The 72089-nt window shown below is 34.7% G+C and overlaps 5 protein-coding genes across 7 annotated transcripts; 4 read left to right on the plus strand and 1 right to left on the minus strand.

The window, feature by feature from the left end:
* Positions 1–1554: 1554 nt before the first annotated feature.
* Positions 1555–13076, plus strand: LOC134692643 (uncharacterized). Its single transcript, XM_063553102.1, has 3 exons — positions 1555–2422; positions 3900–3965; positions 12457–13076. The coding sequence occupies exons 1-3, from the start codon at positions 1555–1557 to the stop codon at positions 13074–13076; spliced, it is 1554 nt and encodes a 517-aa protein (XP_063409172.1).
* Positions 13077–16963: 3887 nt separating this feature from the next.
* Positions 16964–18716, plus strand: LOC134692644 (leucine-rich repeat transmembrane protein FLRT3-like). The gene is made up of 2 exons (XM_063553104.1): positions 16964–17831; positions 18598–18716. Exons 1-2 carry the CDS (start codon positions 16964–16966, stop codon positions 18714–18716), a joined length of 987 nt encoding a protein of 328 aa, XP_063409174.1.
* A 9979-nt stretch (positions 18717–28695) lies between these two features.
* Positions 28696–33568, plus strand: LOC134692645 (uncharacterized). Its single transcript, XM_063553105.1, has 2 exons — positions 28696–28717; positions 33093–33568. Exons 1-2 carry the CDS (start codon positions 28696–28698, stop codon positions 33566–33568), a joined length of 498 nt encoding a protein of 165 aa, XP_063409175.1.
* A 1702-nt stretch (positions 33569–35270) lies between these two features.
* Positions 35271–38342, plus strand: LOC134692646 (uncharacterized). The gene is made up of 3 exons (XM_063553106.1): positions 35271–36138; positions 36763–36846; positions 38008–38342. Exons 1-3 carry the CDS (start codon positions 35271–35273, stop codon positions 38241–38243), a joined length of 1188 nt encoding a protein of 395 aa, XP_063409176.1. The 3' UTR covers positions 38244–38342.
* A 5302-nt stretch (positions 38343–43644) lies between these two features.
* Positions 43645–63872, minus strand: LOC134692956 (caspase-3-like). 3 transcript variants are annotated; one of them, XM_063553611.1, is made up of 9 exons: positions 63855–63872; positions 62901–63050; positions 60112–60379; positions 55755–55876; positions 54964–55143; positions 53529–53742; positions 51538–51648; positions 48150–48259; positions 43646–43932 (listed from the first exon to the last, which is right to left on the minus strand). In XM_063553611.1, the coding sequence occupies exons 2-9, from the start codon at positions 63033–63035 to the stop codon at positions 43849–43851; spliced, it is 1224 nt and encodes a 407-aa protein (XP_063409681.1). In that variant the 5' UTR covers positions 63036–63050; positions 63855–63872; the 3' UTR covers positions 43646–43848. The 3 variants fall into 3 exon arrangements, with proteins under 3 accessions (XP_063409682.1, XP_063409681.1, XP_063409680.1); XM_063553612.1 differs by lacking the exon at positions 63855–63872 and having other exon boundaries at positions 43645–43932; positions 55755–55873; positions 62901–63059; XM_063553610.1 differs by lacking the exon at positions 63855–63872 and having other exon boundaries at positions 62901–63059.
* Between the last annotated feature and the right edge of the window lie 8217 nt (positions 63873–72089).

Raw genomic sequence — 72089 nt, forward strand, 5'->3', positions numbered from 1 at the left:
CCATGGCCAAACCAATGCACAGAAACCATGGCCAAACTAATACACATAAACCATTGCCAGACCAATACACATAAACCATTGCCAGACCAATACACATAAACCATGGTCAAACCAATGCACAGAAACCATGGCCAAACTAATACACAGAAACCATGGCCAAACCAATACACAGAAACCAGGGTCAAACCAATACATATAAACCATGACCAAACCAATACACAGAAACCATGGCCAAACCAATACACAGAAACCATGGCCAAACCAATACACAAAAACCATGGCCAAACCAATACACAGAAACCATGGCCAAACCAATACACAGAAAACATGGCCAGACCAATACACATAAACCATGACCAAACCAATGCACAGAAAACATGGCCAAACCAATACACATAAACAATTGCCAGACCAATACACATAAACCATGGCCAAACCAATACACAGAAACCATGGCCAAACCAATGCACAGAAACCATGGCCAAACTAATACACATAAACCATTGCCAGACCAATACACATAAACCATTGCCAGACCAATACACATAAACCATGGTCAAACCAATGCACAGAAACCATGGCCAAAGTAATACACAGAAACCATGGCCAAACCAATACACAGAAACCAGGGTCAAACCAATACATATAAACCATGGCCAAACCAATACACAGAAACCATGGCCAAACCAATACACAGAAACCATGGCCAAACCAATACAAATAAACCATGGCCAAACCAATACATATCAAACATGGCCATACCAATACACATAAAACATGGTCAAACAAGGTTTACAACGACGATGAAATTATAGGTGAAAATAAATATCAACACACAGGAACAGACATGTTAGACAATAAACAGTGATTACGCTCAAAATGCAGAAAGAATATAGCGAAAAGAATTTTACTCTGATCCTTCATTTTAGAGGGAACAAAACACACACAAATTGTTCGTATTTTACCAAAACGTAATTTATTTTGAATTTTGTATGCATAATTTGGTAATGGTATGATTACCTCTGCCTTTTAAAGTCAGGAGCCTGTTATCAAGTGGTTGTTGATTGCTGAATGCAACATTTGATTTTAGTATATACTTATAGTATTAACCATATCGCTGTCAAATAATTTGTTCACATTCCATCATGCCAGAGCCTTTGGTTTTGCTCATTGTTGAAGTTCATACGGACTTAATTGTCCCTATTGGCAGTCCAAGTTGTATCCATTGACGGCCTTTTTAGATTTGTAGGTATTTTATAGCTGATTAGTCGGTATAGTCACGGTATGGCCATCAACAACAAGCAAAGCCGTCACCACATAGTCAGCTATACAAGGTCCATATGCCAATATAAAGTTATAAATTTAAATCTTTGCCTATAAATGTGTATCTTGATAATCCGCATTAAACTAATTACTAGGACATAATTAATACTCGAGTCTTTATAGTTTCTTTGGATTAAAATTTCAAGTTTCAAAAATAGATTTATATATGACTTGAACAACAATACACAGTGACATACTACGCGTGGTTTGTGAAATACAGTTTTATATATGATGGAATTGTCATATATTGTAACACTTCTATGTCTACCATCAATATTCTCTGATCCAACAGGATGCACTTACAACGCAGACACAGTACTTTACACTTGTAATGCCAGACTTTGGGCACTTCCGTTAGTATTTTCCTCCTTCACTAATCAACCACAGAGACTGTTGCTGAAAGACGTTGATGGAGAACTTCCGGCGTCTGCTCCTAACGGTCCAACATTTACAGGATTTAGTGCAATTGACACTTCATTGTTTGACATCAGATTTCCAGCGTCATTCCACATCATGTGCTTTGCGAACACAAGTCTAATCATATTTAAGGACACATTTCAAGATTTAGGATTTATTGACGAGGTGATCATTCAAGACTGTAATATTTTATCACTTCCGGTGCAAGTATTTTCGTATTTTGGTGAGGTAAACTCGTTTATCATACAAGGAGGGTCAATAAACAATATGGTGGCAGATAGCTTTAATGGACTTGACGTAAAACCAATTCCAGCTTCACTGACCCCAAAAGGAGAATTCGTATTACAAAATACCCAGGTTATATCTCAAAGTTTAGCGTTTGGAGTTTTCTATAATATATACAATGTAACAACTATGGTACTCGACAACATCGACATAACGTCAATTACCAAAGACACGTTTTATGCTAATCCATATCTGACAAATTTAACAATCAGTAACAACAATATAGCTAGTCTCCCTAGTCTACTGTTTGGATCATCGCATTCATTGGAGTTCCTGTCCTTTTGGGGTTTGCCATGGATTTGTACTTGTAGTGATCTCTGGATTGTCCCTTACGTCATCAACAACAATATAACCCTGTACGGAGACTTGATATGCTCATCACCCGTAGCTCAATCTAGTAAGTAAAATTATTAGACAAGTATAAAAACATATACTGAAATATGATAGGTCAATAGTTAAAGTCGAGATTCGTGGCCAAAACCCACCGTAGACGATATCTGATACTATTAATTGTAAGCCCTACCGGTTAAGAACTATATGTTAACATTCAGTCTGGCAGTCCGTTTGTCGGTCTGTCATGCTTGAATTTTCTGGAGATTTGTTTCACTGATATCAATAAAACTGTACAATGAGACAAATCACGGGTTTTCTTCTGGGTGAGTGGTTTCTGTAGAAGTTTGCAATCGTTTGACGCAGGAAATTAATGTTTTGTACTTTTGTAGATAGTTGTCTCATTAGCAATCATACCATATCTCCTTATGTTAAAAAAGATATTAATAACTTGATCATATGGTAAAAATAAACAGATCGAGTCTGGCATTCGTTCAACTTGAGTTTTTACCCTAAGACATGATGGAAGATTACTTGAATATTTTTCTATAATGAATGTAAGTCCTGAAGATCAGTATGCAAAACCAAATACATTTCAAAAGAACAGTATAACTACATGTAAACTAGAATGATTGCGGACATGAAAGGCTAAAAGAGGGAAAAGAAGTGGACTAATGGTTACCTAGGTCTATTACTTAAAGGAAATAGTACTTATAAAAAATAAGTACTTACGGAATTCGAATCACTAGACGATATAAAGATCCTAATGTCTTATTCATAGTACCACTGACATGCTTATATGAATTCAAACAAATAATGTGTTCATCTTTCGAGCATTAAAGTCATAAGAAACCTCAAATTAAAAAAATAATGCATATGTTTTTTTGTCACTCAACTTATGTACATACATAAAATTCTTTAATTTGTTCATATTTAGAAGAAGTTTCCTTTATTTTAATTGCTTCCAGGAAGCAATTCCCCGACATGATTTCCTTATGCAAAGTAACCTCAGTGTGACCCATCTCGTAAAAATCTGGTGATCGCAATACGCATGGATGTCCTTAAAAAAACTATTACCTGATTGTACATGTTAAGACACGTGTTCAATATCCATACTTTTTTATTGATTGTTGACAAACAGGTGACAATCGTTAACATTTGTCTTCAAAACACGAACTTTAATTACCTGTCATATTTTTACAGCAACACTGACCGATTGAAAAAAAAATGACGATTATACGAAATTTATGCGAAAAAATGATAAAATCGTGCACAGAAGACTAAGTTTATGATATTTGTATGCATTGTATATATCTGTTTAGAGTCCAGCTGAAGGACGCCTCCGGGTGCGGAAATTTCTCGTTACATTGAAGACCTGTTGGTGACCTTCTGTTATTGTTTTTTTATGGTCGGGTTGTTGTCTCTTTGATACATTTCCCATTTCCATTCTCAATTTTATTGGTTCAAGAATTGGAATAACATTATTTTTCAACGGTCACTCGTTTCATATGACTTATGTATTCAGATTTTTTTGTATATTTTAGATACAAAAGTGACGTCATATTATGCAGCCAATTGTTTGAACTATGATGTATGTCAAGGAGAAGCAGGTTTGTTTCGTTGATCTACTATTTAAAGTACAGTTTCCAAACTATGATGTATGTCAAGGAGAAGCAGGTTTGTTTCGTTAATCTACTATTTAAAGTACCGTTTCCAAACTATGATGTATGTCTAGGAGAAGCAGGTTTGTTTCGTTGATCTACTATTTAAAGTACCGTTTCCAAACTATGATGTATGTCTAGGAGAAGCAGGTTTGTTTCGTTGATCTACTATTCAAAGTACCGTTTCCAAACTATGATGTATGTCAAGGAGAAGCAGGTTTGTTTCGTTAATCTACTATTTAAAGTACCGTTTCCAAACTATGATGTATGTCAAGGAGAAGCAGGTATGTTTCGTTGATCTACTATTTAAAGTACCGTTTCCAAACTATGATGTATGTCAAGGAGAAGCAGGTTTGTTTCGTTGATCTACTATGTTAAAGTACCGTTTCCAAACTATGATGTATGTCAAGGAGAAGCAGGTTTGTTTCGTTGATCTACTATTTAAAGCACCGTTTCCAAACTATGATGTATGTCAAGGAGAAGCAGGTTTGTTTCGTTGATCTACTATTTAAAATACCGTTTCCAAACTATGATGTATGTCAAGGAGAAGCAGGTTTGTTTCGTTGATCTACTACCGTATAGCGGGTTATTTTCGCGGGTGTAAAATTTCGCGATTTTCATTGAACAAGGTATACGAAATATTTTAGCGGTTATGATTTTGGCGGATGAAAACTTTTATTTATACCTTTGCATGTACACCTTTAATTTCGCGGAATTTATTTTGGCGATTTTCTTCTATCCCCGAAAATAAGCGAAAATTTACACCCCCGCGAAAATAACCCGCTATACGATATTTAAAGTACCGTTTCCAAACTATGATGTATGTCAAGGAGAAGCAGGTTCGTTTCGTTGATCTACTATTTAAAGTACCGTTTCCAAATTATGATGTATGTCAAGGAGAAGCAGGTTTGTTTCGTTGATCTACTATTTAAAGTACCGTTTCCAAACTATGATGTATGTCAAGGAGAAGCAGGTTTGTTTCGTTGATCTACTATTTAAAGTACCGTTTCCAAACTATGACGTATGTCAAGGAGAAGCAGGATTGTTTCGTTGATCTACTATGTTAAAGTACCGTTTCCAAACTATGATGTATGTCAAGGAGAAGCAGGTTTGTTTCGTTGATCTACTAAGTTAAAGTACCGTTTCCAAACTATGATGTATGTCAAGGAGAAGCAGGTTTGTTTCGTTGACTACTATTTAAAGTACCGTTTCCAAACTATGATGTATGTCTAGGAGAAGCAGGTTTGTTTCGTTGATCTACTATTTAAAGTACCGTTTCCAAACTATGATGTATGTCAAGGAGAAGCAGGTTTGTTTCGTTAATCTACTATTTAAAGTACCGTTTCCAAACTATGATGTATGTCAATGAGAAGCAGGTATGTTTCGTTGATCTACTATTTAAAGTACCGTTTCCAAACTATGATGTATGTCAAGGAGAAGCAGGTTTGTTTCGTTGATCTACTATGTTAAAGTACCGTTTCCAAACTATGATTTATGTCTAGGAGAAGCAGGTTTGTTTCGTTAATCTACTATTTAAAGTACCGTTTCCAAACTATGATGTATGTTAAGGAGAAGCAGGTTAGTTTCGTTGATCTACTATGTTCAAGTACCGTTTCCAAACTATGATGTATGTCAAGGAGAAGCAGGTTTGTTTCGTTAATCTACTATTTAAAGTACCGTTTCCAAACTATGATGTATGTCAATGAGAAGCAGGTATGTTTCGTTGATCTACTATTTAAAATACCGTTTCCAAACTATGATGTATGTCAAGGAGAAGCAGGTTTGTTTCGTTGATCTACTATGTTAAAGTACCGTTTCCAAACTATGATGTATGTCAAGGAGAAGCAGTTTTGTTTCGTTGATCTACTATTTAAAGCACCATTTCCAAACTATGATGTATGTCAAGGAGAAGCAGGTTTGTTTCGTTGATCTACTATTTAAAGTACTGTTTCCAAACTATGATGTATGTCAAGGAGAAGCAGGTTTGTTTCGTTGATCTACTATTTAAAAGTACCGTTTCCAAACTATGATGTATGTCAAGGAGAAGCAGGTTTGTTTCGTTGATCTACTATTTAAAGTACCGTTTCCAAACTATGATGTATGTCAAGGAGAAGCAGGTTTGTTTCGTTGATCTACTATTTAAAGTACCGTTTCCAAACTATGATGTATGTCAAGGAGAAGCAGGTTTGTTTCGTTGATCTACTATTTAAAGTACCGTTGCCAAACTATGACGTATGTCAAGGAGAAGCAGGTTTGTTTCGTTGATCTACTATGTTAAAGTACCGTTGCCAAACTATGATGTATGTCAAGGAGAAGCAGGTTAGTTTCGTTGATCTACTATGTTAAAGTACCGTTTCCAAACTATGATGTATGTCAAGGAGAAGCAGGTATGTTTCGTTGATCTACTATGTTAAAATACCGTTTCCAAACTATGATGTATGTCAAAGAGAAGCAGGTTTGTTTCGTTGATCTACTATTTAAAGTACCGTTTCCAAACTATGACGTATGTCAAGGAGAAGCAGGTTTGTTTCGTTGATCTACTATGTTAAAGTACCGTTTCCAAACTATGATGTATGTCAAGGAGAAGCAGGTTTGTTTCGTTGATCTACTATGTTAAAGTACCGTTTCCAAACTATGATGTATGTCAAGGAGAAGCAGATTAGTTTCGTTGATCTACTATGTTAAAGTACCGTTTCCAAACTATGATGTATGTCAAGGAGAAGCAGGTTAGTTTCGTTGATCTACTATGTTAAAGTACCGTTTCCAATCTATGATGTATGTCAAGGAGAAGCAGGTTAGTTTCGTTGATCTACTATGTTAAAGTACCGTTTCCAAATTATGATGTATGTCAAGGAGAAGCAGGTTTGTTTCGTTGATCTACTATTTAAAGTACCGTTTCCAAACTATGATGTATGTCAAGGAGAAGCAGGTTTGTTTCGTTGATCTACTATTTAAAGTACCGTTTCCAAACTATGATATATGTCAAGGAGAAGCAGGTATGTTTCGTTGATCTATTTTATGTTTCAGTACCGTTTCAAAGCTGTGATGCTTAGAAAAAACATATTTCAATATAAAAAAGAAGATGTGGTATGATTGCCAATGAGACAACTATCCACAAAAGACCAAAATGTCACAAACATTAACAACTATCCACAAAAGACCAAAATGTCACAAACATTAACAACTATAGGTCACCGTACAGCCTTCAAAAATTAACAAAGCCCTTACCACATAGTCAGCTATAAAAGGCCCAGATAAGACAATGTGAAACAATTCAAACGAGAAAACTAACGGCCTTATGTATCTAAACACGTTGAAAGTTGTAATCATTTGTTATGGAACAAAAATGTATGACTTTAATTGATTATCATTAAGATGCAGTTACCGTCATCAAATAAAAATCACAAATACAATGACGAGACAGCAAGAAAATAATAATGTAGAAAGATAATTGATTTGAAATTGTATGCTAAATGGTCAATGACAAATATTTCATGTAGAGTCAGGACGAGAGAACTTAGCAATGAATCCATTTTGGTGTTTTGAATAATGACTTGACCGGGATGTAAGGTTAACTAAAAGCTAAATGTACATCCTGAACAGCCATATATAAACCCCTTTTTAGTATCGGAAATGGGAGAGTAAATACTCTACAATTTGGGTAGAAAGGTTAGCATAGCATGTTATAATTATCCTCGTTGCATGTTGTACAATTTAACGAATAAACAATCACATGTTTGAAATTACAGATTGTCAGTTGACAACTCTATATCTCACCTTTATATTGATTTATTGACGTGTGTGTACGCTCCCTGATTTATTGACGTGTGTGTACGCTCCCTGATTTATTGACGTGTGTGTAAGCTCCCTGATTTATTGACGTGTGTGTACGCTCCCTGATTTATTGACATCTGTGTACGCTTCCTGATTTATTGACGTGTGTGTACGCTCCCCGATTAATTGACGTGTGTGTACGCTTCCTGATTTATTGACGTGTGTGTACGCTCCCTGATTTATTGACGTGTGTGTAAGCTACCTGATTTATTGACGTGTGTGTAAGCTACCTGATTTATTGACGTGTGTGTAAGCTCCCTGATTTATTGACGTGTGTGTAAGCTCCCCGATTAATTGACGTGTGTGTACGCTCCCTGATTTATTGACGTGTGTTTAAGCGACCTGATTTATTGACGTGTGTGTAAGCTACCTGATTTATTGACGTGTGTGTAAGCTCCCTGAATTATTGACGTGTGTGTAAGCTCCCTGATTTATTTACTAGTGTGTAAGCTCCCTGATTTATTAACGTGTATGTTACCTACTTGATTTATTGACGTATGTGTAAGTTCCCTGATTTATTGACGTGTGTGTACGCTCTCTGATTTATTGACGTGTGTGTAAGCTCCCTGATTTATTGACGTGTGTGTAAGCTCCCCGATTTATTGACGTATGTGTAAGTTCCCTGATTTATTGACGTCTGTGTACGTTCCCTGATTTATTGACGTCTGTGTATGTTCCCTGATTTATTGACATCTGTGTAAGCTCCCTGATTTACTGACGTGTGTGTAAGCTCCCTGATTTGTTGACGTGAATGTTACCTCCCTGATGTATTGACGTGTGTGTAAGTTACCTGATTTATTGACGTGTGTGTAAGCTACCTGATTTATTGACGTGTGTGTAAGCTCCCTGATTTTATTGACGTGTGTGTAAGCTCCCCGATTAATTGACGTGTGTGTACGCTCCCTGATTTATTGACGTGTGTGTAAGCTACCTGATTTATTGACGTGTGTGTAAGCTCCCTGAATTATTGACGTGTGTGTAAGCTCCCTGATTTATTTACTAGTGTGTAAGCTCCCTGATTTATTAACGTGTATGTTACCTACTTGATTTATTGACGTATGTGTAAGTTCCCTGATTTATTGACGTGTGTGTTCGCTCCCTGATTTATTGACGTGTGTGTAAGCTCCCTGATTTATTGACGTGTGTGTAAGCTCCCCGATTTATTGACGTATGTGTAAGTTCCCTGATTTATTGACGTCTGTGTACGTTCCCTGATTTATTGACGTCTGTGTATGTTCCCTGATTTATTGACATCTGTGTAAGCTCCCTGATTTACTGACGTGTGTGTAAGCTCCCTGATTTGTTGACGTGAATGTTACCTCCCTGATGTATTGACGTGTGTGTACGCTCCCTGATTTATTGACGTGTGTGTAGCTCCCCGATTTATTGACATGTGTGTACGCTTCCTGATTTATTGACATGTGTGTAAGCTTCCCGATTTATTAACGTGTATGTTACCTCCCTAATTTATTGACGTATGTTTAAGTTCCCTGATTGATTGACGTGTGTGTTACCTCTCTGATTTTTTGACGTTTGTGTAAGCTCCCTGATTAATTGACGTGTGTGTAAGCTCCCTGATTTGTTGACGTGAATGTTACCTCCCTGATGTATTGACGTGTGTGTACGCTCCCTGATTTATTGACGTGTGTGTAAGCTCCCTGAATTATTGACGTGTGTGTAAGCTCCCTGATTTATTGACGTGTGTGTAAGCTCCCTGATTTATTAACGTGTATGTTACCTACTTGATTTATTGACGTATGTGTAAGTTCCCTGATTTATTGACGTGTGTGTACGCTCCCTGATTTATTGACGTGTGTGTAAGCTCCCTGATTTATTGACGTGTGTGTAAGCTCCCCGATTTATTGACGTATGTATAAGTTCCCTGATTTATTGACGTCTGTGTACGTTCCCTGATTTATTGACGTATGTGTATGTTCCCTGATTTATTGACATCTGTGTAAGCTCCCTGATTTACTGACGTGTGTGTAAGCTCCCTGATTTGTTGACGTGAATGTTACCTCCCTGATGTATTGACGTGTGTGTAAGTTACCTGATTTATTGACGTGTGTGTAAGCTACCTGATTTATTGACGTGTGTGTAAGCTCCCTGATTTGTTGACGTGAATGTTACCTCCCTGATGTATTGACGTGTGTGTAAGTTACCTGATTTATTGACGTGTGTGTAAGCTACCTGATTTATTGACGTGTGTGTAAGCTCCCTGATTTATTGACGTGTGTGTAAGCTCCCCGATTAATTGACGTGTGTGTACGCTCCCTGATTTATTGACGTGTGTGTAAGCTACCTGATTTATTGACGTGTGTGTAAGCTCCCTGAATTATTGACGTGTGTGTAAGCTCCCTGATTTATTTACTAGTGTGTAAGCTCCCTGATTTATTAACGTGTATGTTACCTACTTGATTTATTGACGTATGTGTAAGTTCCCTGATTTATTGACGTGTGTGTACGCTCCCTGATTTATTGACGTGTGTGTAAGCTCCCTGATTTATTGACGTGTGTGTAAGCTCCCCGATTTATTGACGTATGTGTAAGTTCCCTGATTTATTGACGTCTGTGTACGTTCCCTGATTTATTGACGTCTGTGTATGTACCCTGATTTATTGACATCTGTGTAAGCTCCCTGATTTACTGACGTGTGTGTAAGCTCCCTGATTTGTTGACGTGAATGTTACCTCCCTGATGTATTGACGTGTGTGTACGCTCCCTGATTTATTGACGTGTGTGTAGCTCCCCGATTTATTGACATGTGTGTACGCTTCCTGATTTATTGACATGTGTGTAAGCTCCCCGATTAATTAACGTGTATGTTTCCTCCCTAATTCATTGACGTATGTTTAAGTTCCCTGATTGATTGACGTGTGTGTTACCTCCCTGATTTATTGACGTTTGTGTAAGCTCCCTGATTAATTGACGTGTGTGTAAGCTCCCTGATTTGTTGACGTGAATGTTACCTCCCTGATGTATTGACGTGTGTGTACGCTCCCTGATTTATTGACGTGTGTGTAAGCTCCCCGATTTATTGACATGTGTGTACGCTTCCTGATTTATTGACATGTGTGTAAGCTCCCTGATAAATTGACGTGTGTGTAAGCTCCCCGATTTATTGACGTGTGTGTAAGATCCCTGGTTTATTGACGTCTGTGTAAGCTCCATGATTTATTGACATCTGTTTAAGTTCCCTGATTTATTGACCTGTTTGTATGATCTCTGATTTATTGACGTCTGTGTAAGCTCCCCGATTTATTGACGTGTGTGTAAGCTACCTGATTTTTTGACGTGTGTGTAAGCTACCTGATTTGTTGACGTGAATGTTACCTCCCTGATGTATTGACGTGTGTGTACGCTCCCTGATTTATTGACGTGTGTGTAAGCTCCCTGATTTATTGACGTGTGTGTAAGCTCCCTGATAAATTGACGTGTGTGTAAGCTCCCCGATTTATTGACGTGTGTGTAAGCTCCCTGGTTTATTGACGTCTGTGTAAGCTCCATGATTTATTGACATCTGTTTAAGTTCCCTGATTTATTGACCTGTTTGTATGATCTCTGATTTATTGACGTCTGTGTAAGCTCCCCGATTTATTGACGTGTGTGTAAGCTACCTGATTTTTTGACGTGTGTGTAAGCTCCCTGATTTATTGACGTGTGTGTAAGCTCCCCGATTTATTGACGTGTGTGTAAGCTCCCTGGTTTATTGACGTCTGTGTAAGCTCCCTGATTTATTGACGTGTGTGTAAGCTCCCCGATTTATTGACGTGTGTGTAAGCTCCCCGATTTATTGACGTGTGTGTAAGCTTCCTGATTTATTGACGTGTGTGTAAGCTCCCCGATTTATTGACGTGTGTGTAAGCTACCTGATTTATTGACGTTTTTGTAAGCTCCCAGATTTATTGACGTCTGTGTAAGCTCCCTGATTTATTGACGTCTATGTAAGCTACCTGAATGTTACCTCCCTGATGTATTGACGATTTATTGACGTCTGTGTAAGCTCCCTGATTTATTGACGTGTGTGTAAGCTCCCTGATTTATTGACGTGTGTGTAAGCTCCCTGATTTGTTGACGTGAATGTTACCTCCCTGATTTATTGACGTCTGTGTAAGCTACCTGATTTATTGACGTGTGTGTAAGCTCCCTGATTTATTGACGTGTGTGTAAGCTTCCTGATTTAATGACGTGTGTGTAAGCTCCCTGATTTATTGACGTGTGTGTAAGCTCCCTGATTTGTTGACGTGAATGTTACCTCCCTGATGTATTGACGTGTGTATACGCTCCCTGATTTATTGACGTGTGTATACGCTCCCTGATTTATTGACGTGTGTGTAAGCTCCCTGATTTATTGACGTGTGTGTAAGCTCCCTGATTTATTGACGTCTGTGTAAGCTACCTGATTTATTGACGTGTGTGTAAGCTCCCTGATTTATTGACGTGTGTGTAAGCTCCCTGATTTATTGACGTGTGTGTAAGCTCCCTGATTTATTGACGTCTGTGTAAGCTACCTGATTTATTGACCTGTGTGTAAGCTCCCTGATGTATTGACGTTTTTACGCTCCATCGTTTTTTTGTTTTATTCCTATACATCAATTTTTTTCAGGTTTCGCCTCGTCTAACACGTGTGTAAAGGCAGTTGACATGGTAACGTACATATTGGCTGTACCTATAATAACTTTCACTGTTATAAGTTTAGTATGTATCACACAGTTGTTACTGTATGTTAAGAGAAATGAACAATTTATTCGTGAAATGATAGAAGTTCCAAACATTGATACACGAGAAGATAAGTTTGCAAAAGCATTAGCGGCAAAAATAGCAAAAAATGAAGAAACTACAGAAAACCGAAGCTTTTCGCATAATTGGTTAGGTGCCAAACGGAAGCTTATGATAGCAAGAGCCTTGTCGAAAAAGATTACTGCTAACCAATCAGATAATACTTTACCTGAGCATACAAAGCAATGGACTAACCAATCAAACAACCCGTTACATGGGGATACACAACAATGGAATGAATCATCCCAAGAGGTATATAGTGATAACGAATCAGATATAGAAGATTATGATGAGGACTATGAACTGCAGGATCTATCAACTTTACGAGGAGAAAGACTAACAAAGGCTCTGGAAGAAAAGATATTACGAGATTTAGAAAATATTCCTGTTGTTTCAGGTATTTGGGTTGCTGCCCCAAAGGGAGGTAAATCTGGACTTGAGTTTTAATATTGTACACTAAAACAAAATCAACCAACAGTATGAATGTTCCAAATCATAATAAGTGATTATCTTCTTGGATTTATTGATACTAATAAAATATATGTAAATCTTCATTGTATACTAATAAAAAAATTATAAATAAACTACTTCAGAAAATAAATTATTATTGTTCACCTTTGGAAATCACCAAAAAGGTAAAGTTGTTTTTTCAACTTTGCATTTAGTTGGCTTTTTAACTTTTTTGATCTGAGCGTCACTGATGTGAGTCTTATGTAGACGAAACGCGCGTCTGGCGTATAAAATTATTATCCTGGTACTTTAATTTTGATAACTATTTATAACTTTTGTTTATTTATGATACCAAAACATACCAAAGGCATATTTAAACTCATCTGAGAGGGTAAAAAACAAACTGATAACGATCGATACATTGAGAAAAAACAAAAATAACGGTACAAACAACCGTCACTGTACACAAACCACAACATAAAAAACTATAAAATAAGCACAAATTCAACCGGATTGGGTCATCACAGATACCCCGGAAGGGTAAGCAAATCTTATTCATTTTAAGGAATGACAGTTATGTTTTTTTCTATCAATGAAGAAATCACATTAAAAATGTGTTGAACACTGAATAACGCGCGAAGCTGGTTGTTTTACAGTGTTCACCACATTTTTTTAAATGTTATTTCGAATAAACAGAAGAGAACATAAGTCATTCCTTATAATTTAATTAAAAATTCCATTTTAAACCGTAGAAAATCATGAAGAAACGTTGATGACGTCACGGTCACATGCCTAAATTATGTTTATGGGCTGATAACCAAATAACGTCAGCCAATCAGAAGACGCATTACATCCAAAATTAAATTATTATGAATTAAATTTACTCTAAAATATATAAAAACTGTGGTTGTTTGCGCTAGATTTAATTGTATATACATGTAAAGCCAGTAGGGTAGTAGGATTGCCAATGAGACAGGCATATACCGACCAAACTTCAAATGAAGTGGATGTAAGCCATTGTAGGCAAGCGTACCGTATTTAAACAATAAGTAAACCCACACCGTATTGTAGGCCCCAACATAAAGAATGTGAAAATATTTAATCGAGAAAAGTTAAACTAACGGATATTTTATTACAAAAAAAAAGAAGAAAAAAACAATTTACGAAAAACAAATACTACAGACATGAACCAACGACCAACCGCTGAACTACAGGTGCGGTTAAGGTGCAGGAAATGCTTACCCTTCCGGAGCACATGATTTCAATCCCGATTTTATTGGAGTTCGTGTTGTTTCTTTATTATTGATAACTTTTGATTTAAACGTTCTTTGGTTTTGTGATTTTTTTTTTACTCCTTGGTTTTGATTGTTATTGTCTATAGTCACATAAAAATGAATGTGAGACCAACCCTCCTCTTAACATGGAAAGTAAGAACATACTAAAAAAACGAGTTGGATAAAATTACAAAGAAATCTCAAAAAAAGAAGAGTGGACGTGGACGGGTACTTATACATCCCTCAAGACAAACAGACACTTAACACAGATCTGATAAACTTAGTACCCGCTTTTTTTTACAACTATCAAAACCATCTTAGACCTAAATATTAATCACTACACATCCAACATCCAATGGATATAACATAATATAACTAGAGGCACTCAAGAGTCTGTGTCGCTCACCTGTTACTGTATTTACTGATGCCAATCATCTTGGTTGGTAGGTGGGGTCCTTAGACACTTTTTTAAATAGATACCCTAGTAATAATTGTGGCCAAGTTAGGTTGGATTTGGCCCATAGTTTTAGAAAAGAAGATTTTTTGTACAAGTTACAAAAATGACGAAAAGTTGTTCAATATTGACTATAAAGGGCAATAACTCCTTAAGGGGTCCTCTTACAATTTTGATCATGTTGACTTATTTGTAAATCTTACTTTGCTGAACATTATTGCAGTTTACAGTTTATCTCTATCTATAATAGTATACATGAAAATAACCAAAAACTGCAAAATTTCCTTAAAATTATCAATTTAAGGGCAGCAACCCAACAACGAGTTGTCCGATTTATCTGAAAATTTATTCTGATGGATATTTAAATCTTGAGAGATTTGCCCAAATGTCTTAGTTTCAAAGATATAAATCAAAAACTGCATTTTACCACTGTGTTCTAATTTTAGCCATGTCGGCCATTTTGTTTGGTAGGCGATGTCATCGAACACATTTTTTAAACAATATACCACAATGATAATTGTGGCCAAGTTTGGTTAAATTTGGCCATGTAGTTTAAGATAAGAAGATTTTTTTACAAGTTACAAAAAATGACGAAAAGTTGATAAAAATTGAGGGCAATAACTCCTTAAGGGAATGACTGACAATTTTAGTCTTGCTGAATTATTTGTAGGTCTTACTTTGCTGAACATTATTGCTGTTTACAGTTTATCTCTATCTATTATAGTATTCAAGATAATAACCAAAAACTGCAAAATTTCCTTAAAATAACCAATTCAGGGGCAGCAATCCAACAACAGGTTGTCCGATTCGTCTGAAAATTTCAGGGCAGATAGATTGACCAGATTAACAAATTTATCTCATGTCAGATTTGCTCTAAATGCTTTGGTTTTTGAGTTATAAGCCAAAAACTGCATTTTACCCCTATGTTCTATGTTTAGCCATGGCGGCCATCTTGGTTATTTGGCCGGGTCACCGGACACATTTTTTAAACTAGATACCCCAATGATGATTGTGACCAAGTTTGGTTAAATTTGGCCCAGTAGTTTCAGGGTAGAAGATTTTTGTAAAAGTTTACGGACGACGGACGCAAAGTGATGAGAAAAGCTCACTTGACCTTTCAGGTCAAGTGAGCTAAAAAAAAAGGAGATGTGGTATGATTAACAATGAGACTTCATTCCACAAGAGACCAAATGACACAGAAATTAACAATATAGATCACCGTACGACCGTCTACAATGAGCAAAGCCGATACCGCATAGATGGCATTAACAGTCAGAGAAACACATTAAGATGATAACACAATATTGACTGCTGTACCCCTTTTTTTGACATTTTTACTCTTTGAGCATGTTTGTTTTGTTCATGCATCGTTGACAATGTAATGGAATTTGATGCAACTGGCATACAAGTGAGGGGTTTAGCTAGCTATAAAACCAGGTTCAATCCACCATTTTCTACATTAGAAAACGCCTGTACCAAGTCAGGAATATGACAGTTGTTATCCATTCGTTTGATGTGTTTGGACTTTTGATTTTGCCTTTTGATTTTTGATTTTCCTTTTTTAATTTTTCTCGGAGTTCAGTATTTTTGAGTTTTTACTTTTTACATTACCATATGCAAATTATGGCGCGCAACTTGTATACTTTTTGATTGTTGATCAAACTGGATTTGTTTATGTATGTCATGAATAGTCACAATATAAGAGGATTTTCTGACGTCCAGTGGCAAACATTCCATTTATATGCCCTAATTTAAATTATTTCGACCTGCATACTTTAAGATGGTTTTATTTGCTTATTTTTTAAATTATTAAATCGGTAATAACGATAATCCAAAACCATTATATGCTGGATTATAATTTGGCCGATTTAATCAGATAAATGCAATTATAGGATTATGGTGCTACCCTGAATTCAACTTATAATAGGTCAGAAACAGTTAAAACCCATATAATTCTGAAGAGAAACCTTAAAGTACATCACACATCTTACTGTTTATACACGACTACTAGAATCTTGTACAGGATTATGTACCTTAAACTTGACTTAGATAGATCTGAAACAAGTTAACCAAAATTATAAAGAAATACTAAAAGTACATCCCACATCTGATTGTGTAATACTGGAATTATTCTATTTTATGGTAAAAGAAATGAAATGAGTTTTGGATGCATTTTGATACTTTTATATCTGCCTGGTGTTTTACTAAATCCCGTCGGCTGTTCCTATGATGCTACTAATGTACTTTACACGTGTAATGCACGATACTGGTCTCTGCCTCTGCTGTTTAGTGACTTCACAACACAACCGCAACGTATTGTATTGGTAGATGTCGCAGGGGAACTACCGGCTACTGTACCAAATGGACCAACTTTTAGTGGGTTCAGTTCAACAAATGCTGCGCTCTTTGACGGAAGATTTTCTCCGTCTTTGCAGATAATGTGTTTTGAAGATAGCGATTTGATCATGTTCATGGACACGTTTGTCGATTTTGATTGGCTAGACGATGTGATTATTACTGACTGTAACATACTGTCTCTACCTGTTCAAGTGTTCTCTCATATTGGTGATGTTAACTCGTTTACAATTGAAGGAGGCTCTGTAAATAACATGGTGGCAAACAGCTTTCAAGGATTAAATGTTAAGAAAATCACAACTGCGCCGACGCCAAAGGGATCATTTACAATACGTAACAGCCAAATTACTTCTGGGCAGCTAGCACCTGGCGCTCTTTTTAACATTAACAATGCCACAACCATAATCCTCGAAAATAACCACATTACAACAATAGGAAGTGATACATTTCAGGGCGTGCCACAATTATATAACCTTACGCTTAGTTATAACGACATTACAAGTATTCCTGAATCTATATTCACAAACCTGCATGCTTTGGAACACGTGACCATTTGGGGAGTTCACTGGGATTGCACGTGTGATAAACTCTGGTTTATACCTTACGCCTCTGACAACAATATAACTGTAAACGGCGATATCGTGTGTTCTACACCAGCAGGATATAACAGTAAGTTCGTAGTTCACAAGCAACATAACCGATCTGCATAATATAACATATAAAAAAGAAGATGTGGTGTGGTTGCCAATGAGACAACTATCCACAAAAGACCAAAGTGACACAGACATTAACAAATATAGGTCACCGTACGGCCTTCAACAAAGAGCAAAGCCTATACCGCATAGTCAGCTATAAAAGGCCCCGATAAGACAATGTAAAACAATTCAAACGAGAAAACTAACGGCCTTATATATGTAAAAAATATGAACTAAAAACAAAAATTTAACACATAAACAAACGACAACCACTGAATTTACAGGCTCCTAACTTGGGACAGGCACATATATAAATAATGTGGCGGGGTTAAACATGCTAGCGGGATCCCAACCCTCTCCCTAACTGGACAAAAATACAAGTGGACGTGGCCGGGTAACATACATTCGGTTGCTTCAAACCTACTATCTGTGTAATCTATACAATCAGAGTTTTCCACGTTGGTTACATGTGTACACACGTCAATTACACAACAACCCGACAACGGTTCCGAGAAGCGTTCCACTTACATTGTATATCTTCTATGATCACAACAAATTAAGAGGAGGAAACCATCAGCCTGGTCCACGGGAAAATCAATATGGCAAAAATCAACCACCGACTTCAATCAAATCACAGGCTCCTGACTTGTGACAGGCACATTCGTCATTTGACTGTCTCATAAATAGGTATAATTTGTAATCAAATTTGAATTTAATTTTATGTTGTTAAATATTTCCAGATACAAGGGCCTCGTCCTTTTATCAGAATAACTGTGTATTGCCATGCGATGGAAAAATTGGTAAGAACATTAACTGTAAAGAATTGATAGGGTTCTATAATAAAGTGAACTTTATGTAATATGAAAATAAACAACTTTATTGCAAAAAAAAAAACGAAACCCTGACGGGTTAAAATGCAAACATACATGACATAGTACATTGTATACACAGTGACAAGAAACATAATACATGATTAAATTGAGAATGAAAATTGGGAATGTGTCAAAGAGACAACAACCCGACCAAATAAAAAAACAACAGCAGAAGGTCACCAACAGGTCTTCAATGTAGCGAGAAATTCTCGCACCCGGAGGCGTCCTTCAGCTGGCCCCTAAACAAATATATACTAGTTCAGTGATAATGAACGCCGTACTAATTTCCAAATTGTACACAAGAAACTAAAGTTAAAATAATACAAGACTAACAAAGGCCAGAGGCTCCTGACTTGGGACAGTCGCAAAAATGCGGCGGGGTTAAACATGATTGTGGGATCTCAACCCTCCCCCTATACCTCTAACCAATGTAGAAAAGTAAACGCATAACAATATGCACATTAAAATTCAGTCCAAGAGAAGTCCGAGTCTGATGTCAGAAGATGTAACCAAAGAAAATAAACAAAATGACAACAATACATATTATTAAATAACAACAGACTACTAGCAGTTAAGTGACAGCTCCAGACTTCAATTAAACTGACTGAAAGATTATGATTTCATCATATGAACATCAGGCACAATCCCTCCCGTTAGGGGTTTAGAATCATACCATCATAACATATATGAGAAGAACATTACCCGTGTCATGCCAACAACTGTTTTAATGTTTTAAAAAAGTGAAGTTGATATTAATAACATATATCTTTATGTATATATATATAATAATTGACCAATGTGGACCTTACTTTAACCTATAATGGTTTAATTTTTAAATTGTTATTTGGATGGAGAGTTGTCTCATTGGCACTCACACCACATCTTCCTATATCTACTTATTTTCGCAATTCCATAGATTGCGTAATATAGTCTACAACACTAGACAAAATATCTTTATTTGGGATCTAGAATAGTTATAAGTTTAGAGTTTGAGTCAAGCTGGTTAAAATTAGGATAATTGGTTTTAATTGCATTTCTAAGGCAATGAAGGAAAAAGTGTTCCTCATCATCTAAAATTTTACAAACTATGCACAGTCTGTGTTCTCTTTGAATTTTTTTATAACGTCCTAAATCAATTTCCAAATTATGATCACTTATAAGTAATTTTGTTAAAAGCTAAAGATTATTTAAATTGTTTAGATTGTGCAAGTAGTCCTCGAATTTAATTTCATTTTAAAGTTTACTATAAAGATAAAGTTTTGAACTGTTATCAATATTTGAAAGTTTTTCAAGAGTGATGTTATTATACTTTTCCTTCACGTCAATATGTTTTAAAAAAAATTTGAGTGAATTTTTTATAAGTTTAAAAGGTTTATCAAAATCAACATATTTTTCTTCATCAATATTAAATTCTTTGAAAATATGCTTGACAAAAGTGTACCAAGTATATATTCCATCTTCAGATATAGACTTATTTACTGCAAAAAAGGGTTATGGCAGTTTATTCTACAAAAATATAATAAAACTTGAGTTTTAATAAAGGAGTCAAGTGGAAATCGTCCTAACTCAGACTTTGCAGCTGTGTTAAATTGTTGATTTCTTAAAACATATTGAACGTCAAGTAAAATCACATCAGCTGTCGATCTTTAAGATGGCATTAACTATTCAGAATTGAAATTGATAACGTTTTAGAACGGTCGAGAACTCTAGATTTTCTGACGTCAGAATATATTTGCATAGTAATTTCCAAAACACAAGGCTAATACGGCCTTGAAAAACTGACCAATCGACTCAATGAACTACAATGCATTGTGGGCTACCACGAGTAAACTACTACTTAAAACACGTGGTGTTAGTGGGAAAACAGTCAATTAATATATTGTCTGGGACTCTCATTACCAAAGTTTTTATTCTGCAAATATATTTAATGTAAAATATATAACATAATCTTCAATTTGCATGCTCAGATTAAAAAATATTGTTTATTGGCTTCACGATTCGACTTTCTTTTTCGCCTTGCAAAAGTAGTTGAACCAGTGTTGTGCATTGTTATGAATATTGAACCAGCATTAGTTTCACGACATGACACAGTGAAATAGCCAATGAAGTGACCACTGTCCAGTAAGAAAATCATTTGAGCTCTTTTAAACCTGTTTATCATATATTTAGTACAAAATACAGCTATTTTGTATATCTAATAAAGGTTCTTTTTTCCAGTCTGTATCACCTACCCCGTATCGCATGGCTAAACCCGTATCGCATGGCTAAACCCGTATCGCATATACCCCGTATCGCATACCTTTTTTTTTTTTTTTTTATTTAACTAAAGTCAGTTTTTTTGGGTTTTTTTTGCTTAAGAATTTTTTTTCTAAAAATAGGTAATTTTTTGGAATGACGTCATTGTTTGGTATATAACGTCTTACTTTACACCAGTAAGTTTGTCTCATGGGTAATTGTGTTTTATCGCTGTTGTTTTGTTGCTTCTGGTGGACAAAGGCGGCCGTACATTGACCTATGTTTTACTTTTTTCAAATTGTTATTTGGATGGAGAGTTGTCTCATTGGCACTCACACCACATCTTCCTATATCTACTTATTTTCGCAATTCCATAGATTGCGTAATATAGTCTACAACACTAGACAAAATATCTAAATACATGAAATCTCTGTGCCATCATCAAACATGTTAATGGCTATATATCGGGTAATTCAAACCCTTTTTTTCTTCGCATAGAAACAACTCTTCGTTAATCTGAGCATGGAAGTAATACTTTATATCACGAACTATAAATGAAGATACACAAAATGAAAAACTAAGCGAAATTGTGAATCCCGCATCGCACGAAAAAATGTGTTGTATTTCAGTAAATAACACGTGTTCGTGGTTGATTGTAAACACGTAGTAGTCCATCATGCATTGTGACTCATTTACTGGATTGGTCAAAAACCGAGGTAAAATAAATTGCGTCACATGTAAATAAACAATTACATGTGCGAGAACATAAGTATGCTAATTTATGCATTTCCATATAAGGTAGTGGTCCTGACCTGTTAAAGAATAGAAAAGTCTTCATCACAGGTGACTATCTTTTAGCGGGGTAATTTTGTGTGCATTAAATTTGCGCGCATTTTGAGTTTATTTTCTTTACGTTTGCGCGCATAAATGAATTGGTAATGCGAGCGAATGTAACGTACATGTGTACATGTATGTAATCCATATTGCTGGTATACAATATATCTTGGTCAAACAATAAATGGTATATAGTTTGATAATTACAAATTAGGGAATTATGTTATCTTTAATATGTCCTACTTTCCAGTCCGATTTGATGCGGTTACATCTGGCTATTGGTACTTTACGGAACGGAACGGAACGGAACAGAATTTCATTTAAGGTATCCAAAGGGGGCATTTATCAAAATTTCGAAAAATCTTTAAAACAAAACAAACTTTAAAATTTTACGGTTTTCCATATACAAATAACACAAATGTATACTTAATCTCATCTTCACAGGTGAAATGTGCAATAATGTATAACATCGGGAACTATTCTGTAAATGAATATGTCGGATTGTCCTGATAAATTATCATGAAATTAACGCATTTGCAAGTCATGCATTATGATATCTAGACTGACCTCACGTCGTCCTTTCCGACGATGATTAGAAACATTGGTTCTGATTTTAACTTTTTAAATTTATTATTCCGTTCCGTTCCGTTCCGCAAAGTACCAATTGCTCTGAGGAATTGGTATTTAACGGAATCGAACGGAAACAGACATCTTTAATGTAATTAAAGCAGTATGATAAAAAAAAATTGTCTGACACCTCTTTTTGCATAAGTGGTATGTGTTTTAGATAGCATTTTCGACTTGATCAATAATAAAAAATTTAACATAAAGGCAGGTTACACAAAAAGTCTTTCTCCTTCCATCGGTAATTATATTTTAAAAAAGAGGCCTACAACAGCCCGTTCCGACGATGATTAGAGACAGTGATCAAGTTGAATCTGATTTAAACTTTTTAATTTATTATTCCGTTCCGTTCCGTTCCGCAAAGTACCAATTGCTCTGAGGAATTGGTATTTAACGGAATCGAACGGAACCAGACATTTATAATGTAATAAAAGCAGTATGATAAAAAAAAATGTGTCTGACACCCCTTTTTGCAGAAGAAATAAGTGTTTTAGATAGCATTCCCGACCAGATAAATAATTAAGAATTTAAAACAAAGGCAGCTTAGACAAAAAGTCTTATTCCTTCCATTGGTAATTATATTTTTTAAAAGAGGCCTTCCACCTCTCGTGCCGACGAGGATTAGAAACAGTAATCAAGTTGAATCTGATTTAAACTTTTTAAATTATTATTCCGTTCCGTTCCGTTCCGCAAAGTACCAATTGCTCTGAGGAATTGGTATTTAACGTAATCGAACGGAACCAGACATTTATAATGTAATAAAAGCAGTATGATAAAAAAAAAATGTGTCTGACACCCCTTTTTGCAGAAGAAATAAGTGTTTTAGATAGCATTCCCGACCAGATAAATAATTAAGAATTTAAAACAAAGGCAGCTTAGACAAAAAGTCTTACTCCTTCCATTGGTAATTATATTTTTTAAAAGAGGCCTTCCACCTCTCGTGCCGACGAGGATTAGAAACAGTAATCAAGTTGAATCTGATTTAAACTTTTTAATTTATTATTCCGTTCCGTTCCGTTCTGCAAAGTACCAATTGCTCTGAGGAATTGGTATTTAACGGAATCGAACGGAACCAGACATTTATAATGTAATAAAAGCAGTATGATAAAAAAAATGTGTCTGACACCCCTTTTTGCAGAAGAAATAAGTGTTTTAGATAGCATTCCCGACCAGATAAATAATTAAGAATTTAAAACAAAGGCAGCTTAGACAAAAAGTCTTACTCCTTCCATTGGTAATTATATTTTTTAAAAGAGGCCTTCCACCTCTCGTGCCGACGAGGATTAGAAACAGTAATCAAGTTGAATCTGATTGAAACTTTTTAATTTATTATTCCGTTCCGTTCCGTTCCGCAAAGTACCAATTGCTCTGAGGAATTGGTATTTAACGGAATCGAACGGAAACAGACATCTATAATGTAAATAAAGCAGTATGATAAAAATTTGTCTGACACCTCTTTTTGCATGAGTGGTATGTGTTTTAGATAGCATTTTCGACTTGATCAATAATAAAAAATTTAACACAAAGGCAGGTTACACAAAAAGTCTTTTTCCTTCCATCGGTAATTATATTTTAAAAAAGAGACCTTCAACAGCCCGTTCCGACGATGATTAGAGACAGTGATCAAGTTGAATCTGATTTAAACTTTTTAATTTATTATTCCGTTCCGTTCCGTTCCGCAAAGTACCAATTGCTCTGAGGAATTGGTATTTAACGGAATCGAACGGAAACACGACATCTATAATGTAATAAAAACCTGTTCTTTATATTCCTTATAAATTTTCTATTTGTAGACTGCCTACGGATTTATATTGCTCTTATGGGACCCGAGATTAAGGGGGCCAATGGGGGGGGGGGGCCTGAAAAAATATATTTGTTTTTTATTTCAAGTCCGATATTGATGAGTTTTTTTACATTAAATTCCTGATAAAAAGCCATGCCTGACGAGCATTTTTCACATTGCACGTTCCGCAAAGTACCAATTGGTCTGATGAATTGGTATTTAACGGAATCGAACAGAAACAGACATCTACAAATGTAATAAAATCAGTATGACAAAAAAAGGCTGACACTTCTTTTTTTGAATGAGTGGTAATTGTTTTAGACAGCATTCTCGACCTGATCATTAATAAATAATTTAACACAAATGCAGGTTACCCAAAATCCATCCATTCCTTATTATATTTTAAAATTTTCGGGAAAAAAAATGATGAAATGGGCAAAAAAGAGTTGTCGTTAATTATTAAAGTTCGGAATGAGTTGCTACATTTGTATGTCTAAAGTAATGTTGATCCTCTTGGAATTCATTTGAAGGTAAGTTTTAAATTGTGCTAATGAATATCATGCATGTGTATTTAAGTTAAAAAAAAATGAAAAAAATGTCTTGAATAAAAACAAAGCTCTCGTCAATTATACCCGGCGTCATTACAGTGGTTACAAATGAAAATATCAAAATCAATTTTTATTAGATTAGAAGTCCGCAACTTTGACAATATACAGTGCGAATGACATAAGCTTTAAATGTAGAAATACAAGCGTACTTAAACTATGACAGTGTCAATTTTTTAATTACTGTAACGGTTATTGGGTTCGGGATTGTGTACTTGTTTTTATGTTGTTCGTTCTATAAATAAAGTTTGAGTACCGCAGACGTCTTTTTGTCACAGCCAAGCTTTTTGTAGATCTCTGCTATTTGTGGTGCCAAATAGGACCACGTTGCTTGAGAAATGTTTCAGGCATCACACTGGTGTCAGAAGTGTCGACTATTGTGAATTTATTCGACTGAGAAGTTTGGAAATTCATCGGAAAGTTGCCAGTTTGGAAAACCACGTGAGTCGACGATTGGGCGATCCAGAAGCGGATCCCCGTCAATCACAACCCAAACATAATTATTCCGGTGAGATCGTATGATTTTTATACTTTAAATACTGAAAATTGTTTTAATTTTACAAAAAATTTAGCTGACGAAAATTTGCATTTGAAAAAAAATAATTCCGGTGGCTCCGACCTCGTCACCAAATTACCGGACATACAAAAACATTTTTATTTTTTATTTTATTTTAGTTAAGATTTGCATTTTGTATCATAATAATTTGCATATTTTTAGACTGTTTCATGTAATACGTGTTTTTTAAGTATTACAGATCGAATTTAGAAAATAAAGGACTTATGAGTGAAACTGTTCTACACAACTATCTCAGGTCTATTCCACTCGTCATCACACAAAAGACAAAATATTAATTTTCACCTGCTAAGAGACGGGCTTCATCCTAAAAGAATATGGGCACAAAAGTGGTTTAGAAGATTACCACTTGACATATGCCAAGAGTATTGGTTAGATAGGGAATCATTTTCAGTTCACGTCGATCCACAGGATTGAAAATTACAATCTTTTATAAATTGCAATTTAATAATAAACATGAATGACGATACAGTAGTAGAGACGGAATCTGATCGAAAAGTCAGCGAAGATTCCCCGCCAAATGGTGATCAGTTGGGCATAAAAATGCTTAACGTGTTAGAAAGAATGGGGAACGACATGGGAACCTTGGCTGACACCATGACATATGTTTAGAAAACAGGATGAGGTTTCTGCCAATACAATGCAGCTACTCTACCAACAAAGTAGAAGTATAGAAGAATTGAACAATACGTTTTTGCAGAACCGGGAGACATCGAAATCCGACATTAAGAGCACAGGAACTAATACTTCCGGTTACACAGTTGACGATTTTTCTGGGTCTTCTATTTGTCCAAAGTATGGATTATATGATGGAAATAATGAACACCTAGACCCTAAGTTAGGCGAAACCAAACCAGTTGACAGTTTTCAGGTTGGCCAAGAGAACAGTCACAGACAATCTCTGTTCGGTCAAGATAGCAAGCCGAAATCGGATTTACAGTTCGGTCGTGGGAACAGTCCCAGACCACCTTCATTTAGTTTAGATAATCAACCAATATGATATTTGCAGTTCGGTCGAGGGAACAGTCCCAGGCCATCGTCCCAGAATACAGATGATGACATACAGACCGGAAGTTTGCAGTTTGGTCGCGGGAACAGTCCCAGACCAAATGCAAATTCACACACACCATTGTCATCAACACAAAGGGATACAACAACACAGAATTTAGATGATGACAGACAGAACGGGAGTTTGCAGTTTGGTCGCGGGAACAGTCCCAGACCAAATGCTAATTCACACACACCATTGTCATCAACACCAAGGGATACCACAACACTCTCCCCTTTTAAACCGTTGTTAAGCACTATAGAAAGATGGGAGTCTAGGTCGAGTTCTATGGACACAAATAATAGACAAGATTTGATAAGAAACATACAACCTTCGTTTTCTAGTGATATTGAAGCTATGCACAGTAGTAACAATACACAGCAGACAAGACAAAAAGTACCAAAGAGTGACGTTCCCCACCAAAAACTTCCAACATTCGAAGGGAAGGATGATTATGAGGGGTTTATTATCCCATTCAACAGGGCAGTTAGGAGAAACGAATGGACAGAGGAGGAAAAGTTAGATCGGTACATTGAATGCCTGCGAGGACAGGCGAGTAAATTTATGACCGCAATTCCTCGACAGGAAAGAGATAGTTTTGAATCCATTTCGCGTCACATGGAAAACAGGTTCAACCGAAAAGAGCCCCCATCCACTGCACGAAAAAAACTATCTGATTTAAGACAACACAATGAAAAGAATGAAGAGTTTGCTGAAGAAGTAAGACGATTAGTCTCAAGAGCATACCCAACAAGTAGCATCGAGTTACAAGAGGAACTTGCAGCGGAACACTTTTTGAAGGGACACAAGAACGCCAAAATAGCATATGAAGCTTTAAACCACCAACCTAAGACTGTATCTTCAGCACTAGATATTGTTGAACAACTACAATACAATTATCATGCTACGTTGGACAGGGATGTTGATTATAATACAAAACAAAGGACCAGACGCGTTACGTGGAAAGATGAAGAGGAAAACAGTACTGACCAATATGAAGGGATGGACAGCGTTAGGCAGTTGGTAAATTCATTTCGGAAACCAGATAATCAAACATTACAGAATGAAATCAAAGCACTAAGAGATCTTTTAGAAAGGGCCATACTGCATGATTCAAAACCAGCTACCTTGACAGCACAGTCAACGGGATGTTATTTTTGTGGCGATAAAAGCCATTTCAAACGTGATTGTCCAAAAAGATTACGATCCCCCAGCCCTATGAGAAGACAAGATACTGGTGCTGATTGTGAAAGGAGATATATTATCAAATTTGCAGAGGACAAGATTTACTCATTCCAATTCAAGTCAATGGCAATAAGGTCGATGCTATTGTTGATACAGGAGCAGATGTAACGGTACTTTCAAGATCCTTTGCAAATTGTATTGGTTTGAGCGGTACTACCGGTTTAAAAGCTTGCTTATTGAATGCAGAAAATGGGAAAGAAATGGAGGCTGACATGAATATTGTTGCAAAGCTTGAACTGGGTAAAAAGGAGATAATTTGGAAAGTATGTATTGCCCCCATAAGAGATGATATTTTGATTGGAATAGACTTATTGAAGGAGGAGATGGTATCATAATGGCCAAACAAGGTGATCTGCTGATAAATAATGAGCTGATACCAGGACGGTATCGAAAAGAAAATGATTGCCAAATATCAAGAGTGACGGCTGAAATGGAACCCACTTTAGATACTTTAAAGCCCATGGACGAGACAGATGTATATGGAGGAGTTGAAAGTCTAAAAGAAAGTATTGTTGATGTTTTAGACCCAGCTTCCTTACAAGACAATAACAACACTGGGTCGGTTTTAGTGGAAACTCGCCTACAGGATAATCTTGAAAAAGATAATGTTTCAGACATGGACGAGGTAAGTGCGATTGGTTCAAATGTGCCACATGAGCCGAGGACACAGGCTCCAGACTCAGGTGGGTTTGAGAACAAGAATATTAAGCTATCGCAAGAATTTGTTGTCGAAATTTCAGATGCTTATGATGCGGCTAATGACGATAAATCTGATAGTTCAAAGAAAGAGAATTCACTATTTGAAGACTATATCATATGTTCATTAGAACAGACGATACAAAGTTTAGATTCGGGCAAGAATTCAACCAAACAAGATGATGAATCAGAACAGAAGGAGATTATATCACGTGATTCGGGGTCACTGAGTCCAGTCTCAAGTGGTAGTAAGACCCATGCAAACGTAACCAAGAAGATAGGGTCTCTCAATGATGCCTTAAATCCAAAGATTTAACCCAAGATGGATGACAGTTCAGATTCCAGTGAGTCGAGGACACAGGCTCCAGACTTACCTGGGAATCATCAGATGACAAAAGAAAAGCACCCACCTAAAATCAGTCGATATGGACGCAAAATAAACCAACCCTTACGTTTCAAAGATTGACAAAAACATTTGTGCAAAAAATAAGAGATATTCTTATTGAGAACTGTCTGTTTATAAAGAAAAGGGGGGATAGTGTAACGGTTATTAGGTTCGGGATTGTGTACTTGTTTTTATGTTGTTCGTTCTATAAATAAAGTTTGAGTACTGCAGACGTCTCTTTGTCACAGCCAAGCTTTTTGTAGATCTCTGCTATTTGTGGTGCCAAATAGGACCCACGTTGCTTGAGAAGTGTTTCAGGCATCACATTACATTGTGTTAAACTCGCACGTCAATCTTTTGTCTGTCAAGTTTTGATCACTGTTTCTAATCATCTTCGGAAGGCCCCTTTTTTAATTTATAATTACCAATGGAAGTAGAAAGACCTTTTGTCTAACCTGTCTTTGTGTTATTTTTTATACGTCCGTCAATTTTGACGGGACGTATTATGGTAAACAAATGTCCAGTGTCCGTCCGTCCGTCCGCCCGTCTGTCCGTCTGTCCGGTGTAAACATGTCGCACCGTAACTTGAGAACGACTTATCCAAATTTCATAAAACTTAATATAGTTGTTTCTTATGATGGTCAAATGATCTGTATACTTTTTTGTGAAAATAAGATGACAACTTTTTGAGTTACGGCACTTTGTAACTAAAACAGGGGTGAGTTTTTTTCACATGTCGCACCGTATCTCAAAAACGATTCTTGATTATGGCTTAAAACTTCAAATACTTCTTAGTTATATTAATCTTAATATCTGTATACTTTTTGGTGATGATTCAAAATTTAATTTTTGAGTTATTGAGTATTTTGTAAAAAAGGGGGAGGGTTTTTTTACATGTCGCACCATATCTCAAACACGATTTATGATTATTACTTAAAACTTTACACATGTCTTTGTTATATTAATCTTAAGATCTGTAAACGTTTTGGTAATGATTCAAAATTTCATTTTTGAGTTATTGAGTATTTTGTAAAAAAATAAAAGGGGGTTTACATGTCGCACCATATCTCAAAAACGATTTATGATTATTGCTTAAAACTTTACACACTTCTTTGTTATATTAATCTAAAGATCTGTATACTTTTTGGTGATGATTCATTTTTATATTTTCGAGTTATTGAGTTTTTTGTAAAAAAAGAGGGTTTTTTCACATGTTGCGCTGTATCTCTATTGCTTAAAACTTAACAGGCTAATAATGCGTCGGGTTTCCAAATACATCTTGTACAATCTTCCTATTGAGCGGGAATAAGGAAGGAGTCAGGATAAACTAAGCATGACATCCTGTACAACCCTGTGTTATTCAAAAAAGATTTATGTTTTTTCACAAGACGACGGGCGTATCATGCGCTCATGGCGCAGCTGTTTATTTAAATATTGATCAAGTCGAAATGCTATCTAAAACACTTACCACTCATTCAAAAAAGAATGGTCTGACTTGTTTTTATCATACTGCTTTTATTACATTATAGATGTCGGTTTCCGTTCGATTCCGTTAAATACCAATTCCTCAGAGCAATTGGTACTTTGCGGAACGGAACGGAACGGAATAATAAATTAAAAAGTTTAAATCAGATTCAACTTGATTACTGTTTCTAATCCTCGTCGGCACGAGAGATGGAAGGCCTCTTTTAAAAAATATAATTACCAATGGAAGGAGTAGGACTTTTTGTCTAAGCTGCCTTTGTTTTAAATTCTTAATTATTTATCTGGTCGGGAATGCTATATAAAACACTTATTTCTTCTGCAAAAAGGGGTGTCAGACACATTTTTTTTATCATACTGCTTTTATTACATTATAAATGTCTGGTTCCGTTCGATTCCGTTAAATACCAATTCCTCAGAGCAATTGGTACTTTGCGGAACGGAACGGAACGGAATAATAAATTAAAAAGTTTAAATCAGATTCAACTTGATTACTGTTTCTAATCCTCGTCGGCACGAGAGGTGGAAGGCCCCTTTAAAAAAATATAATTATCAATGGAAGGAGTAAGATTTGTTGTCTAAGCTGCCTTTGTTTTAAATTCTTAATTATTTATCTGGTCGGGAATGCTATCTAAAACACTTATTTCTTCTGCAAAAAGGGGTGTCAGACACATTTTTTTTTTATCATACTGCTTTTATTACATTATAAATGTCTGGTTCCGTTCGATTCCGTTAAATACCAATTCCTCAGAGCAATTGGTACTTTGCGGAACGGAACGGAACGGAATAATAAATTAAAAAGTTTCAATCAGATTCAACTTGATTACTGTTTCTAATCCTCGTCGGCACGAGAGGTGGAAGGCCTCTTTTAAAAAATATAATTACCAATGGAAGGAGTAGGACTTTTTGTCTAAGCTGCCTTTGTTTTAAATTCTTAATTATTTATCTGGTCGGGAATGCTATCTAAAACACTTATTTCTTCTGCAAAAAGGGGTGTCAGACACATTTTTTTTTTATCATACTGCTTTTATTACATTATAAATGTCTGGTTCCGTTCGATTCCGTTAAATACCAATTCCTCAGAGCAATTGGTACTTTGCGGAACGGAACGTAACGGAATAATAAATTAAAAAGTTTCAATCAGATTCAACTTGATTACTGTTTCTAATCCTCGTCGGCACGAGAGGTGGAAGGCCTCTTTTAAAAAATATAATTACCAATGGAAGGAGTAAGATTTTTTGTCTAAGCTGCCTTTGTTTTAAATTCTTAATTATTTATCTGGTCGGGAATGCTATCTAATTTACACTTATTTCTTCTGCAAAAAGGGGTGTCAGACACATTTTTTTATCATACTGCTTTTATTACATTATAAATGTCTGGTTCCGTTCGATTCCGTTAAATACCAATTCCTCAGAGCAATTGGTACTTTGCGGAACGGAACGGAACGGAATAATAAATTAAAAAGTTTAAATCAGATTCAACTTGATTACTGTTTCTTATCCTCGTCGGCACGAAAGGTGGAAGGCCTCTTTTAAAAAATATAATTACCAATGGAAGGAGTAAGACTTTTTGTCTAAGCTGCATTTGTCTAAATTCTTAATTATTTATCTGGTCGGGAATGCTATCTAAAACACTTATTTCTTCTACAAAAAGGGGTGTCAGACACATTTTTTTTATCATACTGCTTTTATTACATTATAAATGTCTGGTTCCGTTCGATTCCGTTAAATACCAATTCCTCAGAGCAATTGGTACTTTGCGGAACGGAACGGAACGGAATAATAAATTAAAAAGTTTAAATCAGATTCAACTTGATCACTGTCTCTAATCATCGTCGGAACGGGCTGTTGTAGGCCTCTTTTTTAAAATATAATTACCGATGGAAGGAGAAAGACTTTTTGTGTAACCTGCCTTTATGTTAATTTTTTTATTATTGATCAAGTCGAAAATGCTATCTAAAACACATACCACTTATGCAAAAAGAGGTGTCAGACAATTTTTGTTTATCATACTGCTTTAATTACATTAAAGATGTCTGTTTCCGTTCGATTCCGTTAAATACCAATTCCTCAGAGCAATTGGTACTTTGCGGAACGGAACGGAAAGGAATAATAAATTTAAAAAGTTAAAATCAGAACCAATGTTTCTAATCATCGTCGGAAAGGACGACGTGAGGTCAGTCTAGATATCATAATGCATGACTTGCAAATGCGTTAATTTCATGATAATTTATCAGGACAATCCGACATATTCATTTACAGAATAGTTCCCGATGTTATACATTATTGCACATTTCACCTGTGAAGATGAGATTAAGTATACATTTGTGTTATTTGTATATGGAAAACCGTAAAACACAGAAATTTTAAAGTTTGTTTTGTTTTAAAGATTTTTCGAAATTTTGATAAATGCCCCCTTTGGATACCTTAAATGAAATTCTGTTCCGTTCCGTTCCGTTCCGTTCCGTAAAGTACCAATAGCCGTTACATCTTACATAGCGTACTTTAATTATTTTGCAAAGAATTTTGCACAATCTAGTCTAAACGTAATGAACAGTCGAGTTTTTACTCCATGTTAAATGATTCACTGTGACTTTTAGTTAACATATAGCAAGACAATTGATGTTCTTTTGCTTTTTTTTAACTTTTTTTGATGAGCATTTACTGGTTTTGGTCATGGATAAGTACCCAAAATCTATTCCCCCTTGTTATATGTATATTATAGTGGAACATAATTATACTTAAATATCCCAGCCACTACCTGGCACACAATCACTGAAAAAAACCTTATTAAATGTGTATGCTCAAATTTGTTGATCTATATGCATGTCTTATTTGTAAATCTAATTTCAGGTTTCCATATTGGAGACGTCTGCATAACAGCCTTAGATGTAGTTAACTTCGCTACTGTATTCTTAATTTTAATACTGACAATATCTGGTTTTGGAATTATTGTGCATCTTCACTGTAAAGAGAAAAATGAAGAGGAAAGAATAGAAAAAGTCAGAGGCATTCGAAATGTAATGGCTGACAAAATTGCAGGTATCCTTCGAAATAAGATAAATAAAATTGAAGAGTTTGTTCAGGATAATATAGATGTTTATCACGAAAAAAATAAAAAAAGGGAGGAAACTAAAGAAAATCAACTCAAAACGGAAACTCCAACATCGCCAAGAAATTTAAATGAAATAGACGAAAATGAATACTCGAGTGACGACGAAAATCCATGCGAAAGTGATAACTCCAGAGACAACGATGATCTAGACGAAACTGAATACCAAAGCAGCGAAACATATTTAGATATCAGTCATGAAGAGATTTGTCGCTGAACAAAAGTTTACCAGTCTCACTTACACATGTTACACATACTGTGCAAATAATAAAATATATCTATGAAGAACATAAAACTTCAGAGGTTGTTAAAAAAAATAAAATCATGACTGTTTCAACTCTCTTTCATCTTGCCAATCACACACTCAAAAATTTGTTTTATTTTTTCGATCATCTATGTTCCGTTAATTTATGAATGAAAATAGACCGAGTTTTTTGTTAACAGCATAAGAATTCAATGACACAAAAACCATAACATTTCTAGAGACTATTCTAGAAATATTAGGCACACACAGTACACTATGTAAATATGTTGTTACAATTATATCAATCACCGTCAGTTTATTTAAAATGTAATGATCTGGTGATCCAAAGTTCAATTTCCAGTGAAGGATAATTATTGAGCTCATAAACTAACTTTATAAAGGTTTAAACTCCTTTAAATGGTAAAACTAGGTTTAAGCTTCTAATGGTAAAACTGACCACTATTTTTGTCGATGCTGTTCTGATTATTTTTATACCACAGTTATGAGCATTATATTTTCAGGTCTGTCCGTCTGTTCTTTCATTTGTTCGTTCGTCCGTCCGTCTGTCCTTCTTCGGGTTAGAGTTTTTGTCAAGGTAGTTTTTTTTTATGAAGTCCAATCAAATTGAAACTTAGTACATGTGTTCCCTCTGATATGATCTTTGATTTTTGACCCCAATTTCACGGTCCGTTGAACATAGAAAATTGATAGTGCGAGTTGGGCATCCATGTACTATGGACACATTCTTGTTGTTTCTGTTTTATGTATATATGTATTTAGTAGGCCTAACTGAGTATTATCCTTAGTTACTTAGCAGTTGTTATGGACAAAGATAATATTATGAATAAAAGGAGACAGCAACCACAAACAACAAAACAAAAGATATGCACATCCCAACATACGGTTTGCAAAAAAACATACGTCTATTCACCATGGCGAACTCTAAATTATCAAAAGTTAAAAAAAGAGAAGTCTTAATACATGTATAACAGCCCGTAAAGATCTGGTTACAGCAAAGTACACGTCCAAATGAGAGAGAGAAAAAAACACGAATAATAGCTAACAAAAGGTATTAAGCCGTTTTCAGACGATGTTTGCAGCGGTATGTTGATGTTGTTCCTAAAAACTAAAAGTATTACAAAGAATCTATGCATTCTGCTTTGAGACCAGAGTTTTCTGTTTGCATGCTATTGTATTTCTAATTGCATAAAGAAAGCTCAGTAATCACATGACCAGAGTTATTTAGATGAGTAAAGTCACATAGTACAATAAAACAGGTTTAATACACATGTCTAATGTTCTTGTTTTGAATGGAAGGCTGTTACACTATTCATACTTACTCCATTGAGTATTTTATATTAAAAAAATAAAAATAACATAGAGAGCCAATGAGTAACTCTGGCCTATGTTAGTTTTGTATCATTTTTAATTTTAGATTCTTGTGTATAATTCGAAGTTTAGTATGACGTCCATCATCACTGAAGTTGTATACATATATGAAATATCTTAATCTCTTTTTATTACAAAATGATTTAGTTGGATTACAAGATTAAATATTAATCGATTATATTTTGGTTACATTACATTAAGAACAAGTTAAAATGGCGTCATCATAATAATGTTATGAGGACATTTCTAGCTTTTTGTTGATATTTTTGGGGATGATTTAAGAGATATGGTTCTCCGATGCATTTTGATACTGATATTTGTACCTTTTATACTGTCTAATCCGACCGGATGTACGTACAGTACAGACATTCTGTTATATTCCTGCGACAGCCGATTATGGGTGTTACCTCTAGATTATTCCCAGTTTACGGTGCAGCCACAGAGACTTCTGATCAAAGACATGTCCGGAGAGCTTGCAGCATCTGCTCCTAATGGACCCGTGTTTAGTGGCTTCAGTGCGATCAATACGGCATTATTTGATGTAAGATTCCCGCCATCTTTACACATAATGTGTGTCGCTAATGGCTTTCTCATGATGGTTAAAGATGCATTTCAAGATTTTGGATGGGTTGAGGAACTGATTATACAGGATTGTGACATTCTTTCGCTCCCCGCGCAAGTATTCGCACATTTTGGTGATCTGAATTCTTTAATCATAGAAGGTGGTTCAATGGATGCTATGGTCGCAGACACTTTCTATGGATTAAATGTCAACAAAATGTCGTCTGCTGTCACACCCAAAGGGGAACTTATACTTCGGAACACTGAAATTATTGGCGGTTCTTTGCCATACGGCGGTCTCTTCACTCAAAGCAATGTATCAACTATAGTACTAGACAACATACACCTGAGCTCTCTTCGTACAGATACATTCTATAATAACCTTAAACTTACCAATTTATCTATAAGTTACAACGCATTAACTAGTATCCCAGACAATCTGTTTATCCAGTCACAATCTTTACAATACGTTCGGATATACGGCATACCTTGGGCGTGTGCATGCAGCTCTCTCGGGTTTATACCTTATGTCATCAACAATAACATCACTTTAGAAGGAGATATAATTTGTACATCGCCTGCGAATTATGCAAGTAAGTTAAATTTAACGCTTATTTATTTTCACTGCTTTATCAACATGGCTTTGAAGTTGTATTCCAAAACGCCTATGTACAGTAACTATTATGTCTTATGCTGTTTTATTGTAGTTTTAAGGCCTATACAAATCCTTGGCCTGTATAATAGAATCAAATTACGATATAAGTACATCATGTATATCATGATTATTACGGTATCTCTCTAAAACTAAGGCATATGGATAAAACACAGACTTTAGGTAGGATTTCAAGACAAAACGTACAGACATTTTAGAAGTAAATAATGATAATGGAATTTCATATGTCCTCTGCTTTATTAAAATAGTCAATCGTGTCACTATAAATTATTACATGACCTGTTTGTATACCTTTATCTCTTGATGATATACAAATGTAAACATATAAGATGTGGCATGATTTCCAATCAGACAACTTTCACTAGAAACAACATGACACAGACATTAACAACTATAATTAGCCGCATGGCCTCCGCCAATAAGCAAAGCCTAGGTATAACGGTCCAAACGAGAAACATATCAGCCAGATTAATGTACAAAATGAAGAAAAAAAACTTTTTAGAATATGTAACACAGCAACAAATAATTTAAAGATTAACGCCAGTTTGTTTTTGTTTTACAGATCAGAGAGCAGCAGTTTATTATGTCACTAACTGTATAAGTTATGATGTTTGTGCTGGGCAAACAGGTCAGTATTACATATTTATTTCTAAATAAACCAGCCTTTAACACTTTATAATTACATTAGATGTAAGTTTCATTATAATACGTTATTCTGATTGGCTAACTGCACATCACATGTTATTCCGTAAACAATTGCATCAGCCAATAACATTTATCATGCATGATGACACGAGGCCCCACTATAAAGTGCACAGGTGAATTAAATAAAACTGGATAAAATTCGCGTTTTCATGATCCTAGCTAAAAAATGAAATTATAAGTATTGAATGCTTTTTTTTTGAAACTTTATAGGGTTGTAAAAGCGCTGACCGTACGTACATTTTTAGAATGAAGCGCTTCCGCGCTTCATACAAAATGTACTTCGGTCAACGCTTTTACCACCCAATAAAATGACAAAAAGAAGCATTCAATTCTTAAATGATAGTTTTGGGGTTTAAACTCAGCAAAGTGGCATTGTTTCATTTATTCCTTCTATTATTGTTAATATTTCAAACATAATGATATTTCTGTCCTTTTAATAATATATCTTTCTGTCCTTTATTACGAGAGTCCATCTTTCGGTTGTTTTAACCGTTTCAGATGTCATTAAATATGATGTTTGACGTATACTAGGCATTGATGTAAGGCTTGGACTGCCTTTTGAAAGGATGGTACATTAATTGTTCAATACAAATTTGCCATTTTCCGCTATAACTTAAACATTCACCAATCAATATCAATCAAACAATTATAAATCACTTGATCTTTGTATCATTATTCTTGCATAACCCAAGCATGCAGAAAAAAAAATTAACATTACATTGCGTTTTACGTACATTTGTTGAAAAAGCATTACAAATGAGTCACATTATAACGTCACCAGGAGCAGCACACATGAAAGCTTAACATCAGATATAATCCAGTTTGGCATTTATAATTCTAATAAATTTGCACTATTTTCGAAATTAAGATTGCTGTTTTTTGCTAATGATATATAGCTTTAAATTTTAAAATGTTACAGTTCGATAGATAATGGTATGAACTTGGACGCTCAAAGTTTAAACACATTCTAATCTGAAGTGACATTTTAACAAACCAATATTAGTAGACTTTTATGTATGTTTTATGATCATATATACTTTCTAATATATTAACATGTATTAAGCATGTGTTTTCTGTTTTCCAGGTTTTGTAAGTGGTGGAAAATGTATAACTGTGTTAGATATCATAAGTTATGTATTATTCGTTCTCAATACTATCATAGCTTGTATAGCATTTGGTCTCGTGTTGCATCTTTTCCTCCGACTTAAAGAAATTAAGGACAAAAGAAGAGGTTTTATGCTACGGAGAATGTTTGGTGTTGAGCAGGCCAAGACTAAAACTTTCAATGTTGTCAAGCCACGGGACCCTTCATTTGACTAATGCCAGCAGGCCAAGATCTGACCATTTGAAAGAGTTAAAACAAAGCACCTGTCTTTTGACATTAATTATTAACAAGAATATCTGCATCAAATACTTTGGTCTGTACAGAAAAGCGATAATAGAAGCTCCGCAAATCTAATGGAGTTCAATGTTCATTTGTATTCTGTTTTAACTAACTTACCTAATGATGATAAAAATTAATTATCTGACTTAAGCTAAGTTATCTTTGACCTTTACAGACTTCAGGTCGTCATTATGTAAAAGGGGGACGAAATATACAAGAGGAGCAGTCAAACTCACAAATCGAAAATAAACTGACAACGCCATGGCTAAAAATAAAAAAAAGACAAACAACCAAATAATAGTACACAAGAAACAACATGTAAAACTAAAGACTGAGCAACACGAACCCCACCAAAAACTGGGGGTGATCTCAGATGCTCAGGATGGGTAAGCAGATTCTGCTCCACAGGTGTCACCCGTCGTGTTGCTTATGAGATATTAAATCCGGTGAATAGTCTAATTCGGAAGGTCACATTTATGAAAGGGAAGGGGATTGTAGTTACGACATAAGAAACATATCAGATATCCTTTGTGAAACGGTTATTCCATAAACGTTCTCCCAACTCCTGATGGCGTCTGTAAACATTACAAAGGGATGAATTCAACTTCACCATTCGGATTTTTTTGTTTAAAAGCTTTCTTGTGAGTTGCAACCCTCTTTTAAAGAAAGCGCGGGGATATCGTATCAATTGGGAGATATTGCTAGGTGCAGGCACTGCTTGAATGTTGCTGCATAGAAATGGAAAGTTCACAATTGGGACGCTGAAATTATATTGTTGGTGGTAAAATGTTATTTCAACCGACCCTTATTGTCAATTTCTAGATGTAAGTCAAGATATGAGGCAGACTTAACTGTACCTGTTGTGTCCAGCCCGATGGGATCGTTGCGTTTAACATAGTCACCAAATTTTGAATTATTTAGTGACAGAACATAATCTATATAACGGAAAGTAAAGTCAAAGGAATTTTGCTAACTTCTTATTTTTCATCCTAAGAAGTTCCTGTATGAAGTCACCCTCATAATATTAAAAAAACAAGTCGACAAAAAGAGGGACTTAATTGGTTCCCATTGGAATGCCGACGTCTTTCAACGTAACAAATATGTTGTCAATCAAGAGATCAAGCATCTTGATAATGTCAGTTTCAGAGAATGTTTTGTTTTAATCAGTGTGATCCTTTACAAAGTAGGATTTACCCCTACCTAAGACAAGATACTTGTATCTTTGTTGGCCTCTTTTTTTTATGAAACAAAGCAATACCAACTCTTTCAATTTGTCTTTTAGTTTGGAATGGGGAATAAAGGCAACAGTAGTATATAGCTGTTTGAAATGCATAAATCGATTGAAAAAAACAAAATCCTGGTTACAAACTAAAACTTAGAGAAACGCATCAAATAAAAGAGAACTACGACACAACATAAACACATTACTAAAATGTAACTCACACAAAAACGAACTATGCTATAACAATGGCCATTTCCCAGACTTGGTACAGGACTTGTGTAAAGTGTAGAAAAGTCATTTGTTTAATGTTATTGCAAGATCCAAGAATCTTAGATTGTATGTACTCTAAAAGATCTTTGGATTTTTTTAGTATCCACATCTGCTTCACGCCACCTCTAGAATAGCCAGATTCACAATAACTTGAAGCCCAGCTTTGATCGCTGATGAAATAGATGTTAATAATTTAGAAAGAGGTTTCGTGGAGCACTTAGAAGACAGGACACATATGTAGTTTAGGTATCAAATACAGTGACGGAAGGCCCGGTTCTTTTTGGGTTAAAATTTCAAAGAAACATAGAACGTACCTATGATTTTCCGGAATTTCCTTTTCGGTAAGTATCGTCAGCGTATAGGTTGAGTTTCCAAGTGAATTGTCAAAACATAATTCATTGATCAAGTAGATCATGTAATGAGTTTTACACACAGACACGATGTCGTTTGGGGCATTATCTGCGGGGACAACAACCTTTTTGTCATGGACGTAGGACAATGTATGATAGGTATTGCTAAACCCATTCATTTTCTTAATTCTGATTTGAATCAACAACCTCACAACCTTAATTCATTCTGAAAGAGTTTCTACGTCTTATCGCTCTTATCCCATTGCCTGTCACCCTAGTGAATCCATCCGTATTTTGAAGTTGTATTTTGAAATGATGGATTTAGGCTAACGATATTTCGAACCTTTTGATAACAGATTTTAGGAATTTTGGATCCTCAATGCTCTTCAACTTTGTATTTGTTTGGCTTTATAAATATTTTGCTTGTTGTATCATTGTCGTTAATGGTTACCTTATAAAATCTGATTTATAGAACATTACTGCTTCAATTTTAATTTTTTGAAAATAATGTATACTATCCATGGATTATTTATCCTCAATAGAATGTTTATTGTATTTAACCGCCATCAGGGATTTTAAAGAGAAATAAATAGACATGCTGCTGAAATCGAAAATAAATAAATTTAAATTTCTTTGATCATTTTATTTTAGACATAATTTGGTAAACTAAAACCTAACCAGTATTACATTTCAGTAATGACATGAATGAAGAATACAGAGAAATTGTTTAAATCGTGCAATATAAAATATATCTGCATGATCGTATCCACCGGGTTTCAACAAAATAATAAGTGTGTAGGCTATTTATCTTTAAGGTTCATCATAACAAATAGACACATATGGCCGTATTTTCACCCCAAAACTACTCTGTGTACAGACTCACCTGTGCTGTTTGGAAAGTTTTAAGGCCAATCATCCACTAGATATATAAAAGTTAAATGCATTTTGTGTAAAAGAAAGATAAAATAGGTCTTGGTTTTTGATTTACCATTGACATATATAGTGGATGCCTGGCATTAATAGTTATCAAAGGTACCAGGATTATAATTTAATACGCCAGACGCGCGTTTCGTCTATATAAGACTCATCAGTGACGCTCATATCAAAATATTTATAAAGCCAAACAAGTACAAAGTTGAAGAGCATTGCGTATCCAAAATTCCAAAAAGTTGTGCCAAATACGGCTAAGGTAATCTATGCCTGGGATAAGAAAATCCTTAGTTTTTCGAAAAATTCAAAATTTTGTGACAGGAAATTTATAAAAATGACCACATTATTGATATTCATGTCAACACCGAAGTGTTGACTACTGGGCTGGTGATACCCTCGGGGACGAAACGTCCACCAGCAGTGGCATCGACCCAGTGGTGTAAATAGTTATCAAAGGTACCAGGATTATAATTTAATACGCCAGACGCGCGTTTCGTCTATATAAGACTCATCAGTGACGCTCATATCAAAATATTTATAAAGCCAAACAAGTACAAAGTTGAAGAGCATTGAGTATCCAAAAATCCAAAACGTTGTGCCAAATACGGCTAAGGTAATCTATGCCTGGGATAAGAAAATCCTTAGTTTTTCGAAAAATTCAAAATTTTGTGACAGGAAATTTATAAAAATGACCACATTATTAAAACTTTTCAACTTCACAGGTAAGTCTGTACTCGTGTAAATACAGCCATATGTGTCCGTTTGTTATGATGAACATAAAGTAAACTATTTATAGAGACTATTGTTAGTGTATAATACGCTTTTACTTCAGAGCTCTCATTATCTGGCTCGACTACGAATTTGGGTCCTTTTTGTTTCTATCCAATTTCCAATATATCTCGCCTCGATTTCCTTGATAGAGTGTTGCTGGTCACAAAAGGTATTAAACCAAGACTTGTAAAAGAGGGAAAGTCAAACTCATATATCGAAAATAACATAACAACGCCATGGCTAAAAATGAAAAGGACAAACAGACAAACAGTAGTACACACGACACAACATAGAAAACTAAAGGATAAACAACACGAACCCCACCAAAACCTAGGGGTGATCTCATGTGCTCCGGAAGGATAAGCAGATCCTGCACCACGTGTGGCATCTGTCGTGTTGCTTATGAGATATTAAATCCGGTAAATAGTTTAATTCGGAAGGCCACATTTATAAAAGGGGAGGGGATTGTAGTTACGACGTAAGGAACATATCAGATATCATTTGTGAAACGGTTATTCTATAAAGGTCAACCAACTCGTGATGGCGTCCGTAAAATTGACATGGAGATGATTTAACTTTACCATTTGGAACTCTTTATTAAATGGCTTCCTTGTGAACAAAAACCCTCTATCAAAAAAATCATGATACGAAATGCAAACACGGGAATATCGTATCAATTGAAAAATATATACACCGTATGCAGGTGCTGCTGGAATGTTGCTACTTAAAAATTGAAAGTTCACAATTGGAAAGCTGTAATCATGTAGTGAAAGAACATCATCTATTTAGTGGAAAGTAGAGTTAAAGGATATTGCTAACTTCTAAGAAGCTTCTGTATGAAGTCAGCCGCATTATAATAACGAAATATGTCGGCAAGAAGAGGGGCACAATTCGTTCCCATTGGAATGCCAATAGTCTTTTGAAAAACACGTCCTCCAAACGCAACAAATATGTTGTCAATCAAGAAATCAAGTATCTTGACAATGTCAGTTTCAGATAACTTTTTGTTTGAATCAGAGTGATCCATTACAAAGTAAGATTTATCCCTTCCTAAGACAAGATACTTGTATCTTCGTTAGTCATGCTTGTTTATAAAGAATTATGAAGTTGAAATTATCCCTTCGTAAATTTTACGGACGCCATCACGAGATTGATCAACGGTTGACTGTTAAACTATATCCGTTTTAAAGAATACAGGAAATATGTAACAAATGTCGCTTCTACAATCCCGTCTCAATTTAAAGAATTATACCTACAAACATAAGCAATACGAGAAATGCCCGATGAGGATCAAAAACTGCCTACCCTTCCGGACACCTGAGATCACCCTCAGTATTTGATGGGGTTTTTGTTGTCAATATACCTTTGGTATCATTCGACCCTCTTTTACAATGCTTCAAAAACTGCATAAGCACGAGAAATTACCATTGACTAATGGACTATAGCGAACGATGTGACGTATCAACACAGCAAGATGGTGCAAGTGAAACATGACCATCCAAAAAGGAGAATTACAATAATGGAACTAAAAATCGTCTCTTTTATCTTATATTTCAGTGCTTAACTGAAATATTTCATTGTAGTAAATAAACTCATCATAGATACCAGGACTAAATTAAGAGTTATTACAGTAAATATTTGATTTGCTTTAAATCAGTTCCTTTCAATTTGGGTAATATCCTTCTGTGTTAAACACAAAATAACTAAAATTTCTTTGATTCAGACATGGAATGATCAATAACACAAAACAGCAACAAAAAATCTAATTTATGTGAATATATTCTACATTCTACAAGTCTAAACAATGATAAAAAAAATATACATTTCACAATTGTCCAGCTTATCTACTAAAATATACATTTCACAATTGTCCAGCTTATCTACTAAAATATACATAGAAAATGACAACATATATTCAATTTGACATTTTCCTCGATAGTCATTATACATTAGTTTGGGAAAAGAAGAAGGAGCTAGTCAGGGAAGAAGTATAAGGATCTAGTCAGGGAAGAAGTATAAGGATCTAGTCAATGTATTCATACTGTCAACAAGTTGGTCATCTTCTCGTGCTAATCCATTAACCTAATACAAAGAAATAATGTAAAAGAAAACAATTGTGAACATGGCTAAATCGTGAGCCATTGTAGTACAATAAGTTATTTTGAGACATGCACACTAAAGTTTGTTTGTTTAGGTGTATGACCAAATACATGTAGTTCTTTTTTTAAATTACATAACGAATGGGGATTAAAACGTTGGCGCCGCAGTTAGTATACTGTAAACCAACTTATTTTTCGCGAGCGATTTAATTTCGCGACTTTCTTGAGTAGAAAAATAACGCGAATACAAATCGTCGCAAATATGTCAATCTTTGATCTTTCTTTAATAAACCTCATCAAGTAAATGAGATAATCGCGAAATTAAATAGCCGCGAAGTGGTCAAGAAAGGGTAAAACGCGAAATAAAGTATCCGCGAAAATAAGTTGGTTTACAATACTCTGAAGACATATGTTGAATACTTATGTCGTTGGACTTCTGTCACATTGACGGATACCTATATCCCGCGGCCTTTTAATATTATAATAGTGATTTCCTTTGTGTCATCATAATATTGTACCATTTGAAGTCTTTGCTTGACGGCTGAAATCATCCCTAGACAGTTTCGAGAACATTATTATATAAATGAATCGGTTGAAAATGTGTGATCTAGGATATAATCTTTTTAAGATTAGAGTAATCTCACTACGGAATCAACCTTCCTGAACAAGAAAAAGATTGTTACGAGTAACGGAGTATGAACGGTTTACCCTTTCAAAATTTAAATTTGAGAATGGAAATTTTAGTTAACACGGTTTTTATTTTTCATATGTTTTTGTTTGTGAAGAATTACATGTTTTTTATATTTGTAATGCCTGATTTGTTTCTCTCTTTATCAGGTCAGGACCACTACCTTATATGGAAATGCATAAATTAGCATACTTATGTTCTCGCACATGTAATTGTTTATTTACATGTGACGCAATTCATTTTTACCTAGGTTTTTGACCAATCCACTAAATGAGTCACAATGCATGTTGGACTACTACGTGTTTACAATCAACCAAGAACACGTGTTATTTACTGAAATACAACACATTTTTTCGTGCAATGCGGGATTCACAATTTCGCTTAGTTTTTCATTTTATGTATCCTCATTCATAGTTCGTGATATAAAGTATTACTTCCATGCTCAGATTAAAGAAGAGTTGTTTCTATGCGAAGCAAAAAGGGTTTGAATTACCCGATATATAGCCATTAACATGTTTGATGATGGCACAGAGATTTCATGTATTTGTCTACCAGAGTGAGACAAGAACGAAACAACAGCGAAAAAACACAATTACCCATGAGAAAAACTCAATAGTGTAAAGTAAGCCGTCGATAACAGCCGGTGCTGATATTCACGAGTACAGAAATGTTCGTATAAATAATTAAAGCGGCAAATGTGGGATCCTTGAATTTTGTGTTCGTAAAAAGGCGAAGAAATATTTACATACATGGCAGTGTTTACAAAATCTATATGTATTTTTTTGTCACATTTCAGTATATGGGACTTCCAAACTGTTCCCTTTGTTTTGGAGGTAGTGAAGTCAGCAACTGTAGTTTCAGTATGTTAGTTTTTTAACGGGCTCGATCGGACATTTGCCAAACTGAATAAAAATATTACAGCTGATTTCTCATACCTGCGAAGTAAAATTTTTGTTGGCTTGCTTGCTTTGTTTGCATATAGTTGTTTATACAAGCTTTGAAAATAAGATTGACGTCTTTAAAAAGTATATGTATATAGGCATAATTTAACTTATATATTTTATATTTTGTACAATATACAAACAAAGCAAGCAAGCTAACCAAAGTGTTGCTCTACATGCATTAGGAAATAAGCTGTAATGAATTTATCCATATGTATGTTCGACAAGGTGGAAATTTTGATATGTTTTGTGAAAATTGCGGCGTTGGATCTATAATAAAAAAGATGTGGTATGATTGCCAATGAGACAACTGTCCACAAGAGACCAAAAAGACACATAAATTAACATTTATAGAACACCGTACACCCATCAACAATGAGCAAAGCTTATACCTAATAGTCAGCTATAAAAGGCCCCGGTATGACAATGTAAAAAAATTCAAACGAGAAAACTAACGGCCTTAATTATATAAAAAAAATGAACGAAAAGCAAATATGTAACACATAAACAAACAACAACCACTGAAATACAGGCTCCTATACAATATATATTTTTTAATGGAATAGATTTCTTGTCCTTTTATATATTTAATTGGGCCGTTTTCTTTTGTGTTTTTTTTTGTTTGGATTGTTTTACACAAGTAATTTTTGGGTCATTAATAGCTTACTTTTTAGCATTGAACCTATGACTGCTTTCTTTACTAAATTATGTCTTTTTTGGAAAGATGTCTCGTTTGGCACTCATATCTCATCTTCTTATTTCTATTTACAAAGCACGTTTTAGAAAGAAAAAAATAATAGGTAATATGGCACCCACTATGATCCAGAGACTTTTAATATTGGAGATATTTTACATATGTCAACAGGACAGCAGCCGAACGACAAAAAAAAACACCTCTGAGGTATATTTTGTGATAAAATAAGCAACAAACGGATATTATCGATGGATGAAACTATAAAATATGTATTGAGCTATATACCGTACCCGCTCAGTGGCGGATCCAAAAGGGCTGAGGTTCCGGGGGATGGACCCCCTTTTTAGGACGATCAGTGCATTTGGATGGGGACATGTAGTTTGACCCCCCCTTCCCATTTGTCCAGGGTTAGGCCCCCTTTTTTTAAATGGCTGGATCCGCCCCTGCAGCTTTCAAAACACATATTTTTTTAGCATACTGAATATCATGATGTTCTTACTATTAGTTCAGGTTCTGATAACTTGAAAAAAATACTCATTCAGTACAGAAAAAAGTGTTTCAATGAAAGTTTCCGTGTTTTTTCTATGCAGAAATGATTTTGGAATGACATTATACAGGTTTAAAAGAGCTCAAATGATTTTCTTACTGGACAGTGGTTACTTCATTTGATATTTCACTGTGTCACGTCGTGAAATTAATGCAGGTTCAATTCATAACAATGCACAAAACCGGTTCAACTACTTTTGCAAGGCGAAAAAGAAGGTCGAATTGTGAAACCAATAAACAATATTTTTTTAATCTGAGCATGCAAATTGAAGATTACGTTATATATTTTACATTAAATATATTTGCAAAATAAAAACTTTGGTAATGAGAGTCCCAGACAATATATTAGCTGACTGTTTTCCCACTAATTCCACGTGTTTTAAGTAGTAGTTTACTCGTAGTAGCCCACAATGCATTGTAGTTCATTGAGTCGATTGGTCAGTTTTTCAAGACCATATTGGCCTTGTTTTTTGGAAATTACTATGCAAATATATTCTGACGTCAGAAAATCTAGAGTTCTCGACCTGTTTATGTCACATTAATGTATCTTTCAAATATTTGGTTTCGGATGAAATTGTGAAAACTGTTAAATTATTTTCACGAAAATTACCTACCGAATTAGACTATTACCGGGTTTGTAATAGAATCATATTCAAAACAATGTGGTCCTGACCATTGATTAACGACCTAAATTATCCCATTGACTGGGACAGATTAGGTGAACGTTTGTCGGTAACAATCACTGCTCACTATGTACTTGTTAAAGACACTGAATTTGTGGGGTCACCAAAGGTTTTCAACACATAAAAAAAGCAATTCGTAAAACGAATCCGGAATAATATGATGTGTTGATTTATATCAATATTATAAATCAAAACATACAGGTTATTCCTAAATAATTTTTCGAATTATTTTATTATTAAAGGCGTTAAGAACCTTTGGCGACCCCACAATTTAAATTCTATAATAAGTAAGAAGTGAGCAATGGTCGTTACAGACAAACTTTCACCTAATCTGTCCCAGTCAATGGGATAATTTAGGTCGTCAATCAATGGCCAGGACCACACTGTTTTGAATATGATTCTACTATGAGCAACACGACGGATGCCACATGTGGAGCAGGGTCTTCTTACCTCTCCGCAGCACCTGAGATCATCCCAGCTTTTGATGGGGTTCATGTTACAAAGTCTGAAGTTTTCAATGTTGTGTCTTGTGCACTATTATTTGCCTGTTTATCTTTTTCAATTTTAGCCATGGTGTTGTCAGTTTGTTTTCGATCTATGAGTTATAATATCCCTCTGGTATAACTCGCCCCTCTTTTAAATATTTACCTTTGTCATAATATCTAACAGATGATTGTGATGTGCATGGTACTTCATTATGTGAACAAACGCTTGGATAAACCAGAAACCCTTGGATTCCGTATTAAAAACGATTGGGTCTGAAATGAAAGAATTTATGTATACATTAATATTGTGTAAATAAATATAGAAATTATAATTATTCATCCAATTGAATGGAATCGAAAAAATAACTAATCGAAGATAATAGTTTTAAAGGTACCACTCATCAGTGACGCTCAGAACAAAATAGTTGTAAAGCCAAACAAGTACAAAGTTAAAGAGCATTGATGACTCAACATTCTAAAAAAGGTTGTGCCAAATACGACTAACTAAAGGTAATCTATTCCTGGGATAAGAAAAATCCTTAATTTTTCGAAAAAATTAAAGTTTTGTCAACAGGAAATTTATCAAAATGACCATATAATTGAAACGCATGTCAAACGTCCACCAGTACTGTCATCGACCAAGTGTTGTAAATAGTTATCAAAGGTGCCAGGATTATAATTTAATACGCCAGACGCGCGTTTCGTCTATATAAGACGCATCAGTGACTGCGCCGCTCAGATCAAAATAGTTGTAAAGCCAAACAAAATAGTTCCTACAATTACCGAGAGGTGATCTTCTGATCACAGATACATCCGTTCGCATCAATTGAGTGATTAAAAACATTTAATTACAATGTATCGATTTCAAAAGGATTTTTCATTTATTTTCCAAAAAACACATCATTTTGATCTATTTCCAAACTTAAAGACCACAACACTGGAACATTACAAGTGGAAAAGACAAAAAATCGACCTTAAGCTGTATTTAGTGGTCACAATCTTTTTAATCGGTCATTTTGAAATAAGGGTTCTCCATTAAATATTCGGTAACCGCAAAATGTTGAAAAAATCGATGAAAGAATGTTACCTCTCTTTAGGAACGATATCAAAAGATCAATGCAGGATAACAAAAAACTAAAATCAAATAGTTTGGGGGTGGGGGTAACAATTCCTTCAAGTGTTTTTAATCCAAAATCGATTTTACATATAGCCATATTGGTCAATCATTTCTCCCCAAATTAGGTTTAAACGGGATAGGAGGGTCAGTGAACAATATGAATTAAGTTTTTATCCTACATTGAATTTTTGATGTCGTCCGTTATGATATATGGAATAAAATAAAAATATATGGATTTACTGTTGACCTCGCTAAGATGAGATATGCAATTACCGTATTTAGTTGCCCTCGCTAAGATGGTATACGGAATTACCGTATTTAGTTGCCCTCGCTAAGATGATATACGGATTTACCGTATTAAGTTGTCTTCGCTAAGACTATATATGCAGTTACCGTATTCAGTTGCCTTCGCTAAAATTATATACTGAGTTAGCGTATTTAATGGACCTTGCTAAGATTATATACTGAACAAGCGTATTTAGTTGCCCTCGCTAAAATTATATACTGAGTTAGCGTATTTAATGGACCTTGCTAAGATTATATACTGAACAAGCGTATTTAGTTGCCCTCGCTAAAATTATATACTGAGTTAGCGTATTTAATGGACCTTGCTAAGATTATATACTGAACAAGCGTATTTAGTTGCCCTCGCTAAAATTATATACTGAGTTAGCGTATTTAATGGCCTTTGCTAAGATGATATACTGAGTTAGCGTATTTAGTTGCCCTCGCTAAAATTATATACTGAGTTAGCGTATTTAATGGCCTTTGCTAAGATGATATACTGAGTTAGCGTATTTAATGGCCTTTGCTAAGATGATATACTGAGTTAGCGTATTTAGTTGCCCTCGCTAAGATGATATACTGAGTTAGCGTATTTAATGGCCTTTGCTAAGATGATATACTGAGTTAGCGTATTTAATGGCCTTTGCTAAGATGATATACTGAGTTAGCGTATTTAGTTGCCCTCGCTAAGATGATATACTGAGTTAGCGTATTTAATGGCCCTTGCTAAGATGATATACTGAGTGAGCGTATTTAGTTGCCCTCGCTAAGATGATATACTGAGTTAGCGTATTTAATGGCCCTTGATAAGATGATATACTGAGTGAGCGTATTTAGTTGCCCTCGCTAAGATGAAATACTGAGTTAGCGTATTTAGTTGCCCTCGCTAAGATGAAATACTGAGTTAGCGTATTTAATGGCCCTTGCTAAGATGATATACTGAGTTAGCGTATTTAGTTGCCCTCGCTAAGATGATATACTGAGTTAGCGTATTTAATGGCCCTTGCTAAGATGAAATACTGAGTTAGCGTATTTAGTTGCCCTCACTAAAATCATATACTGAGTTAGCGTATTTAATGGCCCTCGCTAAGATGATATACTGAGTTAGCGTATTTAGTTGCCCTCGCTAAGATGATATACTGAGTAAGCGTATTTAGTTGCCCTCGCTAAGATGATATACTGAGTGAGCGTATTTAGTTGCCCTCGCTAAGATGATATACTGAGTTAGCGTATTTAATGGCCCTTGCTAAGATGAAATACTGAGTTAGCGTATTTAGTTGCCCTCACTAAAATCATATACTGAGTTAGCGTATTAAATGGCCCTCGCTAAGATGAAATACTGAGTTAGCGTATTTAGTTGCCCTCGCTTAGATGAAATACTGAGTTAGCGTATTTAGTTGCCCTCGCTAAGATGAAATACTGAGTTAGCGTGTTTAGTTGCCCTCGCTAAGATGATATACTGAGTTAGCGTATTCAGTTGCCCTCGCTAAGATGATATACTGAGTTAGCGTATTCAGTTGACCTTGCTAAGATGATATACTGAGTTAGCGTATTTAGTTGCCCTCGCTAAGATGATATACTGAGTTAGCGTATTTAGTTGCCCTCGCTAAGATGATATACTGAGTTAGCGTATTTAATGGCCCTCGTTAAGATGATATACTGAGTTAGCGTATTTAATGGCCCTCGCTAAGATGAAATACTGAGTTAGCGTATTTAGTTGCCCTTGCTAAGATGAAATACTGAGTTAGCGTATTTAGTTGCCCTCGCTAAGATGAAATACTGAGTTAGCGTGTTTAGTTGCCCTCGCTAAGATGATATACTGAGTTAGCGTATTCAGTTGCCCTCGCTAAGATGATATACTGAGTTAGCGTATTCAGTTGACCTTGCTAAGATGATATACTGAGTTAGCGTATTTAGTTGCCCTCTCTAAGATGATATACTGAGTTAGCGTATTTAATGGCCCTCGTTAAGATGATATACTGAGTTAGCGTATTTAATGGCCCTCGTTAAGATGATATACTGAGTTAGCGTATTTAATGGCCCTCGCTAAGATGATATACGGAATAACCGTGATATATGCCCTCGCTAAGATTATATTTGGAATTACTGTATTTAGTTGCCCCCGCTAAGTTGATATAAATGTCATTACCGTATTTAGTTGCCCTAGCTAAGAAAATATCTGCTTTGGTGAGAGTATGATGGTCTTCATTAATAAGTGGGAATATATTGCTCATCTCAGTATTGTCTGATTCTCCATAATCTAAAATATATACACTGCATAAAAAGAGTAACATTATAAATACAAAGCATAAAAAGAGTACCATTATAAATACGCTGCATATAATAAACAATAATATACACTGAATATTAAAAGGGGATATCTACCATACAACAGAAATGTGGGCACAACTGGACAAGATAGAAGAATATATATGAGACACAAATTAAGGCAACAGTAGTATACCGCTGTTCAAAACTCATAAATCCATGGACAAAAAACAAAATCGGGGTATCAAACTAAAACTAAAACCGAGGGAAACGGATTTAATATAAGAGGAGAATTCGAACAACGACATAACACCGAAACGTAACACACACAGAAACGGACCAAGCATCAGACAAAACACCACGAGAATAACAAATATAACATGAAAACCAAATACAAACAGGGATACCTACCAAATGACAGGATCCGGAATATTTACGATTAAACATGAAAGGAAAAGAATTACAAAACAAAATGGGAAGGACAATTCAAACGAGACACAAAAAGAAATACAAAGAGACAAGACAGGCGTTACTAAATATGTAACAGTAGAGTGGGTATTTAAAACATGTTAAAGCAGGGATCTTTAAAAATGAGACACATAAGAAGATACTGATCATACGACAGGAATGGGGGTATTTAAATTAGACATAAAAGGAGAAAATTACAACAAGACAAGAACAGAATATCATCAACACAACAAAATAGGGGATATGTTCAATGATAGAAGACAAGAACTACAATCTCAAGAAAGCAGTGATATTCTAAATGATACAAAAGGGGATATCTGCCATACGACAGGAACGGAGGTATTTACAGTTAGACAAGAAAGGTGAAAAATTACAACACGACATTGAAGTGGTTCATTTTTGTATTTACAAGCAGACAACAAAAGAGAAAATTGCAACACCACCAGCAAGGGAGAATTAACAATGAGACAAGACATTGAGTTACTAAACATACACAAGGAATTACTTACCACACGACACGAACGGGGTATTAAAAGCAAGACAAGAAATGATTGATTGGTAGATTTTTTAGTTCTTAGCGCCACTTGTAAGCAACGCATTCAGGCTATTTCGTGGCGGCCACTTTTAATAGTGGAGGAAGCCAGAGTGCCCGGAGAAAACCACCGACATTTGATTGGAAATTTGACAATCCTAGTCGATTAAAATTGGAGTCGAGTGCACAAGAAACGAATAAAGAACAAGACGACATGACAGTGATATTTAGAATGAAGGCGATAGTTTCAAGACGACACAGAAGGGAGCATGAAAAAAGAAACTTCAAATTTGACAGGAAAAGATACTTTCCCAACGATACAGAAACGGCATGTACAATGAAAAAAAGCCAGGCGTTACTTATCGTACGTTAGAAAAGGGGGATTTATAGAGATTAAAACCAACACGTTAGGGTAAAGGATATAATAATGAAATTTAAAAAAAGGACTCACTAACCCTACGAAATGGAGCAAATAGGGAAGCACGGTATTTCCATTTAAAATACAAATCGAGATACTTTCAATACGACAGGAAAGGGTTATTTCACAATGAGACAAAAATGAGGTACTCACTAACTGATACGACAGGAAGGGTGATATTTATAGCAAGACAGCAAAGAAGGCAATGAAGGGGTGAAAGATACCTGAGACATTCAAACTCATATATCGAAAATAAACCGACAACATCATGGCTAAAAAACAAAAAAAAAAAACATTATAAAAGTCCAATAGACAAACAAAAATAGACAAAACACAACATAGAAAACTTAAGACTGATTATAAACTCGAACCCGAACCACACATACAATAGAAATACTGTGACATACTGAGCAACAAGAACACGATCAAAAGTACAAAAGACTATAAAACTTACCTGACGGGCATGCATGAATGAAGAACAGCTTCGGCTTCCCCTTCAGTTTAGGACAGTTTTCTGTATCAAACTGATCCATTATATTTTGCATTTTCAGAGGTTCTCCATCCTTCATGAATATCAGGTCACCAAGTCCATGAGATAAAATAACCATAGCAAAACAGTCGTAAATCTCAGGACTTTGTTGTTCTGCAGTTATCATATCTAATAATTCCTATAAACAAGGACGTACTTTGAATTAACATTCTGAAATTATTGAGAACATAGAGACAGCATCCCAATCATTTATTGATGAAAAAAACAGAATGTATCAACACGCCAGGTTAACCGGACTTATTTTCAATTTTAATAGATTTGGTATAAATTTGTATTGAAATCATTAAATAGTTATGTTTTATTCAAAAATTCAAAAAATGTCATCGTGGTAATTAATTTGACAGATCAATTGTCCAGAATATTGATTGATATTGTTAATCCAAAAAACATAAAATTAGTTAGAACTTGTCTGTCAGCAGGCAAAATCTTAATGGAAACATAATTAGTAACAGTATTATTTAAATCAGGAAAACAGATAAATTTTACGATTTACTTCATTATTTTATTAATGATCTAATATTGTGTAGACCTACTTCTAAATGTGAAACCTCTGACGTGCAAGACTTTGTCTTACTTTTAACGAAATGCTAACTAAAAAATTGTGAAATGCAAACCAATGTGAATGTAATTAATGTATACTTGATAGTACGAGTAACATGCTTAAACGTTTCAAATTGAAACACTCCACATTTTCGGAGGCAACAAAATAAAAGGAAAGAATTAACGGATCAATTCTACGAGATCAAGACGTTTTTTTTTTATATTTTCAATCTGAAGTTAGTACAAACGCCATAGTTGATACGGTGTATTTGATTATGAAAGTATAACTTCGCCATAAATCCTCACAGACAAGCCTTATAATACCAAAGGACAAACTTCAATTCATCGTATTATAAAAACGTAAATGTATGACTTGGATGTAAAGTGTCATATTGACACTTATACCACATCTGCTTATATCTATATGTAGGGTACTAAAGGTAAGGCCTTTAAACATCAACTTTAACTACCGGTTAACCGGTTAATCGGTCGGACATTTATCCAAGTAACCGGTTGGTCAAACGTGCATGATTTGACAACACTAATTTATTGCATACGTTCATTATCAAATTTCTTCTTCTGTTGAAACCTTCTAGATATTCCCTCAAACCATGTTGTTTTCTTTTACAAAGGAATGTAACACCACTTAATTCTAATTGTATATTGTGTAAGCCCGCCCACTTATTTCATATGAAATATACAAGGTCTTTATTGGGTTGCCTTTTACCAATATTTGTCCTACGAATGTACAGGGTGCAAGATAATCTATATATAAAATTTGGATGTCTTAATCACTTACCTTTTTATTAATATCTGTTTTTAGCACAACTTTGAATTTAAGTTTTTTGAATAATAACGACAAACTTGATGCTGACAGATCATGTGCCTGTTTGTCACGTGATGGTATATCATGGTTATCGAATGACATTATGTTAATGATTATTAGTTTTCCTCTAGAATTTCCGTCCATGCTATAACACTGAAATGAAAAAAGAGTAAACAAATATAAATAAATAAAGGTGAATTCGTTATAACATTTTTTTAAGTCATTAATTTTATAGAAACTACTGAAAAATGTCATGATGGTTGTAAATTCTGTCAACTTTACTCAGTAGTTAAAACTAAGAAATTGTATCCTAAACGTGTGTCCGCCTATCAAAGGAACAGTTATTGTATTTTAATTCCTGTCTTTCTTCCCTTAGCCAGTAGAAAGAACTTCATTACGAAGGAAAATAAAACTCTTACGTTTAAGTTTAGTTTTTTTTTCAATGACAAAACAGCGATGTAATATATACTTATTTGTTTTATTATTATATTTTAATCAGGTTCGTTACATTGTATGTCACTTTAGTTCACTTTGCAGTTTTTGTGAACTTTTAAAGTTCTTTGGCGTTGGTAGTTCCTCTCGAATGAAGACCCTTGAATTCCCTTTATACTGTCTGTATGTATGTCGACATGTTTCTGTACACCTAGCTAACAAAGTATGTCGAACTGACATAAACATGACATAGAGCTGGATAATTTCTGTGTATATAAAGTAATATAATACTAAGTCTTGTAGTTTCTGACAATAAATAGTATTTTACATACATCCGGGTTATTGCTTATTATCTCTTGTCTGTTACATTTTAGCATTTGTATTTTCATTGGTTCTACAGTCTCTGGAGTAAATGGAGGAACAGTGTCTGTAGAGTGTATATCAATGCTTCCTACTAAAAAGAAAGAAAAAAACCATTTATATAGACGATTTTCATATTACCGCTTTTAAGGATTATAGTCTTTTTTCAACAGTTACATTTTCTGTCCTGGTACTCGATCAATCAAAAGTAACCAAAATAAGTAAAATTATCGCTGACTATGCGGTATGGGCTTTGCTCATTGTTGAAGGCCGTACGGTGACCAATAGTTGTTAATGTCTGTGTTATTTTGGTCTCTTGTGGACAGTTGTCTCATTGGCAATCATACCACTGACAGCAACCATCGAAAACAGATGGACACCAAGCTAGGTCTTACTAGTCTTCAAACACGTATGAATATTAAGCATTGTCTATCTATTTCATATATTGCTTTAAAATGTCGTGTACAATTATCGATATCAATTGGCTGTGTATATTTACAAAAAGATCACAATATTTTATGTTTACGACATAAACTAGTAGTCTAGATGTTACTAAAACGCGAGCTTTGTGTGAACGTACAAATAAGATAAACTGACGTAGTCACCTATATTGTAAATATAAAAAAGAAGATGTGTAGTGGCGGATTTAGAGGGGGCGTAGAGGGCGTACCCCCCCCCCCCCCCCCCCCCCAACCCCATTTTGCTTATAAAGATAATTTTCGCTGGAATTTACTGATTGTCAAAGTTATGTCATTCTCTATGTTGGAGTTGAACAGTGCGTCGAAAAAAACGTCGCTTGGTCATTTTGAAATTCAAATATTACAGTAACACATTGCTTAGGCTGAGGATGACAATCATGACACCTTCAAAGCGACAGAAGATTGAGCAAGAACGTATTAACTTCTACTGCGCGATTGCACCAAACAATCAATATATAGATATAGGAAGATGTGGTGTGAGTGCCAATGAGACAACTCTCCATCCAAATAACAATATGCAAAGTAAACCATTATAAGTTAAAGTACGGCCTTCAACACGGAACCTTGGCTCACACCGAACAACAAGCTATAAAGGGCCCCAAAATTACTAGTGTAAAACCATTCAAACGGGAAAACCAACGGTCTAATCTATATAAATAAAACGAGAAACGAGAAACACGTATATATTACATAAACAAACGAAAACTACTGTAAATCAGATTCCTGACTTAGGACAGGTGCACACATTTGCAGCGGGATATAGACTATTACACTCACACGAAAAAAAAGTTCCACGGCAATATTATTAACCCACGAAAACATGTTTAACCCCAAACGCCCCAGCCAATATTAAAATAACATAGCTGAATAATGATCCCCAGTCAGTATAAGCCCTAGATGTATTTAAAGTCTAAGGTACGAACCATTTGATTTGAGGAGACAGGCTGAGATATTTGAGATAAAAAAAAATAACTCTGATTTTTGCCTTAAACAAAAATTCCGGCTGTATCTTGATTGACAACAATAATCATGTTCACTGTTTTTGCTATCAGAAACAAAAAGTTACAACAGAATTATATAGCATGAAATGAACATGATGAATAAAAGCGGGCATTTTTTGGTGGCAGGGGTTTGCATGTCTGAACGAAATGTCTGTTTCGCCGAACTAATACATTAAATACTTTTTTCAAGAACTGACTTCAACCTGATTGACGGGTGTGGCCTTTAAGTCTCCATTTGTCGACCGTCATTCATAAATTTGTTGTCATTTCAGACTCATTCTTAGCCTTTGGTTGATTTGGAACCCCTAACTTCCCTTAATTTTGTTGGGTAAAAAATATAAACTAAACATTTGGATAAGAAATTGATTGTTTGTTTTTCTAATCTGTGCTGGCCGTATTGTAAATGTCATTGAATACCCGGGTGTATATCTTGTTTACAACAACAAGTTATGATAACTTAACTTACAACAAAACAGCAAGAATTTCCATGTCTATTTTCTATTGACAAGTCCCACATGTCATCAAATTTATCAGTTCATAGCTTTGGATCCATACTATCATTTTATGATAGACAATTAATAGAGAGAAGACAGCATTGAAAATATCCAACCCTTACACTTTACAGCAACTATAAATTTGCATGCCCAACGCCAGAAACCGATTGAAAAGTGCATATTACACTTATTTTATGTTTTTAGCCCTTAAAAGGTCCCCAAAATTTTTCGCCTCGTTCCGCTCGGCAACATATCAAAACTTAGCCTCCCCCATTTACAAAATCCGGTATCCGCCCCTTACGTGATATGATTGCCAATGAGACAACATTCAAAAGATACAAAAAATGACACAGAAATTAACAACTACAGGCCACCGTACGGCTTTTAACAATGAGCAAAGCCCATACCGCATAGTCTGTATGTATGCCTGTACCAGGTCATGCTATATATATATAAAAAGGACCAACCAGCAAATTTACTATGTACCGGATCGTCTAGAATAGGCGATACTATGCAGATAAGGAAAAAATTATATCAGTCTAAAGATTTGCACAACGGTACTGATATAAGGTGTTATTAAACGAAAATGTTGTTATTAAATCGTGTTGACAAATATTTCGGCTCAACAAATGGCCTTCTTCTTGTGTCACAAGTTTTAACAATATGTTGCTTGTGCTGTTTTTAGACACTTCTACAACAATCAGTATTGTTAGAATTTGTGATGGATAGTTGTATGCATGTATGCCTGAACCAGGTCATGCTTCATCAATATATGGATAGTCTGTATGTATGCCTGAACAAGGTCATGATTTCAATATATGGATAGTCTGTATGTATGACTGAACCAGGTCATGCTATCAATATATGGATGGTCTGTATGTATGACTGAACAAGGTCATGCTATCAATATATGGATGGTCTGTATGTATGACTGAACCAGGTCATGCTATCAATATATGGATGGTCTGTATGTATGCCTGAACAAGGTCATGCTTTCAATATATGGATAGTCTGTATGTATGACTGAACAAGGTCATGCTATCAATATATGGATAGTTTGTATGTATGACTGAACCAGGTCATGCTTTCAATATATGGATAGTCTGTATGTATGACTGAACAAGGTCATGCTATCAATATATGGATAGTCTGTATGTATGACTGAACAAGGTCATGCTATCAATATATGGATGGTCTGTATGTATGACTGAACAAGGTCATGCTATCAATATATGGATAGTTTGTATGTATGACTGAACCAGGTCATGCTTTCAATATATGGATAGTCTGTATGTATGACTGAACAAGGTCATGCTATCAATATATGGATAGTTTGTATGTATGACTGAACCAGGTCATGCTTTCAATATATGGATAGTTTGTATGTATGACTGAACCAGGTCATGCTTTCAATATATGGATAGTTTGTATGTATGACTGAACAAGGTCATGCTATCAATATATGGATAGTTTGTATGTATGACTGAACCAGGTCATGCTTTCAATATATGGATAGTCTGTATGTATGACTGAACCAGGTCATGCTTTCAATATATGGATAGTTTGTATGTATGACTGAACCAGGTCATGCTTTCAATATATGGATAGTTTGTATGTATGACTGAACAAGGTCATGCTATCAATATATGGATAGTTTGTATGTATGACTGAACCAGGTCATGCTATCAATATATGGATAGTTTGTATGTATGACTGAACAAGGTCATGCTTTCAATATATGGATAGTCTGTATGTATGACTGAACAAGTTCATGCTTTCAATATATGGATAGTCTGTATGTATGCCTGAACAAGGTCATGCTTTCAATATATGGTTAGTCTGTATGTATGCCTGAACAAGATCAATATATGGATAGTCTGTATGTATGCCTGAACAAGGTCATGCTTTCAATATATGGATAGTCTGTATGTATGCCTGAACAAGGTCATGCTTTCAATATATGGATAGTTTGTATGTATGACTGAACAAGTTCATGCTATCAATATATGGATAGTTTGTATGTATGACTGAACAAGGTCATGCTTTCAATATATGGATAGTCTGTATGTATGACTGAACAAGGTCATGCTATCAATATATGGATAGTTTGTATGTATGACTGAACAAGTTCATGCTATCAATATATGGATAGTTTGTATGTATGACTGAACAAGGTCATGCTTTCAATATATGGATAGTCTGTATGTATGACTGAACAAGGTCATGCTTTCAATATATGGATAGTTTTATGTATGTATGCCTGAACCAGGTCATGCTATCAATTATATGAATAGTCTGTTGTCTTTCTGTCAATATATGGATAGTTTGTTGTTTTCCTATTTGAGTCGCTCTTACCTGAAAATAATGATGGAGGATCAATTATTGGCGAACCTACAGATGCAGCATGTTGTAATGTTGTTCTATCGTAACGCTGTGGTGTTTCTTCTAATGTTTTAGCTTTTGACAATTCTGGTCTGCTTGCAAATTCTGGCTTCAGGACATCAGCGAGTTCTTGATTGTTCGTTTCTACTAGTGCTTGATGGAAATAATCGTAAGCTGTTTGACCTCTTCGTGGTAGTATATCAAGAAGTGCGCGAGCTTGTTGTTCTCGTGTATGTTCAGACTGTAATGACAAGTTGGAATATCAATTTAGGTTTTTTTTTATGAAACGTGTTTTTACTAAATAATCAAAATAAAACATGTTTTTCCTTTGTGAATGACTTTGAACGACATAATATATATAACAAACAAACAAAAATTGCAAAATAGTTTACAACTAAAATAGACGTAGAGGCATGTCCCCAATTAAGTTCTGAATTAAAAGAACCAAGCAGTTAATTATTATAGATGTGCATATGTGTATATACACGAGAAGGAATGTTTTCCTACATCGATAGCAAAGATTTAGTAGGTATTGCACATGACTTTTTCCACCCTACAACACGTTTAGCTACGGTGTTACCAAAAAGTAATATAATAATTTTTCCGGACATTATTTCCTCAATCTCAACTCATTTGGATTTATTGTCATTGTTGGTCTTGTTATTCCTTTTCTTAAAACTGTTCTATATATAGCTAAAAAAACCAATGATAGTTCACTTTCCTTATTATGTATAATACATCAAAATACGGAAATGAAGACAATAACAGCATATACCTTTACTAAGGGGAGACAACTGTTCAAAGCAAAAATATTAACAACCAAGAAAGAACACTTTAGCAAAATACCTAATGGAAATGGAGACAAATAAAGCTTATGTGTCTCTTCTATGGTCGGGTTGTTGTTTCTTTGACGCATTCCCCGATTCTATTCTCAATTGTATTGCCTTAATATTGTATATATATTTAAACATTTAAAGTTTCTATGCATTAATGTATATGATGTACATGGTACTTACCGTTATTTCTGACATCATACCCTCTGTTAACACTCCATATGTGATGTACACGGTACTTACCGTTATTTCTGACATCATACCCTCTGTTAACACTCCATATGTGATGTACACAGTACTTACCGTTATTTCTGACATCATACCCTCTGTTAACACTCCATATGTGATGTACACGGTACTTACCGTTATTTCAGACATCATACCCTCTGTTAACACTCCATATGTGATGTACATGGTACTTACCGTTATTTCTGACATCATACCATCTGTTAACACTCCATATGTGATGTACACGGTACTTACCGTTATTTCAGACATCATACCCTCTGTTAACACTCCATATGTGATGTACATGGTACTTACCGTTATTTCTGACATCATACCCTCTGTTAACACTCCATATGTGGTGTACACGGTACTTACCGTTTTTTCTGACATCATACCCTCTGTTAACACTCCATATGTGATGTACACGGTACTTACCGTTATTTCTGACATCATGACCTCTGTTAACACTCCATATGTGATGTACATGGTACTTACCGTTATTTCAGACATCATACCCTCTGTTAACACTCCATATGTGATGTACACGGTACTTACCGTTATTTCTGACATCATACCCTCTGTTAACACTCCATATGTGATGTACACGGTACTTACCGTTATTTCAGACATCATACCCTCTGTTAACACTCCATATGTGATGTAAACGGTACTTACCGTTATTTCTGACATCATACCCTCTGTTAACACTCCATATGTGATGTACATGGTACTTACCGTTATTTCTGATATCATACCCTCTGTTAAGACTCCATATGTGATGTACATGGTACTTACCGTTATTTCTGACATCATACCCTCTGTTAACACTCCATATGTGATGTACACGGTACTTACCGTTATTTCAGACATCATACCCTCTGTTAACACTCCATATGTGATGTACACGGTACTAACCGTTATTTCTGACATCGTTATACCCTCTGTTAACACTCCATATGTGATGTACATGGTACTTACCGTTATTTCTGACATCATACCCTCTGTTAACACTCCATATGTGATGTACACGGTACTTACCGTTATTTCAGACATCATACCCTCTGTTAACACTCCACATGTGATGTACACGGTACTTACCGTTATTTCAGACATCATACCCTCTGTTAACACTCCATATGTGATGTACACGGTACTTACCGTTATTTCAGACATCATACCCTCTGTTAACACTCCATATGTGATGTACACGGTACTTACCGTTATTTCTGACATCATACCCTCTGTTAACACTCCATATGTGATGTACACGGTACTTACCGTTATTTCAGACATCATACCCTCTGTTAACACTCCATATGTGATGTACATGGTACTTACCGTTATTTCTGACATCATACCCTCTGTTAACACTCCATATGTGATGCACATGGTACTTACCGTTATTTCTGACATCATACCCTCTGTTAACACTCCATATGTGATGTACACGGTACTTACCGTTATTTCAGACATCATACCCTCTGTTAACACTCCATATGTGATGTACATGGTACTTACCGTTATTTCTGACATCGTTATACCCTCTGTTAACACTCCATATGTGATGTACATGGTACTTACCGTTATTTCTGACATCATACCCTCTGTTAACACTCCATATGTGATGTACATGGTACTTACCGTTATTTCAGACATCATACCCTCTGTTAACACTCCATATGTGATGTACACGGTACTTACCGTTATTTCTGACATCATACCCTCTGTTAACACTCCATATGCAAACAATTTATCACATATACCAGGGATGTCACATAATCCTTTGATTAAAATAGTTCGACCTTTCCTTAGGATCGTTCGGGAACGTTCGTCCATGTCTACTAATTATTTCTGTAAAATTATTTGTAATAAATGTTAAGTAACAAGTAAAGATGAAGTTGTTTAATTTGATGGCACTATCTAATTTCATAATGAGATTTATTTCACTGTGAGTTTGATCTGATGTTAAATAATGTAGTACAAATAGTTGCATTGTTATTTGATGAAAAAAAGTTGTCCTGAATTTATATACTATCCTATTTTTCATTATTGAAAAATGATTTGGAAAAAAAAACCAGCAATAATGCAACCTATATACTATACTCTATAGAGATATATTTAAATGTAATGCGGTATATTAGTTCTATAGATTAGATACTGTAACAATTACATCAACATCCATTATTCTCATGATTATTTTTAGTTTGAATTTGCTAATTCATCACAATAAAGTAAACACATTTTCGTTATTGAACAGATGACGTATGTCATATTTTAAATACAACAAAAGAACAAAACATTATACATGATCATATGATACATATATATGTATCTATATGCATGCAGTTGTAGATCCACCCTCCTCAGTGACCTAGACTACAGAAAAGTGTAGGGTGGTCACAAGTAAGCAAGAGTAAGCGTCTTCTGTGTAATGCATTAATCGAGATTTCATTAACAACAAACACTTGAAAGGAAGCCTCTTTACAAAATATAAGAGGACACAATGCTGCTAAACAAACTGACATAACTAGTAAATAATTATATATTTCGATTAAACGGAGCTTTGGAAACCCTGTGCATGAAGCATGACATAAAACTACGCTTTAGTTCATGTAACATTCCTTAAAGAAAAATATATATACAAATTTTCCCTACCTGCGTCGATGTGTTTTGTCCGCGTATTAACAAGGGGAATTACTATGGAAAGATTAGGTGAATTCCGTATATCTATTAATAGATTATTTTAATCAAGTGGTTTTTAAGTACATAAACATTCAATCAATGAATCTTATAAAAATGTTAAGATTCGTCGGAATAATATGGAGACAATCAACTGTTTATAATTATTTCAGAGTTAAATGAAAATAACAACAGTTCACTCAGTCTCTGCTTCGATGTATATATATTTCTTCTAAAAATAGATAAATATTTGGACTGATTCCTGTTCATATCGACACGAAACCACTAGACACGGCCCGGCTAAATATAGAATAGAATAGAATAGAATAGAATATTTTTATTTCCCAAATTATAGGGCCCATAAAGGGCATAAAATCAGATACAATTGATTTACATAATTAGTAACAACAGCAATAATAGAGGCATATACATATATAATTGGAATATAAGCATTGGTCAGAATCAAGCTAAAACCCACATATATATATTGTGAATAAAAGAATAATAAAATTACATTATACATGCATATGTATTTATTTTCAAATTATTTACTTGACTAAATGTCAGTGTTCATGCCTGATCTCCTTAATTCAAAACAGTCACAAATATAACAACCCAGTTTTTCCATAAGAGTAACATTTTCTTGGGTCAAGAGCCATAAAAATTTAGAAGATTTATTTAAGTTTATAAAATTATAACAATTGTTAGAAATGTCTTGAAAAAAATCGTCCCTTTGAATATCATAAAGAGGGCATTCTAATAAAAAATGAAGCTCATCTTCAACTTTACCAAGTGAGCAATTAGTACAAAGACGCTCAGATCTTTCTATATGCTTTTTTGAATATCTGTCTGTCTCAATTTTTAAAGAGTGAGCACTTATTCTTAATTTACAAATTGACTGCCTTTTTTTTGAAGTCCTGCAATTCTAAATATTTTCCTTTTTTAAAACAATTTTTTATGGAAAAATAAGTACCAAGCTTCCCTTTTTCAGAGTTAATTGTTTGATATTTCAGTTTATTCCAAAAAGTGACATAACTTTTACATAGTTTATTTTTAACATACTGACATAAAGAACCAATTGATTGGTCAAAATTTGGTAATTCAATTTCTCTCTGAATATAATCTATACTAGAATACCATGTATTTACATTAGAGCTATGTAACTGTTTACAACATATAAACGCATCATATAATAGTCCTTCTGTTAAATGTTCCAGTCTATGACAATATTTTAACATTGATAAAATTATAGTAAAATACATAGGAAATCTACCAAGCTCTGACATTACAGCTATATTACTTGACTTTCTGTTTACACCAAGAATGTATTTCATAAATTTGGTGTGAGATTTTTCAGAAGAATCCTGACCAAAGACTTTTTCTAGTATATAATCATTATCTTTTTTACAAGCAGCTGAATCTGTTCTAAACATTCCCCATATTTCACTGCCATATAATAGTATGGGTTTAATTGTATGATCATAAAGATGTAAAAAAGTGGCAATACTAGGGTTAGATGATGATAAGCATCTCTGTAGCTTAAAACAAGCTTTTAAAGATTTGTTGTATAATTCATCTTTACACTGCTTAAATAAACCACTAGATGTAAATGTGATTCCAAGGTATCTATATAATTTTGCGCTTTCAATCTCTTTACCTCCAAAACATAAAAAGCATTTTAAAAATTTTCCTGGCTTGTTAAAAATTATACTTTTTGTCTTTTTTAAATTTACATCAAAACACCATTCTACACAATATTCATGTAACATATTAATTCTCTTTTGCAAGCCTTCCTGTGTTTCTGAAAAAATTACTACATCATCAGCATACATAAGACAGTCTACTCTACGGTTATTAATATTTACTGGATCAGGACAAGATAAAAACTTGTCAGGTAGATCATTGATGAATATTTTAAAAATATTTGGGCTTAAAACATCACCTTGTCTAACACCTATAAATGATTTAAAACAGGGAGTCATATCATTATCAATTTTAACACAGAGGTCACTTTTACTATACATGTCTTTAATGATAGAATAAAACTTTCCAGTAATATTTTTTGTTAAAAGCTTATATCTGATACCCTGATGGATCACTTTATCAAAAGCCTGTTTAAAATCTACAAAACAGGCAAATAGTTTGCCCCCTTTTTTACTTATATATTTATCAATAATGGTTTTTAAAACAAAAACATGATCAGATGGTCTACATTTTTTTGAAAATCCAATTTGACATGGATTAATCACTGATTCTTTTACCAAAAATTTATCTAGTCTGTTATTCAAAACAGAGTTAAACAATTTACCAACACAAGAATTAATGGCAATGCCACGATAATTATCTGTTTTACTTGGATCACCAGACTTAAAAACAATAATAACAAGTATTAGCTTTCACTAAAAGCAAGCCGTTTCATAGCTAATGAAATTTTGAAAATGTTGCATTGTTTATTGAATTAAAAAAAATGACCATTAACTGCAGGGAAATGAGTTTATGAAATACAATGCTCTGTCGGATACTTAGCCAATTCAATCTGTGACAAAGAAAGGGGCATCTAGGGGTATTCTTGCTTATCTTTTTCGGGGGGGGGGGGGGGGGGGGGTATTTAATCTTGGGAGGCATTCTTCGTTACAATTGTCCCATATTGTGCAATATAGTCAAATATATATTGAAATTTAATTTTATTTTTGTGGTCTCCTTCTTCATCTTCCGGTAAGCGGCTACCGTCAACTGGTTGACTATTCTGCCACATTTAGGAGTGAGCGCATACAATAATTTTGAAATTTAATAAACAAAAAGAATGGGTTCAATTAAAACATATCATTTAAATCTAATGACGAAGCTGACCCTTGTAAGATTCAGAACTCGGGGCGGAGACAGTAGAATGTTAGAGTTGGGCAAGGTGTACCACTCTCTGATCGTTCTTTGATAGAACGACTCCTTCCGTTCAGTTGTTTTACATGACGGTATTCTTATTGCCTTTTCGTTGTTATTTCTGGAATGGCGTTAATTCGATATTAGCTTACTGGATGTTTCGACTTTAACAAAGTTGTTTTGTAGCTTATACATCATTATTAAGCGGCGGCTATATTTCCTTCGTTCTTGTTGGGGGGGGGGGGGGGCCTTCAAGACCAACAAACATGCTTCTAATAGATGAGGTATTGTGATATCTGTAAGTAACATACCTTGCTATCCGTCTTTGCACCATGTCCAATCTGTAGATGTCGTTTTGTTGGTATAGGTCCCATACTGCACTAGCACATTCTAAAGTATGCATGACAAGGGACATATATGCTTTTTCTTTACTTGTTTGTGATGTAAACATTCCTTTTTAAGAGGCTAATGGTGTTGTTTGCTTTGGAGCAGATGGAGCTTATATGTTTTTCTTGATTTTCACACAGTTTTGTTCTATAGATAAATAATTTTGATAAAAGTATTATTAAGTTTTTTATTTTATTATTTTCTGTTTTTCCTAAATTTCCTAATAAAATTATATCAATGTTAAATGGAATAATTATTTGTGTTTGGTTATAAATCCAGTCCATGAGTCTTATCCACAGATCTGCTATTTTATGGCATGTCCAAAATATGCGTTCAATATCTTCAGTAACTTCATTGCAGAAAGTACATTTATCGCTTTGTTTTATTTTTATCCTAAATAAAAACTTATTTGTGCCCAATATTCTGTGTATTATTTTCTTTATTGGAACCAGTGGAGTTTTGAGCTTTTTGAGGAATAAAAAGACATATTATGCACAGTTTTCCAATCAAAATTTTTGTTGAATGTTAAGGACCATTTTTCTTCACATCTAAAGAAAATGAGAAAGGAAATGGTGAACATGTCAAAGCGACAACCACCCGACCATAGAGCAAACAACAGCCGAAGGCAACCAATGGGTCTTCAATGTACCGTCTTATCCAAGTTAGTTTCAATCCTTTTATAAATTTGTCAATATCTATCATTTTCAGCCCTTATTATTTGTCTTCAGAACATAATATTTCTCTTTTTATTTTGTCAGGTTTGTTTTCCCAAATAAATGAATAAATTTTGTCAGTTAGTTGTTTTCAAGTATTTTTGCATGGTGCTTGTAATGTAGACATTTTGAAAATAATAAGTGTCTTAATGATAGTTATTTTTCCAACTGGTGTTAATGTTTAGAGACAGCTAGTTCAAAACCTCTAACAACTAGTAAAAATATGTATTTCGTTTAACATGTCGGGGTCTTTTATATAGCTTGCTATGTCAAATGTTAAACGTCAGGTGGCAAATATTTCATGTACACCATCAATGACATGATTTATTGGTATGGTGATCCCTTCCATTTAAAGAGATATAAACTTGCGCGAGATAATGGGTGCTTAAATATATAAATAGAGGATACTGTATAAAGAACAGACGGTAAAGGCATTATATATAATGACTCAGAAAAATGGATATAAAAATAAAGAAAACAGAGAAGAAGCCATCCAGGCCCTTATAATCTACATAAAACAATACAAAATATAGGTGTACGCGTACTTTATTGGAACTATGCTATGGTAGATATTTGTTTCATTGGCAATCATATCAAATCCTTTCAGATTGTTATTGTTCTTACGTAGGACACAATCTCAATTGACAAGAACAATGTTAATTATTGGTAAAAAGTTGTTTTTCTTTCGACTTTAAAGTTATTCATCAAGATTAGCGAAGACCTGATATTAATCTGTCATTGTGTTTGTTTTTGTAAGTGTTATAAAACTAGTCTAGCCCATAACATGTTTGTATATGCATATCTGAAGTCACTTGCCTCTGGCCTTTGTTAGTCTAAGACTTGTATCATTTTAATTTTAGTTTCTTGTGTACAATTGGGAAATTAGTATGGCGTTCATTATCACTGAACTAGTATATATTTGAGATGGGGGCAGCTGAAGGACGCCTGCGGGTGCGTGAATTTCTTGCTACATTGAAGACCTGTTGGTGACCTTCTGCTGTTGTTTTTTTTATGGTCGGGTTGTTGTCTCTTTGACACATTCCCCATTTCCATTCTCAATTTTATCCTATACAATGTTTCCAAAAATGTATAATTATCTTTTTTTTTTTTTTTTTTTTTTTTACAACTTCAGATACTTTATTTTACTATAATAGTTGTTAACAAATCTCCTTAATGTTACAACAATGGCATTAAGGTTCTGCCCTGTATGGTTAATTACCAATAAAACCAGGGGATTTTATTGGTAAACTTTTTTATAATTTTACATACATGTAGTATTGCGTGTTAGTTACAATTAACAGAGTAATAGCTGTCTACAACATGTACTTTACTTCACAATGAAAAGAAAAACGGAACTTTGACCGTCTTTTGTTTAGCTTTTAGTTTTGGATTAATCGAAAGTGAAAGAGCATGGTTTCGATCGGAGTAAGAGGTCAGTATAATTGAATTATGGTAGTTTTTAGATAGTGTCTTATCTTTCAAGTACGCTAAACATTGAATGATATACTATATATGATAATCAAACAAAAAATTAAAAAGCAATTTCGTTAGAAATTTGTCTTCTTTTTATTTCAATGACATCTTTGTGATTCTCAAAAATGTAGGTCAATCAACTATAAATATGACAGCCAGAGAATCAATTTTCTAAAATTTTTCTTTGAAATTTTCTCAAAAAAGAATTTTCCGGATGATATAAAATTTGTGTATCAATTTCGTTTTTTAGGACTGACATCATATTCACATATTTGGTTCTCTTTTCTGATAAATAAAAACATTTATAAATCACAAAGCAAACAATTGTTATAATATGATTAAGTGCATGATAATCCACATCTTCAATTTTGTACCCTACTACAAGATTTTGTAGACAAAAAACATGTTGCCCAATATTAAGATACATAAATATTTTGTGTAGTAATGTCCAATAATTTTTTACCCATGTGCATTCAAAGAAAAAATGATTATAGCTATCAGATTTAGAACATAGTTCACAGTTTTCACTATTAACTACCTTCCAGCGATACAAATTATGGTTAATAGCTAAAATATTATGCAGTAATTTCCATCTAAACATTTTTAATCTATTATCTTTTAAAAAAAGAAAGGTGAAATATAAATTTTTCTTAATGAAATGTATAATTATCTGTATTTTATATCTTCTAACAATCTAGGCACACATCAGGAGTCGTGTCTATTTGTAATTGTCTTAATTTTCAACAAGCATTTTTTTAACGCACACTCTTAAAGTTCCAGTTTATATCACTAAATATTTTAAAAAAACCTAAAAAAAACCCATTTCAAAATTGATACATGTCATACTCAATCAACAACCACATTCCCACATCTATACTATTAAACGAGAAGACCTCATTTTTGGTGTCGCTTCTCCTCCTTCCACAATAAATTAATCATCATGCCCCTGTGTCCTATAGGTAACATGTATAGTCGCATTTGTCATCCATTCTTATGATCATTCAGTTTGGGTTATTTTGGGATAAAAATGAAAAAGAATGCGTCCGGATATTTTCCCGTAATTGGACAAAACTTTAAGTCAGATTAGACTTCCGTTTTGTGTTTTACTTTGAACATACAGGGAAAACGGTAGTATTTATTCTGCCATAGGCGACAATACTAACATTTTCTAAATTTACCAGCTTTTATAATAAAAACTTGGATAAAACAGTTATGTGTGGTGTTTGTACTTTATTACTGTATTCTAAAAATTGAAGCCAAATAGTATCATGACCAATTTCCAACGGAGCTGGTTTATGTTATCCATGCCCACCGTCATTTTGCACCAAATTTATGAAAATTTGGAAGCCTTTTCAAATAATTCTCTAGAAAATATTTCAATAGGTTTTAAAATTTATATTGTAAATATACAAACTGCAGTTATTCATAGATAAATAAAAAATATATTGTACCCTTACATCCAATCACAGCGCTCATAAGTTGACTTCCTTCACCTGTCTTGGGTACACAAAAGGCCAACCTAATGCTGGGAAAATGTAATACTACCGTTTTCCCTACAAAGACTATGAATAAAGTATATAAATTTGCTAGCATGTAGCATGTATCATCCTTCATTTGTCCTTGCTTAACGTGTTTGGGTTATTTTGGAAGGAAAATGAAAATAACTAATATTTGCTATTTACTATCAATTAATTTACAGTGGCGGATCCAGAACTTTTCATAAGGGAGGGGGGACACGACTGACCAAAAAGGGGGTGGCGTTCCTGTCGTGCTTCCGTGATTCCCCATAAAATCAACAATTATTTTCAACGAAATGGGGGGGGGGGGGGGGGCAGGGCCCCCAAGGGTTCCCACTAGGATCCGCCTATGGTTTACTATCAAAGGCGGTCAATGCGGATATATTTCTGTATACTTACATTCACCTTCATACATGTACTATGAATAAACTGGATTTGTTATAATTTACTATAATTCCAATGGTTATTCATGGGGGGGGGGGGGGGGGGGGGGCTCTTTTCTATTCATGGCGTTTACTGATGTATATATATAATATCAGTGCCGTGTATAGTAATTAAAGTATATATGTATGTGCATAGAGTACATATAAACAGAAGGGATAGAAATCGGTATTTGGAAATAAGGGGAGGGCAAAACAATATGCTCAGTCTCTAAGTACCTTTGACTTTTGATACCTCTTCTGAAATTCTCTGTATAGTAAGTTTAGTTTATATCCATGTATGTTCATAGAGTACAAAAAAAAACAGAAGGAATAAAAATTGGTATTTGGAAAATAGGGGGAGGGCAAACAAATGTGCCAAGTCCCTAAGTACCTTTGACGTTTGATACCTCTCCTGAAATTCTCAAGTCATTATATTTTTTTTACAGTTTACATACGCTCTTTTTATCCGTGATTTTGCGGGTGTGTTCTAGTATTATCTTAAATAAGGATAGAGAGAAGTTCAAGCTTGTATTCGTATTAGAGTTGTTGTTCTTAGACGCCTAAGGTATTTACTCTTGTTTTCAAATTATTCTAATATTTTTTCAGGCAATATCAATACTTTACGTCAAAATTAAAAAGGTAATGCATGTAGTGTAACGTCAAAGGGTAATTGGATTAGGACCCAGAGTCATTTGGGAAAATCTAGCTAAATACAGAAAAGCTTTTTAGTATGTATACTTTTTCACGACAATTTTACTTCTAACGGGAAATATTTTTAAAGAAATTGCTTCCTTTACGTCAGGTGAAAACATTACAAGTAAA

The sequence above is a fragment of the Mytilus trossulus genome, chromosome 12, assembly GCF_036588685.1.
Source record: "Mytilus trossulus isolate FHL-02 chromosome 12, PNRI_Mtr1.1.1.hap1, whole genome shotgun sequence".
In the NCBI taxonomy this organism is placed as follows: Eukaryota; Metazoa; Mollusca; class Bivalvia; order Mytilida; family Mytilidae; genus Mytilus; species Mytilus trossulus.

Coding starts and splice junctions, on each gene's coding strand:
- LOC134692643 (XM_063553102.1), top strand. CDS start 1,555: ATGGAATTGTCATATATTGTAACACTTCTATGTCTACCATCAATATTC. Junction 2,423..3,899: donor ATCACCCGTAGCTCAATCTA/GTAAGTAAAATT, acceptor TGTATATTTTAG/ATACAAAAGTGACGTCATAT. Junction 3,966..12,456: donor TGTATGTCAAGGAGAAGCAG/GTTTGTTTCGTT, acceptor AATTTTTTTCAG/GTTTCGCCTCGTCTAACACG.
- LOC134692644 (XM_063553104.1), top strand. CDS start 16,964: ATGAGTTTTGGATGCATTTTGATACTTTTATATCTGCCTGGTGTTTTA. Junction 17,832..18,597: donor TACACCAGCAGGATATAACA/GTAAGTTCGTAG, acceptor AAATATTTCCAG/ATACAAGGGCCTCGTCCTTT.
- LOC134692645 (XM_063553105.1), top strand. CDS start 28,696: ATGGATGACAGTTCAGATTCCA. Junction 28,718..33,092: donor GGATGACAGTTCAGATTCCA/GTGAGTCGAGGA, acceptor ATCTAATTTCAG/GTTTCCATATTGGAGACGTC.
- LOC134692646 (XM_063553106.1), top strand. CDS start 35,271: ATGGTTCTCCGATGCATTTTGATACTGATATTTGTACCTTTTATACTG. Junction 36,139..36,762: donor ATCGCCTGCGAATTATGCAA/GTAAGTTAAATT, acceptor GATTAACGCCAG/TTTGTTTTTGTTTTACAGAT. Junction 36,847..38,007: donor TGTTTGTGCTGGGCAAACAG/GTCAGTATTACA, acceptor TCTGTTTTCCAG/GTTTTGTAAGTGGTGGAAAA.
- LOC134692956 (XM_063553611.1), bottom strand. CDS start 63,035: ATGGACGAACGTTCCCGAACGATCCTAAGGAAAGGTCGAACTATTTTA. Junction 55,144..55,754: donor TAATAAGCAATAACCCGGAT/GTATGTAAAATA, acceptor TTTTCATTTCAG/TGTTATAGCATGGACGGAAA. Junction 43,933..48,149: donor TGTTAGATATTATGACAAAG/GTAAATATTTAA, acceptor TCTTTGTATTAG/GTTAATGGATTAGCACGAGA.